This window comes from Danio rerio, chromosome 9, assembly GCF_052040795.2.
Source record: "Danio rerio strain M-AB ecotype USA chromosome 9, GRCz13ab, whole genome shotgun sequence".
Taxonomy (NCBI): Eukaryota; Metazoa; Chordata; class Actinopteri; order Cypriniformes; family Danionidae; genus Danio; species Danio rerio.
In genome coordinates this window covers 46,884,648-46,956,736 of record NC_141029.1, presented here as the reverse complement: position 1 = coordinate 46,956,736, position 72,089 = coordinate 46,884,648, and the positions used below count along the sequence as shown (strand labels likewise).

At 36.3% G+C, this 72,089-nt stretch overlaps 2 protein-coding genes across 2 annotated transcripts; one reads left to right on the top strand and one right to left on the bottom strand.

Annotated features, from left to right (window-relative positions):
* Positions 1-30,318: 30,318 nt before the first annotated feature.
* Positions 30,319-34,773, bottom strand: retsatl (retinol saturase (all-trans-retinol 13,14-reductase) like). The gene is given in 11 exon segments (NM_001040004.2): positions 30,319-30,568; positions 31,077-31,230; positions 31,616-31,782; positions 31,867-31,976; positions 32,057-32,195; positions 32,324-32,443; positions 32,702-32,899; positions 33,001-33,196; positions 33,275-33,516; positions 33,600-33,782; positions 34,491-34,773. Coding segments are annotated over 11 exon segments (1,815 nt in total). The 5' UTR covers positions 34,651-34,773; the 3' UTR covers positions 30,319-30,422.
* A 10,618-nt stretch (positions 34,774-45,391) lies between these two features.
* Positions 45,392-69,044, top strand: itgb2 (integrin, beta 2). Its single transcript, XM_087268388.1, has 16 exons — positions 45,392-45,453; positions 50,814-50,871; positions 52,671-52,762; positions 53,778-53,970; positions 54,074-54,244; positions 55,018-55,259; positions 59,295-59,450; positions 60,004-60,099; positions 60,178-60,267; positions 61,740-61,874; positions 62,012-62,199; positions 62,713-62,945; positions 63,413-63,629; positions 64,530-64,735; positions 66,624-66,787; positions 66,880-69,044. Exons 2-16 carry the CDS (start codon positions 50,817-50,819, stop codon positions 66,946-66,948), a joined length of 2,307 nt encoding a protein of 768 aa, XP_087124514.1. The 5' UTR covers positions 45,392-45,453; positions 50,814-50,816; the 3' UTR covers positions 66,949-69,044.
* Positions 69,045-72,089: the final 3,045 nt, after the last annotated feature.

The following is a 72,089-nucleotide window of genomic DNA, read 5'->3' as shown; positions in this document are numbered from 1 at the left end:
AAGTGTGATTAATTTTTAAAATGCAACATTTTATTAATTTAAGGTACATTTAGAACAGATAAAATGTCTGATTAAGTTGATTAAACATCTAATTAAGTTATAAAATGCAACATTATATTAATTTAAGGTACATTTAGAACAGATAAAACGTCTGATTAAGTTTTAAAATGTTACATTATTATAATTGAAGTGACATTTAGAAATAAAAGGTCTGATTAAGTTTTAGTGAGCTAAGTCTTTGATGATTTTGTCATGTAGTTTCAAAATGCATTATTACATTAATTTAAGGTACATTTAGAACAGATTAAACGTATTAGTTGATTAAATGTCTAATTACGTTTCAAATGCAACATTATAGTAATTTAGGCTATAATTAGAACAGACAAAATGTATGATTAAGTTGATAAAACATCTGATTCAGTTCCAAAATACAACATTGTTAATTCAAGTTACATTTAGAACAGATAAAATGTGTATTTTAAGTTATGTTATTAATTTAGGGCACATTTAAAACATAAAATGTCTGATTAGGTTGATAAAACGTCTGATTAAGTTAAAAAAATGCAACATTATATTAATTTAAGCTACATTTAGAACAGATAAAACGTCTGATTCAGTTTCAAAATCTAACATTATATTAATTTAAGTGAAATTTAGAACATGATAAAATGTCTGATAAAGTTTGGGTGAACTAAGTCTCAGATGTTTTTATTATGTAGTTTCCAAATGCATTACTACATTAATTCAAGGTACAGTTAGAACAGATAAAAAGTCCGATTAAGTTAGAACTGATCACCCAATTATTCACAAGTAATCATGATGAACTATTTTTAATCGATTGACAGACCTAAAACAAACATACCCTAAAATATATGCAGACAAATGTAGATGCTTTTAGTCAAAAATCACAAAAACATCCCACAGAATGTGTCAAGGGACCAAGTCAAGAAAAACCAAGACCACCAACAAACAGGTAGCAGACATTTGTTATCTATCCCACCACAGCACAAACAACAAATCTGTTGTAGCTCTATTTCAGAGGAGAGTGGTAGTGATAGTGATCAGGACAAAGCTTTTATCATACCTCCCTGTCGTCGGTGGACAGAACAGAGCCCGATCTGGAGTGCAGGTGGGCCGGTGTTTGTCTTGGCCATGTTTCCTCTGCTTACTGAGGGTCTGTCCCGTCGCACACTGCGGAAAAGGATCCTTCTCTATTTACAGACCTGCATCCTCTAGCTTGAAGCCACTTGTCATTTTTCCTGTCAATTTCCCTCTCGTCACGATCTGTCTGTTATAAGTATCAGCGAGCCACAAGACCTGGGGACAAGAGAAGACATATGTGGGAATGTCATTTAGGATAAGTTCATTTTAATAATTACAGTGCAAGAAAGGTTTGATTTGAATTACTTACCACATTTGTATAATTTGTCAGGTTTAACACTCTTACAACACATCAGAATGAACTACAGTACAAGCATGATATTCTCCCCTACACTTGTCTTCTTCCTAGTCCAAATTTCTAAAAACTCTTTAATCAAGAAGCGTTTTATGGACAAGTGAAAAATATTGTTTTGTTTTCAGAAATAAATCGTCAAAATTAGGTGAGATTTTCCTTAAAACAAGCTAAATAATCTCCTAACTGGTTAGTAAAATATTATTGTTACATTTTGAAATAAGCTTACAGTTGAAGTCAAAATGATTTTAAAATTTTAAAATTTTCCCAAATGATGTTTAACAGAGCAAGGATTTTTCACAGTATGTTTGATAATATGTTTTTCTTCTTTAGAAAGTCTTATTTGTTTTATTTATTTATTTATTTTACTTTACTTTATTTTTTACTTTAAGCTGTATAAAAGAGTCCGAACATGCCGAATCTTTACCAGTCCTTATTTTACTCTTGAAAAAAGTATATGACAGCTGAAGCACTCTATATAAATACATAATTGCAACTATACCAATTAATTATTTTTTTTTTTGTTCAGGTAACATCACTGATGTAAAACACCATGGAGAGTTGATCATGCACTTAGACATGGATCAAATTAGAAGAGATGGATAAAAGATCATTAAAACAAAAAGTGTTTTGATAAATGAAAACAAGATCCATTCCTTAGACCAGATCAAATTACAAAGCAGGGCATGAAAGAAAAAACAAACAAAAACACATGTAATGTGTTGCCCCATTACTCTGTTTCATCTAGCGGCATAATCATTTCCCTACACTCTCAGAAATAACGGTACAAAGGCTGTCACTGGGGCAGTACATTTTCAAAAAGAACCCCGAAGGGTTCTTTTTAGGTACATTTGGGTAGTAATATGAACCTTCAAGGTGCCACTGTGGACTATTTGGGTACAAATATGTATCTTTTAAAAAGATACTGCCCCAGTGACCGCTCCTGTACCTTTATTTTTGAGAGTGTCCACTGTGAAATGGGGCATCATGTGACGTCAAGTTAAGGCCTAAATGTATAGGACTAAAATGAAAAAACAAGCTGGAATATTAAAAAAACAAACATTAAAATATAACCCCAGGGCTTTAGTTCTTAAATTATATCAGTTTAAAAAAGATGATCAAATAATGCATTTAAATAAAATAAAATAAAATAAAATAAAATAAAATAAAATAAAAATAAAATAAAATAAAATAAAAAATAAAATAAAATAAAATAAAATAAAATAAAATAAAATAAAATAAAATAAAATAAAATAAAAATCACAAACCCAAAGTTGAATTGAAAACCCTTATTTAACGGAACACAGTATTCTCAGGAGGCGGCATGCAGGCTGTATTGTTGCAATAAAGAGTTGGAGTACTTCTTAGAAGCTGAATGCTCATTAAAATTGTTCCTAGGAATTAAAGTATTTAATTGACATAATAATAATTGATAACTATAATGTAGCTGCAAGCATAAAGCCAAGAATAGTAATTGTAGCATAGGCCAGAACTTGACAAAAATCTAATTTGATTTCAAAGCCACACATTTAGGCAGAGTAAAGGTAATGCACTCATTTCTGTTACTCAAACTGTGCAGAATGCTGCTAATACACCAATATCATTTTCAGGGAATTAATAAAAAGTATAACCTCATTGCAATACAGTTTAAGGGGTTATATTATGATACTTTACCAAGAAGTTTCAGGTGTCTACAAAACAATGGCTGCAAAGTTTCAATCAAAACCTTCATAAGCAATATAATATGCCATGCTCAAAATGTTTTTGATGAGGAAGGAAAACTTTTTTTGTTCTTTAAATGCTAATGAGCTCCTGCTCCTAGAAGAGGGCGGTGGCTATTCAGCTTTTGTCTCAGTCAGTCTGTATACAATGTAAAAAGAAACTTGTTCATTTAACCTTCAGAAATGTGAGCACACAGGCAACCTGATCTTATTTCAGAAAAGATACAAGATCTCATTTCAAGAATATTTTGGTTAATGTATATTATTACAATATTATATGCATTTTTATGTGCATGGAAAAATTGTTTATAATAAACAGTGCCATAGTTTATGAAAATAGTTTGTGCTACAAATGTCACAAATCCTTAATTTTTAAACCCCAGTTCTGGTTTGTAACATACATTAATTTAATTTCATTTTCTTGTCGGCTTAGTCCCTTTATTAATTCGGGGTCGCCCCAGCGGAATGAACCGCCAACTTATCAACCATGTTTTTACACAGCGGATGCCCTTCCAGCCGCAACCCATCTCTGGGAAACATCCACACACAATCATTCACACACACACACACACACACACACACACACACACACACACACACACACACACACACACACACACACACACACACACACGCACACACACACACACACACACTCATACACTACAGACAATTTAGCCTACCCAATTCACCTGTACCGCATGTCTTTGGACTGTGGGGGAAACCAGAGCACCCGGAGGAACCCACGCGAACACAGGAAGAACATGCAAACTCCACACAGAAACGCCAACTAAGCCGAGGCGCAGCGACCCAGCGACCTTCTTGCTGTGGGGCGACAGCACTACCTACTGCACCACTGCATCACCAACTTACATTAATATAAAATATTAATATTAATATCTACATAAATATAAATGTTCTAAAACAAGGGTTGTAACAGCTTTTTCAAAGTCAAGTTTAACCACTTTTCAAACTTTTTTTGGCACTTTACAAGTGTGGATTATTATTTTTTATTATTATTACCTATTTAGTGAAATAAATTATTATGAATGCAACAATTACACTTCAAGCACTTTTCAAACTTTGAAAACAGTATATTAAAATTCAAGTGTTTAAGCAGCAGCCATACAAACCCTGTAAAACATTTATTGTTTTAATATTGACTATTATGAGCACTTAAATACTAAACCAGCTAAATTTTTTTCAATCAAAAAGCATGCAAGAAGTTGCAAAAAAAAACTGTTGTCCGTTTTGATTTTACGGTTAAATGAAAAATGCTGTGATGCTATAGTATGGCATTGGGTGTTAAATCCTGTTAAATTAATTCTGTTAACAATTTCATGTTGTTTTTACAATTTTTTTAAAAGATAAGAGTGCAAGCATGAACTAAACAATGATGATCTCTGATTCCTCAGGTGGCACTGCATTACGAATTATTACATCATTGATCTGCAATTACCACAATGGCTCAAGATTACTTTGGCAAAACTCTGTCATCTTAGTACCACAATAGATAGTAGCATCCAAAAATGCCAGTTAAAACTGAACTGTGCTAAAAGAAGGCCCTATGTTAACAGTGTCCAGAAGCGCCGTCAACTTATATGGGCTCAGAGGCATCTGGGATGGATCATCACACAGTGGAAGCGTGTACTGTGATAATATAAATCAGTAACTTAGGTATTTTTGAGTAGAAATGGATGCCATGTGCTCCAGACCAAAAAAATAACAATAATCATCCAGACTTTAAACAGCAACGAGTCCAAAAGCCACACAGCAAAATCCTCTGAGTAAAAGTTACTCAGTTTAGATAGTATTTGGTCTCTCTCAAAATTGAGTTAAAGCTACTCAAGTTAATGACACAGTAAAAGGATTAATCAGGTGATGATTCAAGCACTTTTCATGCACCCCTGTTAATAAGCAGAAACACAAAAGAGAAACAAAACTAAACTAAAACAGCTGTAATTTAATACATCAACCCCCGGTTTTACAAACAAGGTTTAAGGCTAGTCAAGATTAAATTGTATATTTGAGCTGTCTAAACTTAAAATAACTTGCTTTTTCTAAGGCTATTTTTTTATAAATGTGGCTTAAAAGCCTAATTTAACTAAGACCTAGCCCTCGCCTAATCTAAGCCTTGTTTGTGAAACTGGGCCTAAATTTCTCAGCAGAGGATCAAATCGAGCAATAAGTATCTTCATAAAACAGCAGCTTTACTTATTAGCAACCTGTTTGCCCTTACTTAAAGAGGGACTAAATACTCTTTAAACTGAGTAAGTTTTACTCAAGAGGATTTTGCTGTGCACATCTGTCATGGTATGGGGTTGTGTCAGTGCCCTTGGCAAAGGTAACTTGCACTTTTGTGATGGCAACATTAATGCTAAAAAGCACATAGAGATTTTGGACCACAATATGCTGCCTTCAACAAGGCATCGTTTCCATGGGCAATTACTCCATGGAAACCACATTCTGCACACATTACAAAGTCCTTGCTGTAGAGGAAGAGTATACAGCTACTTGACTGGACTGCCCAGTCCCGATCTGTCTCCAATAGAGATTCTGTGGCGCATTTTGATGTGCAAAATGCAACAACAAACACTCCCTACTGCTTCATTAAGACTTGCTTGCAGGAAGAATGGGACAAAATTACATCTAAAATATTTTATCACTTTGTGTCTTCAGTCTCTAGATGTATTTAAAATGCTGTCAAAAGTAATAGCAATATTACAAAATGGTAAATGCTTTACTGTTACAACTTTTTTAAAATGTTTTGCAAGAACCAAAACTGGAATACGTGTTCATTTTGAAAATAAATCGAAAACAGAAGGAACACATTAAAAAATCTTTGTTGTATTGTCTGCAATGAAATACAAATTCTCCCAGAGGATTGGAACGACAAGATGGTGATCAATTTATAACAGCATTTTCATTTGTGCGTGAACAAATCCTATAAACCAAAATGATTTTCAAACTGTCTAGCGCTCATAAGTCCATGCATGAAACGCAGCACATGCATGATTTTCCAGGCTCTGTTAGACTGCTGCTAAATGCTGGCAGCTTTGTCCAAAATATGTGTAACGCAGTGCAGATTTCAAATCCCTCCATTCAGAGCTATACGGTGGCATCGTAAACACCAGACAAACAAAAATGTGTTTACTGGCAATGCTCTGCTGTGCTTGAACAGATGCAATTACACGCATGGAGCTGGTGCCACATGTGGCCGTGAGGGAAGGACATGCTGAGTCAGCAAGCAGGCGTTTGCCGCACTGACGCATGTTCAGTCTGCCAAACAGCCCTAGCAAACATTTCGTGGAACCACAATTAGCCACATTTTAAAGCACACAGGTCTTATTGTGTACAATGAATGTTGTTCACTGATCAAATAATATAGAGGCCTTAACTGCTATTTGCTTGCACGAAATTTAAATACAATGTGCTTAGTGTGTGCATTATGTATAGACTCTTTTCACAATTAAGTCACTTCACTTCCCTCTATCGGCAATGCAGTGAATTTTTAGTTCTGGTCCTGGTCTGGAATGAATGCTTCTTTGGAAAATTTACAACTGAAAATATTAACATTTCACATTGTGATTTAAGTCTGTTAAAGTACTGGACTTGTCTCCAAATGTTTCTCTTTCAATACTGAACTGCGTTCAGAGTTTGAAAATGATTGTTTAAGTTATTAAGTATATAAATAAGCTAATCTTTATGAAGACAATGATATGTTCGCAACCTTTTCAGTTATTCAGTTTATTTCCTCAATAATGGATTTATTTTTACTTTGATTTTGCTATGGATATAAATGTATATAGACGAATTACCGGTTTGTAAACATTCAGGATGTGCGTGTATCGAGGTTACATAAAAAAAAAAAAAAAACGCGAGCGCTAGCATTTATAGTGAGGGAATAACATCCAATGCGGTACAGCGTTTTTGTTGTATAAGAGATAAGTTATATTGATGACATATTATATATATTATTTACATAATGTTTTCAGCATATTATAACAGCTTGTCATCCAGTGATAAGCACAGTTATCACCCTCCAAAGCACATTCAACCCGAAATATACATCTTATTGAAACTCCAAGGGATTTTACTAGAGAAAAGTTAAACGCCTACAAGACTTTGGATGCCTACAAGTTTGTCCTGTGTGGTCATGTGCAAAAAATAATGTTCCATGATTACAAGATTCAAAACTTTGTAGTGCTAAAAACAGAGGTTCTGCCTAGCCATAGACAAGGGAAGAAGACGTAACTGTACAAGGCCTAGCTAATCATCAACAATCAAAACTACTGCATTCTGACAGCGAACTGCACCTGTATGGCAGGGTATGTGAACACACATTTTTACATTTCATTCTAAACATTCAGTGTCCACAGTTTAATAAACCATATTAAACTTTTTGCTGAAATCATTGCTGCAATCAAAAACGAGCAATGTGTATGATTCAGCAAAAACCAGCCTAATTCCTTCAATCAAAAGAAAGCATACAAAAAATAGCATGTTAAACTTTCTTATTAATTAAAGGCCTGAATACATCCTTATTATCTGAGATTTTGGAAGCTGTACACACCATGCAATTTGTTTCGGCAACCGACTTCAATGAAAGAAAAGCACTATAAACACCACTTGGCTCCATCTCAAAGAAACTCATTCCATTTAATGCAGATCTTTGGCTGCAGCGCCACTTTCTGCTCCGTCAGCCGCTCCTGCTCCTCATTTGGTTCAAAGCACAGCGGCCCAGGCTATATACAGCCGAAAGTGCCTGCTTTACACTAGAGCTGACCTCTCCATTAATCAAAACACACTGCTGGACCACAAACATCCACAGAGGAGTGGAAAAGACAGCTGGACAGACATTTGGAAGAAACATTCAGAGGCTTTTTCAGCATAAATGTAGGGCCATCAAAAGTTTTAATCAACATCAATTATTATCTCAAATTTAAGAAAGGTTATTTGCAGCTACTGCCCCCACAGCAAAGATGATCAGAGCAGAATGGGAACGAGAAATTGGCATCAAAATTTTAGTTTCAAGTTTCCAATCACACACACCTGGTCTAGCTAATTAAGTGCTTTCTAGAAACATCCTTGCAGGTGTGTTGAGGCAAGTTGGTGCTAAACTCAGCAGGACACCGGCCCTCCAGGAGCGACTTTGGACACCCCAGGCTTAGAGGATATTGATAAACAATCAATCAACACTAGATTATGCCTCATCCAGTTCAAGGTCCTACATTGCTACATTTCTCCAAAAAGAAATTACATGGGATTTTCCCCAATATGTCTCCCATTTGTGATAAGTGCAATTCAGAAGAAGCCAATTTAGCTCATAGTTTTTTTATTCTGTAATAAAATACAGGGATTCTGGAATGATGTTTTTAAAGTGCTTTCAGGTGTCCTTGATCAACATGTAGATCCTGACCCAGTGCTTATTATGTAAGGACATTCTGATTATACATATTCATTGAGCAGTGTACAACAGAAATTCCTTACATATTGTTTGATAACAGACAAAAAAGCTGCTATTATTTTACTGGAAAAATGTTAATCCTCCAACTGCTAAACTATGGCTTGAAGAATTGATATCTACTCTGCACTTGGAAGGAATCAGATATCTTTTAAAAGGCAACATTGAACAATTTCAGGAGATTTGAGGCCCTTCTGTCAATTCACAGTGAATTATTTTCCTCAAAGTAAACAACTATAAATTTGTTTTGATCATCACTGTATTTTATACTTATAGGCTGGGCTTGGGGCATTTGTTTCAGTTTTTTTTTTTTTTTTTTGTAAGTTTATGCAAATCAGAAAACTAATCGTGGAATTTGTGAATATTGCAAGTCTGTTTAATGACCAAATAAAACTTGTGACAAAAAAGTTTTAATCTATTATGCAAAAGTCACACTAGAGTTTAAGCTTGCAAAATTCTGTCGTACGGCACTGCGAAAAGAGGCAGGATTAAATAAGATGATTAGACATTTAAAAAAGCGAGTGATTGGGCCATATTTAAAATTTCTGTCCAGAGAGGTCATGTTTTGATCCTTGACTGAGTGAGGCGGTTTTGCAGGTCAGAGTTCACCAAGCTTGAACTTTGCAATGCAGTGAACTGTGAACTTGACGCATGAACTTGCGTTTCCGGTCAGATGCATTCATGTGCGCATGAATGGACATCTGAAGGGAGAAAAATCCAGTGTGACCGCAGCTTTATTCATCATCTTAATCATTAAATCAATCATCTGAGTTTCATCCCGAGAGTGTAAAGATGTCATTGAAAGTATGAGAGATCTTTAGCCCTTGTTTTTGTTCAATCAAAATAATTGGAAATAACAAAGCACTGTGGCCCAGGCTATACTACAGCAAAAAGAGCCTGCTTTACACTAGACCTGACCTCTCCTTAAATTAAAAAACACACACTATAAAAAGAAATATGAAAAAGGATTACATTGCCACACGAAATGTCAATCACTGCTGGACCACAATCATCCTGAGAGGAGAGGAAAAGACAGCTGGACAGAGATTTGGAGGCTTTTTCAGCGTAAAAGTAGGGCCATCAAAAGTTTTAATCCATTATTTATCATCTTAATCATCAAAGCTAGTAAAATGATGTCATTAAAAGTATGAGAGATCTTTAGCCTTTGTTTTTGTTCAATCAAAATAATTATGTTAAAAAAAAAGCACTGCGCCCCAGACTGTACTACAGCAAAAAGTGCCTGCTTTACACTAGACCTCTCCATAAATCAACACACACACACGCTATAAAAAGGAATATAAAGAGGGATTACATTGCCACACGAAACGGCAATCACTGCTGGACCACAAACATCCAGAGAGGAGAGGAAAAGGCAGCTGGTCAGACATTTGGAAGAAACATTCAGAGGCTTTTTTAGCGTAAGAGTAGGGCGATCAACAGTTTTAATGCATTATTTATCATCTCAATCATTAAATCTATCATCTGAATTCCCTCTGGAGAGTAAAAAGATGACATTGAAAGTATGAGAGATCTTCAGCCTTGTTTGTGTTCAAACAAGAAATTATAAATAATAAAATACGCACTGCGGCCCAGGCTGGCTATATACAGCAAAAAGAGCCTGCTTTACACTAGACCTGACCTGTCCTACAAACACACACACAACACACACACACACACACACACACACACACACACACAAACACACACACAAACACACACACAAACACACATACACATAAGGGTGTTCACACACTAGGCATGGTTGCCCTGAACCATGCCCAGGTGCGATTGCCCGCTCCCCTTTTCCCCTCAGCTCACACCCACATTACATTTTTTGCCTTCTGAGCCTGAGCATGCTTACGTCATCAATGATGTGACTGTTAAGTTTTGAAGAAAAGCACTCTCGCTCCGTACAATGGAGACTACTTTAGTTATAATGTTTTATATTATTTTAAGTACTTTTATTTGCAGTGTGGCTGCACATAGTGCAGTGGATAGCACATTCACCTCACAGCAAGAAGATTTGGAAAACAGCAGTTGGTTTAAGAAGATGCTGGTTTGTTTGAGCCTCAGCTGGGTCAGTTGGAATTTTTGTGTGGTGTTTGCATGTTCTCTCTGTGTTCGCGCGGTTTTCCTCCGGGTGCTCCGGTTTTCCCCCACAAGTCCAAAGACATGTAGTATAGGTGAATTAGGTAAGCTATGAGACAGGAATTGGGCAGGAGGTGTATTTTTAATAAACGACGACAGTTCACATTCATTTAAAAGTAAGAATGATTAATAAATCCATATGAAACTCCCTCTTAAAAGTGATATCAGGTCTTCAGTTTCAGGCTCAGGCACGCTTTGCAATCACACTACAAGCGCACCGCACCAAAGCCCAACCGAACCGGACCTTACATTCATGGAACCAAAAACCCAGAATTGGTGCAAATTAATCTGAAACTTAATTGGCTATCCAGCTAACCCGAAATCATGGTACAGACTTATTTCAAGTTACTTTCACACCACCTATGCGAACTCCGAAGTAACAAAACTGGCCAACAGTGACATAAAGAGCTGTACTTTACAACAAAAACAACTTGTTAAATATCATTGACAAATCACAGTCCTAGAACTAAAATCCTTCCCAGTTCCTGCAGTAAAGCACAAATGAGTCAAAACCTGTGTAGTTACATCAGGGACACCTCTGGCCGCCACGGGTCCTCTGTCAAGTGAAGGCCAGGGGGGCTTGATAATGTCTCTGGGGGGCCCCTTAAATGTATGGGCCCTTAGAATCGTCCAATCTTTCTCACCCCTAGCAGTGCCCCTGAGTTACACCAACAGTTCTAAGAAGTACCACCAGTGGAAAAGCCACCTTATTTGACACAATAGCAATACTATCAAGCTGTTCTTAAACGGTGATTCTAGTCGAATATTCCATGACTGGAAAGGGCGATCAGACTCAAGAACCAGTGCAAACATGTATTATATGTTAAACCACAAAGTAACAAACCTGTGTTAAGGGCAGAAGAGCCTCTTCGACTGTGATTTCTGAAACACTGCAAGGGAAATAAAATAATGCTGTGAGGTACAAATGCATTTCAGTGCCAATAAATATGCTGCACATCACATGAGGCTGCTCTCAGTAATTAAATTGATCCAATTTAAAGTCTCTGATAGGAGTTTATCTCTTTGCCAGTAACAAGCACCCAAGGGACATGAAACAAGAGACAAGGGAAAGAAAAAAAATAGGACAGTTCTTTTCTCTTACTATCAGGCAGGCATTTTATTTAAAGAGCATGGAGTTTTGCTCAATTGACTGAACATGACTAGGATGCCACCATTTATTATAAAAAAAAATATTGTTCTATAACAATGCTTACAGGTAGCTTGTTAACTAATGAAATAAATTATATTTAAGAGAAATCTACATTATATTACATTTTTTTCAGCATATTTAATCTAGTTTTCAGTTTGTCAGTTCTTCAGAAATTATTTTAATATGTACACTTGCCACTGGGTTATTATTGTTTTTTTATCAATGTTTTTGCTGCTTAATATTTTAAGTGGAAACCATGACGGGAATTTAAAGCGCTCTTTGATTAGTAAAAAAAAAATTCAAATTGAATTTTTTTAAGTAATTATAACTGGCTGTTTTTAAGCAATTAAATATACTGATACATCTATACATGTATATACACTCACCGGCCACTTTATTAGGTACACCTTGATAGTACCAAGTTGGACCCTCTTTTGCCTCCAGAGCTGCCTTAATCCTTCATGGCATACTGTAGATTCAAAAAGGTACTGGAAATATTCCTCAGAGATTTTGGTTCATATTGACATGATAGCATCACACAGTTGCTGCACATCCATGATGTGAATCTCCTGTTCCACCACATGCCAAAGGTGCTCTTTTTGAGTACAGGGAACTCATTGTCATGTTCAAGAAACCAGTCCGAGATGATTCGCACTTTATGACATGGCACATTATCCTGCTGGAAGTAGCCATCAGAAGATGGGAACACTGTGGTCATAAAGGGATTGGCATGGTCAGCAACAATTCTCAGGTAGGCGGTGGCATTGACACAATGCTCAATTGGTACTAATGGGTCCAAAGTTTGCCAAGAAAATATCTCCCACACCATTACACCACCACCACCAGCCTGAACTGTTGATACAAGGCAGGATGGATCCATGCTTCCATGTTGTTGACGCCAAATTCTGACCTACCATCCGAATGTCTCAGCAGACTCATCAGACCAGGCAACGTTTTACAATCTTCTTTTGCCCAGCCTCATTTTCCTGTTCTTAGCTGACAGGAGTGGCACCCGGTGTGATCGTCTGCTGCAGTAGCCCATCTGTCGCAAGGTTGGACGTGTTGTGCTTTCAGAGATGTTCTTCTGCATACCTCGTTTGTAACGAGTGGTTATTTGAGTTGCTGTTGCCTTTCTATCAGCTGGAACCAGTCTGGCCCTTCTCCTCTGGCATCAACAAGGCATTTGTTCCCACAGAACTGCCGCTCACTGGATATTTTGTCTTTTTCAGACCATTCTCTTTAAACAACAAAGATGGTTGTGGGTGAAAATCTTAGTAGATCTGCAGTTTCTGAAATACTTAGACCAGCCTGTCTGGCACCAACAACCATGCCACATTCAAAGTCACTTAAATCCCTTTTCTTCCCCATTCTGATGCTCTGTTTGACCTACAGCATATCGTCTTGACCATGTCTACATGCCTAAACGCATTGAGTTGCTGCCATGTGATTGGCTGATTAGAAATTTGTGTTAATAGAGCAGTTGGAGAGGGGTACCTAATAAAAGTGGCCGGTGAGTGTATATTTATTAATATGACTTGAAAAAGAATGTAGGAATTAAAAAAAAAAATGATTTAAAAAGCATCACAACAGTCCAAAGACATGGTAATATACAGCCTTAAATGAGAGTGTGTATGGGTGTTTCCTAGCGCTGGGGGTTTATGAGTGTACTCTCAGTCCTGGATTTATAAACTAGCATAAAATGTATGCCAGAATAATTGGCAGATCATTCCGCTGTGGTGACCCCTGATAAAGCAGAGACTAAACACACTGATGACATCAATCATATAATGTAAAGGTGGTTTCTGAAGGATCATGTGACACTAAATACTGAGGTAATGATGCTAAAACTTAAGCTCTGACATCAAAAATAAATAAATCATCAAATACAAAAGAGTTATAAATTTTTTTTTTGAAAAGTACTGTTGTTTTATGTGTTTTTTATTATTGGATTTGGCTTCTACTGTATCAGAGAAAAGCAATATAACACAGGTGGCAATGGTTTGTATTATTCCTGGGCTGTTTTTCAGTCCCAGTCCATGTATATGTGTCACAGTTCAAACTCAAGTGGGACCATCTCTCAAACTAACCAGGCCCTGAAGGAGAACGGGACGTTTTCTCTCCTTACCCACCCTCCCTGTTCTGCCAAAAAGTCCATTTGAAACTTTTTTACCTTGCGCATGACCCAGTTTAGCAGCTCTTCTTCCCAGGTGAGCTTAGCAGCGTCAGCACTGGTGGATGTCACTCCGTACAGGATTTTCTTTTCTTGCATCGAAGGAGCCGGAGTGCCATGCATTTGCCTTGTCGCTCTGGATGCTGTCATATTAGTCTCAGTATTAGACATTAGAGCCTCCTACAGTCCTTCAATGCATCTGGCAAGCTCTAATCTGATTGGCTGGCTTCATCAAATGTCAGGGAATAAGGAAAGACAGGATTTTATCCCTCTTCCTGAAAGCAAAGTATTTGAAAAGTTAATGTAGCAAGTGGTTTGGATAAAGTAATCACAGTTATTGGATTCTGAAATACAGCAAGAATATTTTTGGAAGGAAGTGTGTGTGTGGGGGGGGAGGTTCTCTTGTTAAATGGATATAACTGATGAACTGAAAGTTAAGTATTGGAAGGAGGTGGGGTGGGGGTCGGGGGGATTTTGTACTTGTAAATGGATAGAAATTTTGAATAGAAAGTTCAGTGAATAATTTATTGGGGAAAAAAAACACCTTGTAACGTTATAATTGTCTTTACTGTCAATTTTGTTTAGTTTACTGACTCAATAATAAATAAAAGCTGAATAAAAAGAAATAAAATAGAACAGAAGTGGAAAACACACATTCAAACCACTGCAGAAATGTTTTATCCAGCATGCCCATGTTATATAGGCCTACAGTACAGATACATCTCATTTTCATTACATATATTTTTGTTTTCACAAGCTTTGGAGACGTAAATTCCGCTTTTAAATAATAGGTCATCTATAGCAGTGGTTCAATGACAAAGACAAGGGGTCGCTTGATGATTTCCAAAACTCAAATCAATTTTATTAAGCTATATGAATTACCATATTTTATTCAAAACCCACACAAGATAGTTAGTAGTTGTGTTAAAGGAACAACAACATTCAAATAAAAATCAGCCATCAGCCTTTAATTTCTATATTAAAATGTAATTAAATTAATAAATGACTATAGAAAAACATTATAAATAGGCTATTGCATTTTTTTGTCAATATGCTCATGTTTATATATGCCTATAGTTGTGTGCGCAACGTTAGCATATTTTCAGTATAACCACCTTGAAAAATGGGGGTCGCGAGTTACTGACATTGTTATGTTGGGGGTCGCGGGCTGAAAAGTTTGGGAGCCCCTGATCTATAGCTTTCGTCATGAGCCACAGCTGCATTCAAAATGGCATAAATTTTTTCAAAGAGCACTGCAAAGAGAACACAGGTGTCAATATAAAGATCGCTAAAACGGAACAATAAAAATACTTTGAAACCAAAATACATCTAAGAGAGTTGACTTTAATGCCTTTTTTTTATTTTTCCAAGTTTAAATGTAACGTTCTAAATGAATAGGGCATAGGGGGGATAACTGGGAATAGAACACATTCAGTAACTATGCTTCTAACAACAGCTCAAGAGGTGTAGTTGGAAACGTACAAGTTTGCGACGTAGTTTACACACGTTTGTTGGAACGATGGATTGAGGACAAACCAAATCAACAAACTATCTTTGTAATGATGGAACTTGCGACCTTAGTTGGCTAAAGATGGTTATCAGAAACGCACCCCTGCTCCTCTCTTGCTCTAGGGTCTATCTTCTCTGGCACTACTGCTATTAGGCTCTATTTGAGGCCTACTCTCTGTTCTCTCTCTCTCTCTCTGGAATCTTTGTTTTTATCATTTTATGTTTTATAATTTTATACAGTGATTTTGTAACTAATTCGGTTATAAATGACCTACTTCATTAATTCATTTTATTTTCAATGATTTGTGAATTACTTTTGATTTAAAATCAACACTTAATTGCTCCTTATTGCAATACAATACAATCACATAATATTTAATTTAAGTAAAATAATTTTTCGATCATACTGACTACTTTTTAGTCATTCGGCTGTAGTTAGCAGCTGTAATTAAATCCAGTGGTGTAAAGTAACACATTACAGATACTCAATTAAGTAGTTGTTTTCAGAAACTGTAATTTACCAAGTAGTTTTACAAATGTGCACTTTTACTCTCCCTTGAGTTCATTTTTAGTGCTGTATTGGTACTTTTACTCCGCTATTTTCCTTCAACCAGCCACCACTACTTTATAGTTATAGTGGTACTTTATAGTTTCCTTGTCTATGGAGATTAGAAAAATCAGTCCTTCGAGTCCAATTAAAATTGCACATAGAAGGTAAATCGCATCATAATGAAATACCTCAAGACAGGGATGATTAATAATCGCAACAAACTGTTTGGAAGCATTAAAAAAAAAAGTGTCCAAGAAGATGTCTAAAATCTTTACACGCAATGACCCAAAGACTGCTTAAATGCATGTCACTGATGAAAATGATGGGTGTTTTCTGTATGATGACTGAAATGGCCTTAAACACAAGGCGTTAACATGACATTAGATTGATGTTATACCCCAACGTTGTGGTGATGTACCATTTTGCTTGGAAATGAAAATCAACCAAATATCAACGTCTAATAATGATGTTACAGCTTAACATTGTGTGGACATTACCACTATGACGTCTATCAGACGTTGGGTTTTGGTTGCCATACCTGATAAATAAATGTCAGTATTTGATGCCAATATGATGTTGGTTTAAGATGTTGGCTCGACGTTGAATTTCAGTCACTTTCTAACACAACAAAATCAACCAAATATCAACGTCATTTGACGATATTATTGAACATTAACGTTGTCCTTAGACGCTGGCTAGACAATGAATTTTTGTCACCTGACGTCACAACCTAAATCTAACCTAATATAAACATCTTATGACGTTGGTTGTCTGCTGGGCAATAGCTAAGTGAAGTTTATTCATAAACAAATTTCGAGAGGATCACGTGCTTATGATTGTTCACAGCTGTTCCAACTTTAGCTAATGACTGATTATCCTATCAGACGATCCTTAACTCACTATAAATAACCAGACTTTTCTCATCTCAATATCTTCGTCTCGAAGAACCCTCAAACTCCCCTCTCGCCTTGCAACGGGAGGGAGCCCAGGGCTCGAGGACCTTATAAGCTCAGGGCTCTCTCCCTGGACAGCACGCCAAACTAGCTTTACTATCAATCATCAGTTAAGTGTGAACTCTTGAAATGCACTACAGAATGTTACGTTTGCACATCCACAAATTACATGTAAACACATCAGCTTTATAGAGTGTAATACTCACTACTCTTAAATACTTTTGAAAGGTCTACTCTTTTACTCATACTTTGAGTATTATTTACAACAGATACTTTTACACTATACTTGCACTACATTTTTTGTCAAGTAATAGTACTTTTACCCAAGTGGTGGTTGATGTGGAGATCTCCCCCCCCCCCCCCATTGTGTAAAGCGCTTTGATTGCCCAGAAAAGCGCTATATAAATGTAACAAATTATTATTATTATTATTATTATTAAGTATGATTTTCCACCTCTGGTTAAATTCCATTTTCACACTTTTAAACAAACAAAGCACCATGATTTTCATTAGCCATGCATATTTTCTCCTGCTTTTTTTATACTGTAAATAGCTAGACTCTATCCCTGTCAACAGCACACAATCTCCTCACAATACATTTCACAATGCCTCTGCTACTTCTGAATGCACTGGTGTCTCAGAGCCGTACCGATATAGCCTGAGGACGGGGACATTATGTACACAGCTTTTTCTTTTAAAAATAACTGCACACCAGCAGCAGCATCAATCAAAAACTCAGACTTTAGTAAAGTCTCCTGGATTCAGTCTACAAAAAACAGCAAATCTGTTGTTTTTAAAAAAAGGAAAAGCTCCATGTTTCTTTATATCCCTTAAACTAATCCTGCTTGGTAATTTATAGTGCGTGTTAATGACCCGTGAGCTATTTTAATGTGAATTCCCAAGTTAAGCGCACACCTGATGGAATGTCATGCTTGTTTGCTAAAAGACGCCCAAGGTAGGAAATTGGAATGGGAATAATGGGACAAACTCAATTCGGAGAGATGAATTGCTCACAAACACGCACACCGCCTGCAGACAGGACGGAGAATCCGGAGAAAGTTCCAGAGACAACGGCGCCAAGCCAACACAAAGGATTGCAGCGCAGCGGGGACACTCTCCAAGGTAAAGTTTGGAGCAATCCATTAAAATGGAAAAACAATCATGAGCGGGTGGTGATGGAGTGTAGACCATTTCACAGAGAAAAAGACTCATTCCTCCCCCCAAAATGCCAAAATATTCCAAGAAGAGCCATGTTGTTTGAGTAGTTAGATAATAAACTACTAAGCACCGTGTAGAATCGCACTGATTCACTCCAAAACAATGTGGAGGTAAACACTGAGTGTTATGAAAGGTGAGGAGGAGATTTCAGTGCATAGCTGCACACAGGCCTTGACCGATCACAAATTCTTACATTTACCCATTCTCTAACCCAGAAATAAAAACTAAAGATGTGTTGATTTACTCACTTTCAGTTCATCCAAGAGGAATTCAGTTTATTTTACACACAAAAATCTTCAAGGAGATTTTCAGTTGAAAGAGTGGTCCTTGGTGATAATTAAAGGGACGGCTCATCTAAATATGAAAATGACTTCACCATTTAGCTTCTATAATGTAGTTCGTATGATTTCCTTTGTTCTGTTGGATGCAAAAGAGGATATTTTGAAGAATCTGTGTTAACTGCATTCATTGACTTCCACAGCAGGGAACATTTTTCAGTGAAAGTCAATGAGTGATATATACTAGCATTCTTCCAAATGTCTTCTTTAGGGTTCAATAGAAGCTCAGATAGATTTTACAGGGCACCTATGATGAAAATCATCTGGTTTGGACAAAACTGTGTGTACAGGGCCGGAGTGGGACTCCTTTTCAGCCCTGGAGTTTCAAGCCTCAGACCGGCCCACCTCAGTTCACGACATTTAAGTACAGTTAAGGACATTTACAATTCAGTTTCTAATTACACTATCATGTCTTTTTTTGAGAAAACAGCTGCTTTAGAACTTCAAATGTTCAACAACCCTAACAGTATTATGTCTTAACAATAAAAATTTAAAAAAAAACTACTCAGACGAGGATCAAACCCGGATCCACAGTGTTGTAACCTAACATGCTAACCACTGGACCACAGCAGCTGTGCAATTAGAGATGGCTCGTCTGAATTATATCATCATTAACCAGGCTGCGAGAAAATAGATAAAAAGAGCAGAGCTGCGGTAAAATAATCAATAAGAAGACTTTGGTCAAGTAAAAAAAAAAATGTATTTAAAAAGTGTGACTGCTGAGAGCAACAGATTCTGGAGCTAGGGACACCGGCCCTCGCGGCCAAAAAACGTACCGGCCCACCGGGAATTCTCCCGGTCCTCCCGATTAGCCAATCCGGGCCTGTGTGTGTAGGTATAGTGTCTCCACAGTCATATTGGAGTGATAGAAAGACAATAAATCTTTTTCACAAAACACATTTTTGAGATGTTGACAGTCATATAGGTGTCCCACGGTGCTCTAAACACTATTAGGACACATATTTCACAAAAAAGTGAAAATTGGTGGTGTTTGCATTATTTCGAGCAAATTTGTTCTTCAAACGTCCTGTCTCTACAGATTTGGTAAGTGATCAATGCTCTTTATTTGTTTATGCAGATGGCAAAGTTAGTTCGTATCATCAACATTATTCTTTCAGTGTTTAAAGTTTAAATGATTTAGTTACTAAGTTTGCAGTATAGGTTAATATCACTACAATATCATGCACTGAAAGATCCACTGTAAATGCTGCTCTTCGAATGTAAACATATAAACACCGAAATCAAATTATTACTGTCATGGAGGATTTTCGCCACATTTTGTGACAGGATAGTTTACACACATGGCTTTCTGACGCTACCTACCGATTGAATCAAAGTAACAGATAAATATGGAGTTTTCTTTTTCTCTCATTTGCCATTCGGTATCAAACAGTGCATTAAAAATACACGCTTCCAGCAGTCCCTCGAATCAAATATCTCGAATGTCACAAGGGGCACGAATGAAATTTCCCTGAATGAAAGTGCCAAACTGCAGTTAAAGTCCACCACTTAATAATTTGGCAAATAATTTGATTACTGACATCCATGTAAACACAGTCACTGGTCAGAGTATCCTACATGCATTTCTATTCCTGTTCAAGCCAACACAAGCAGGCAGGCTTGTGCTAAACCAGTCTGAAAGCTGAGAATAATAAGCCTAGCAGGGGGTGGAATGAACAGTGAAATGTTGTCAATTATCGCAAAATGTAGAACAGTGGGGTCCTAATTTCAGCTGAGAAACTTTTCAGTCTGTGAGTATTGGGTTTTAATCACAGCCTGCATACAACATATGATTTGAGCTGAATTCAAATCATGCACTGGCAAGTTAACTATAAGCTTAGTCACTGCACACTCTGAATGGTTATTTGACAAGGACTTGACTGAACAGGTTACCAAAATAACAATTGAGGGAAAATCGATATAATGATACAGCGAGCTAGCTAAGACAGACAGATAGATAGATAGAGTCTAAAAGTCTGAGACCACATCTAAAATCTAATATGGGAAATGAATGCTGAAAACTTCTTAAAAAGAAACAAAGTCATTAATCTAATTAAAACTTTTTCTGGCAGAATTTATAATGAACGTTTCTATTAAATCTGATAAATGCAAAAGAGAGGCATATTCACTAGCGGTCTCAGACATTTAGACTCCTCATTATATATTTACAATTATTTTCTAAATGGGAAAATGGCACAAGGAAAGCTTTTGAAGTATAGCGTGCCTCATGCCAAGACACAAGTCAAGCTTCCCTACAAGGAGGGAAATACATTCAAAAACTGCACATCAATTCTAATGAAATATCACGGAGTAAAGATGCACTATAGGAGCAGTTCAAGCAGATCTCATATTGCTCATGCACAAATCAACAAATCAATCCAGCTGCTGTGTGTTGTATTGACAGAGAGCATTCGGAGTAGCTTTGCGATCAATCTCAGATGCACAGCAAAAGGGGGAAAAAAGTTCTGCAAAGACCATCTATAGACAAACAAGGCAGCCCTAGTACTCAATACTGAAAGACAGGATTCTTACTAAAGCAAAACTTACTCAATATTATTTAAAAATGCTGATTTATATTCAAAACAACATCATTTCATTGAAATTGCATCTCTAATAATGCATTTAATGCTGAATGCAATGTATTTTTTATTTATTGCCATTTTTATGGCTATTTTCATGGCAGGAACATTTCAATAATAAATAAACAATTAAAAGAACCACAAACACATGAATACACAAGTTAAATAAGATTTTTAGTGTTGATACATGATAAGAATTCAATTTTTTTTTCTGGTGTCACTTTACTAAAAATGTCCTTATGGGAGTTCATTTAAAAAAAAAAAAAAAAAAAAAAAAAAAAAAAAGAGTCTTATGGAATCATTAAAAGCAGGACAGTCCAGTAAAATTTGTTTTACAGTAAGGGAAGCTGTGCAGAACAAACATTGAGTGGGGTCTTCATCTTGAAGTAAAAAGGCGTGGGTTAATCTTGTGTCCAATACGACGTGCTAATGCTGATGCTAATCGTTTAATTTGATTCAATGATCTATGCTAAGTTAAAAGTCCCCATTACCTGAATGGATTTAAATATATATATAAAAAAATATATATTAAATATATATATATATATATATATATATATATATGGTAAAACTCATCTATTTATCTATAGGTGTTTCTTTGATTACAAGATTTGCATGATTGCAAAATAATCAAGTGCTGCTGTTTGGCTGCAGCAGGCACTTTAAAGGAGATGCTAATGGTCTAGGGTTGTCACGATACTGGAATTCGGTACCAATCGATTCTAAAATTTTAAAAATATCCATTTCCTGTGAACATCTCAGCACTGTCGAGCACGTTCTTAAACACCATTGATTGCCATTGTTTTCACACGCTCAACTTTTATTTCCAAGAAACAGTTCCTCTCAGATGTACTTTACATAACTACATCAGTTTCATTCTAACTTCAAGATGAAATGTAAAGATTTTCACATTAGCACTGGTTAAACAAACTGTATGCTTCACGACTATAAGGACGAATCCTAGTAAGGCAGCATATCCAGGTTTCCGCATCATCAATGCTGCATTGAAGGACATCTCAATCGTTTCGCATCTTTTATTTAGAATGTTTTAAAGGATGCATCAAGTGTATTTTTCCTGTCCTTCAATAGCCCACAGTCCTAGCATGCATTCCACATCACAAAAATAATCAAACGAATGAATCTGCACTGAGCTCATTCGATTTGATTACATAATGCTGAGGAAAAGAATAATTTTAGAGATGACAGTATTATATTCTTTGTTTTTTCTGGAAATAAAAATCACATAATCTGGGGTCGCCACAGCGGAATGAACCGCCAACTTATCCAGCATATGTTTTACGCAGCGGATGCCCTTCCAGCTGCAACCCCTCACTGGGAGACATCCATACACACTCATACACTACAGACAATTTAGCCAACCCAATTCACCTGTACCACATCTTTGGAATTGTGGGGGAAACCGGAGGAAACCCACGCAAACACTGGGAGAACATGCAAACTCCACACAGAAATGCCATATGACCCAGCAAAGGCTCGAACCAGCGACCTTCTTGCTGTGAGACGACAGAACTTCCTACTGCGCTACCGCGTCGCCAAGTGTCAGTTATCAGTTTCAGTAATCAGTCATTTTAACATGCCGCAGTCTTGGAAGCATGACATCTGCACTTTCTATTCTTTAAACATCCTATCGTTTAATGGTGAGAAAGACTTCAGAAGGATGTTTATGAAGGATAATACTTATATTTGAGAAGCACCCATAGTCCAGTCCAAAACCCACCAATGATGGCCGGGGGAAACCAGAAGACAAGAACAATCAACTTAAAGGCTGATTTTACAACTCCCCTACTGTAGTTTTAAACAGTTGAGTTTTACCACTTTTGAATAAAATCATCCATTGGAGTTTAAATACTTTATAAAGCAGCTACACTAATTATTTTCTTTATCCTCTATTTCCGTCTGTTACCACCTGAGGGCACTGTAGTGCACTAGGACTTTGTAAACACTACAGCGTCCCAGGAAAGACTACATTTCCATACATACCACACACATACACCGGAACATATACACTGACCTGCCATCACATCTGTTTTGTGTTACCGTTGATTATCTGGACTATTTATACAACCATTCCACCTCTGTCATGGCGTCGTTTGTCTATCTTGTCAGCTCTGGTATGTTGTTCTTGATCTCGCTCTTGTATCTTGCTTAAGTCTAGTTTGTGTTTAATCTGTTTTAGTTTCTTGTTTTGTTGTTTGTGTGTTATTTTGTTACTTTGCACTTTGGATTTTGTTCTCTGTTACCGCACTATTTAATATTAAATCTGCATTTGGATCCACACCCTTTTTGTTCCTGTTTTTGTTCTGTTTTTATCACGCTTAACGTGACAATTTCCACCTGGGGATACTCATCTTGAGGCCTCTAGAAATTATGCAGCACCATTTATGTGATCCGAGACCTGTGAAGAAATGATGCCATGGTATCCATAATCCTGGACCAGGCTGAGCTGATGCTGTGGCGGTCAGAGGAGTGAAGTGCATGTGACTCATTCCTGAAAGACCACAGTGACAGATGAGTCTTTGCATTCATCCCATGGCCCCCCTGATCACCCGCCAGTGACCAACTCACAACTGCAACTTCTCCACAAAGGATGACCAGTGTCCTGCGAATCAATGGATTTGCTCTTCAGTGTTTGGACTTTCAGCAGTGGAAATTAAACCACACTGAACTGAACTAAACTGAAATTTATATCTGAAAACTGGACTGACAGTTTCAGTTAACTAGAACTTCAATGTTAAGCTGCTTTGAAACAATCTACATTGTAAAAGCGCTACAGAAATAAACATGATATGAAATTCTCCAGGTCTGGCAGGAGCACTTTTAGCTTAGTGTAACAGAGGCCTGCTAGTGAAGTGCTGTGCAGGTAAGCCTCATTCCTCTGACCTCTAAAAGGTGCTCTAGTGACAGAAGTAAAAGGCCATGGTCTTTAGCCTCTTTGTTAGAGCTAGTTTGATACCAACTCGGAGCGTGTTGGGTGGATGGGTCATATTAGCTTACCATAGATAAGACCCTTATCCGCGAAATTGACCAAATAATTTTAATAATTTATCTACAGTATATAAAGCTTGAATCTTGTGTAGTTACATTGTGTACTGAAAGAAAATGAAATGTTGCCATTTTTTTAGGCCAGTATAGCTAAACATACACTCAAACTGGCATTATAATCAAGTGACTTTGCTGCTGTACCATGACTGCAGAAAGCACTTTATGGAAGATTCTCTGCGGTGGAGTGTACCTTTAATGATAAGATAAGTATTATAGTCAAGTGCTGCTGCACCATGGCTGCAGCGGGCCTTTTTTTTTTTTTTTTTTAAAGTGAGATGCTAATGGTCTAATCTGATTAAATGATCTATGCTAAGCTAAAGTAAAAGTACCCCTACCAGACCTGAATGGATTTAAAAATGAAGAAACTCAACTGTTGATCTATAGAGGTGTTAAAAAATTAGCCTTTCTGTGCTAAATGGAGTGTTCCTATAATGACAAGATTAGCATAATTGCAAAATAATCAAGCGCTGCTATACCATAGCTGCACCAGGCTCTGTTTTAAGAGAGATGCTAATAGTCTAATCCAGCGGTGTCCAAACTCAATCCTGGAGGGCCTGTGTCCTGCATACTTTAGTTCCATCCCTAATTAAAAACACACCTGAACCAGCTAATCAAGCTCTTTCTAGGTATACTAGACTTCCAGGCAGGTGTGTTGGAGAAAGTTGGAGCTAAACTATACAGGACACCATCCCTCCAGGACCAAGTTTGGACACCCCGGTCTAATCTGATTCAATGATCTATGCTAAGCTAAAAGTGCCCCTATCAGACCTGAATGGATTAAAAAATGATAAAACTCAACTGTTTATTCGTAAGGGTGTTGTAAAATGAGCCTTGTTTTAATTGGATTGTTCCTTTAATGACAATATTTGCATAATAGTCAAGTGCTGCTGTGGCTGCAGCAGACACTTTTTAAAAGCAAGATGCTAATGGTCTAACCTGATTCAATGATGCATGCTAAGCTAAAAGTGCCCCTCCTAGGCCTGAATGAACTCAAAAATGATAAAACAACTGTTTATCTATAGGGATGTTGTAAAAAAAAAGCCTTTTTAAGTAGAGTGTTCCTTTAATGACGCCAGCGAGACACATCAAGTTGGGTTAATCAGTTAATTTATACCATAAGGAACAGGAGTATTTAAAAACAAAACCCACCTGAATCCACTGATGTGCCCTTTAGCTTTCATTGTTGCCTAGGAGAAAACAAAAGAGAGATATAAACAGCATCTACTTTACGATTCCTAACTGTGAGCTTGAACCCGCAAAGAAGGATATTTTAAGCTTTAAGTCAAACTGATGAGCAAGGGGTGAGAATATGTATGAAGGAGACAGAGAAAGACACACTCTGAGTGTGTTTGTATTGTGTGTGTGTGTGTGTGTGTGTGAAGAGAAAGAGAAGCACAGAGGGATGAGGCAGAAACTGCTGCTATTTATATCCCCTTCAGTAGCTACAGGGAACAGTCACCGTCTGCATCGAGCAGGCAAAAATCAGAGCCCGCATTTCCACCCAATACTTGCGACTGGTCTCCACACGGCTTCAGAAATAAACAGCGGGAGCCGCTCCCCATAATAAACAGGATGAATAACAGTTCAGTTATGCTGCAGTGTTTTTATTAAATCTTAAAATTGGATTTATGCAAGAAGGCTCCATTCACCTCTGGATTAGATGGATGGCGTGCTCGCTCACATCGGCAGCCTCCTGTGGGGAGCTGGACGCAGCATCTAATACTGGTCGTCGTCGTTTATACGCTTGGGCTATTTATACAGCAGCAGCTTTTAATAGCTCAGCTCGCCTCTGCACTTGATCCTGCTGCTGCGCTCATGCACACTATACTGCAGAGACCTGGAGTCAGCACACTGAACGATGGCGGCAAAGAAAAAGCAGATTAAAAAAAAGTCATTTAATGGAGCGACAAAACATGCATGCATAGTGCAAAATAAGCAGTATTCAGCAATAAACTGAGCGCTCACCATATCCCAACCCAATGCATTCTACTTGACCTTTACAGTGGGAACATGGAAATAAATCAGTTGGCTATACAGGCTAGAATTTAGACACATAAAAGGTGTACTGACATACTATTGCTTAACGTACATTGTACCGTACAGTATGCAAATAATGGTCACACTTTACAATAAGGTTTATTAATTAATGTTAATTAATGCATTTACTAACATGAACAAACAATGAACAATACATTTACTACTGTATTTGTTCATGTTAGTTAACGTTAGTTAATGAAAAAACAGTAGTTTATTGTGAGTTCATGTTTGCTCCTGCTGCATTAACTAATGTTAACAAGCAAGAACTTGATGTTAATAATGCATTAGTAAATGTTCAATTATTATTAATAAATGCTGTACATGTGTTGTTCATGTTAGTAAATGCATTAACTAATGAACCTTATTGTAAAGTGTTACCCAAATAATAATAGTAAGAATTCTTTACAATACACTACCTGACAAAAGTCTTGTCATCGATCCCAGTTGTACGAACATCAAATAACAACTGACATCCAGTTGATCATTTGGAAAAGTGGCAGAAGGTAGATTTTTCTAAGGAATCAACTGTTGAACTGCATCCCAATTATCACAACTACTGAAAAAGACCTATTGGAACCCGCACTGACCCAATATTTTCACAGAAACCATGGTTTAAGGTCATTCATTATGAGAGATCTGCCGAGTGGATGACAACGTCACCAGCCATTACAGGTGGTGTGCAGCATCCACCTCGATGACACCAGCTGATGAAGAGAAGAGACAGTGTGATGAAGCCAGTCCTGATATGGGGATGATTAGGACCCATGATGGACAGATGCCATTGGGCCAATTTGGCCAGGATTAACCCCCACTCTTTTTCAAAGGACATCCTGGGATTTTTAATGACCACAGTCAGGACCTCGGTTTAACATTTCATCTGAAAGATAGTGCCCACTGAGCAGTATATTGTCGCATCAATATACTGGGAAATCACAGAGTGCCCCCTGTTGGTCTCACTTACAACAAATCCAGCAACACGTTTTTTTGTTTTTGTTTTTTGTGGTCTCCTATCCAGGTACTGAACGGGCATAGCCCTACTTATCTTCAGTGGGCAACCGTGTGAGTTGCAGAGAGCTAGCTGCCGACTCAATTTCTGCATACAAGTCAGAACTCCCTTTAGGCCTGCTATGCACCCCCCAACAATCAGTACGAGTGGTTCAATACAACAGTCTAAGAAATAAAATGTAGAAAACCAGTCATTGGATCATAACCCATCAAAAAGTTACATCTTTGTACCTAGCAAGTCCAAATTTATACTTAAATTAGAACAAAAGTGTACTTTATAGTTGCTCAAAAGGTACTAATATGCACCTGTAAGGTAGAAAAGTGCACCTTTATGTTTGAGTGAATGCTCATCGCAATTGAGTTTAAGGCCCAATCCTACCCCTTAGCCCTTCCCCTTCCCCCCACTCCTTGTTTTGTGGGTGACCTTGAAGGAGTAGTGATGTCCCAATTCTCTTTAGCTTGAAGGCATAGGGCTAAGGACAAGGGGTATACACCCCTTCAAAAGAAGATTTTTCAGGACCATAAAATTTCCCAGAATACAGCTGCACCCAGAAATAAGGAGATCCACAAATGGGTGTTTTTGTATATTACGAATTTTTACCACAAACAAACACATTTTTATATATTTATAACCGCGTTTTACCATAATGCTTTAAAAAAAAAAACTTTTGAAAAAAAATTATAAATTTTGCGATCTATAATCCCTAATAATAACTTCTGTACAGCAGTCTCATAACATTGACACTCGATGACACTGGAATACCCTGTCAGAAGAGTCTAGTGGCAGCTTGAGCTTTTTACAGTGTGTGCTATAATGTTAATGTTGTTTTCCTGTGTTTACATAGATGAATATGACCACTGTGAAAATACATAGTACAATTACGATCTTATTGCCACATTAGATCATTATGATGACATAATATATGCCTTAAGTTATCTCCTGAAGATAAATACCAGAAAATAACGCAACTGGAATCACTACAGCAGTCGCGATCGTCTAATATCATATGAAGCAAGAGATGGCATATGATGATGTGTGCAGGTACTGTAGTGCTGTCCCAATTCTTAGGGGTAGATTTTGAAGCCCTTCCACTTAACTCTCGGTTTTAAGGGCCAAGGGCTACAAAAACAGAATAGGGCCCAAGTTCTTTCCATTTTTTCCAACTGGCTACCTCTGATGGCATACCCAAAATTGCCTGAGTGAGCAAGCATCTAACATGTATTAAAATTGGAGTACTGACAAAGATAACCTATAGTACAATGTTTCACTGCGCCAAAAGAAAAAAAAAGAATTCATGACCAGCGAACAAAGCAAATCATTATCTATGGTTGTTCTTCTAAAGTCATTTGATCATGTAAGTTTCAGTGAGATCATGTATGTGAAACAGCTGTTGTGAAGTTTATTACACTTAAAAATGCTGGGTTGTTTCTACTCAAATGTTGGTAACCAACAACCCAACTGTTGACATTAATTAAAAATGTTTAAACCCCACTGGTTAACCAATATTTTACCCAATTTTAAGTCAGTCACAAAATCCTCTACGGATGTGCTTTCAGGGGATTATATTGGTCTCCCATGATTGGTTAAGATGAGAATCTTTTGCTGTGGTCCAGGGCTCATGCAGCCGACTTGTTGCCACACTGCTTTATCAGGCAATGACTTTGCAGGCATTATTTCCACATGAAAGCACCTTTCATAGACATCATAAAGGTTTAATCAGATGATACTTTTTTTTTAAACCACAAGTGTCATAGAAGGATTATAAGCTATCAGACCACAAGAGATACATCTATACTTTCAAATAAATAGATTATGTAAAAAAACATAATAAAAATGTTTTTCACTAGGGATCTGAAATCTACATTTTCAGAAACAAGTGATTATTTGGACTGTTGACTTTCATGAGGAACTGCTAATCATTTCCATGCATCTCCCTTTGAAAAGACCTCTGAAGGTTGAGCTGCGCATTAGATTTGCTCTTCAGTGTTTGAACTTTCAGCAGTGAAAATGTATCCACACTGAACAACTCTGAAAACTAAACTTCTTTACTAGAACTTCTAGATTAGGCTGCTTTGACAGTCTAAATTGTAAACACTAGAAATATGAATTGAAGCACTTTATATTCGCTGTATTTAAAAAAAAAAAAAAAAAAAAAAAACACATATGCACCAAACCCCACCCCTAAACCAAACAGTCATTGAGTGACAAGCAAAAAAAAAGAAAAAAAAAAAAAAAAAAAAAAAAAAAGGACAAAGTCATACAAATTAGCTACCAAGTCAAGAAGTTTGGAATAGATGCGAGTTTGCATTGGCAATTTCTAACAATTTAGCCACTCTCATAAGACAAAATGGCTACACTACAGCAAATTTGAACCACAAGTTAACCCACACGTGACCTACAGCTCCAGTGTCAACTAAAATCCACATGCAAGAGCAATATTTCACATCACATTCTGATAAACTGAATAAGGTCCTAAGAAAATTAAAAGCAGTGTTCACTTTGGTCATTTGGGAGTAGACTATTTTAAAAATAATAATAAAACCATAACCCAAGCAATGTCTAAAGGAGAAACTTTTCCCCCCACAAAGTTGCCAGAAATGATACATTTATAACCTTCTGGCAGGCCAAATCTAGTTGTATAAGGGAAGGCATTACAAACATTAGAACTGCAGACATGGTAATGCTGCCATCTAGTGACAAATCATGAGAAAATGCTTGGCCATTAAACCTAGAGAGTCAATCCAGAGAACCAGGATGGATAGTGTCATTAAGGATGTGTGCTGGTCACTAGTGATGTAGGAATTACACTTAACAACTTTAAGAAACGCGCATAAGCAACATTTACTCAGAGCAATAACCCATGTTCTGGAACACTTTAGTTAGTCTTAATTTGTCATGTTAAACTACATAAGACAGTACTTGTAAATAGAGCTTTAACACAATTACCAGAAAGACAGTGCAGCATTTCAAAGCTTTATTCAGAGTTGCAGCAGAAATATGCAGCAAAACAGTATCAAAACAGGTCTTGTCATTGTAATAAGCCACCTTTATAAACTCACAGCCTCACTCTAGTTTCTTGACAGACTTGCTCTTGAGCTTCTTTTGTTGGAGCAGAAGGTCAATATGCAGACAGCGATCCATAACAGTTGAAGCACAGAGAAAGCCACCATGCAGAGCTCCAGAATAACCAGCAGTGAAGATATCTTGTCCTTAGATCAGGGAGGGTGAGAACAGAGGGAAAAATTAATAAATTCATAACCAGGCCCTTAAACTTTCCAATATGACTGCATAGGCAAGCAGATACCATCCATTTAAAAATAGAGCTAGTGACCTCACTGGGTCTAGGCATAAGGGGTGCTTATTAAAAACATTGCATCCAGCTTAGCTTACATCTTCACTCCTCAGAACTTGAGCAGATTTGACCTTACCATCAAGCCCATTTACTTGCGCAAACAGCTTTATTATGAAATAGATCATTTCAATTGCATTGTGCCTGTCGGATTTAAGTGGCTCAAATTAGACTTTGATTAAGGCTTCTATACACAACTCTGCAGAATTGTCCCTCTCAGGATTTATGCAAGACAAAACATCCACACCTTTTGATCCTGGTCATAACTTAAATTAGCCAGTCATACATAGTCAAGCGAGTGATCCATGTAGTGCATAAGGGACTAGTTGGGTAAACAAATTAGCAAAGAACCACCTTTTAAAATTTACCTGACAGGTAGAGGTTCTTGACTGGTGTATTGCACCTGATGGTGGCAATGTTCAGAGGCTGGTATCTCTCCAGATTGTGCTCTGCAGACATGGAACAATAGGAGGCTCCCAGGCCATGCATATTGATGGGAGTGACAGCATGCAGCAATGCAACCTACAGAAAACAAGCAGCATTTAACCCAAAGGTTTTAAATCCTGTATAAACCATTCCCCCTTTTGGTACCATGACCCACTCTACACTTGCCTGTAAAACAAAAGCTGTTAAATTGCTATACTTAATTCATTGCATGAAACTACCTCAAGCTTTTTAAACAAGCGCCCGCTGATTTGAACTTTAAATACTCAATTGAAGGAAGTGTTTATTTTACCTAAAGAGTTGGTTTACCAGCAGTTTTTGCAAGAGGTTTTATAGCTGGTAGGTCAAACTGTAGGACAACATTTGTACCCAAAGGGTATATAGCCTTAAATTGTATCTAAATGTTTGGGTCATTACACAAAAAAGGGGGGCGGGGGAAATGAGCATTACTCCAAAAACGTACCTTTTCTTTCAACTGGGGAAAACGGACACAAGCCCAGTCAAACAGATGATTGGCAAATCTCATCTTGTAGTTCTCATATTCTTCACCTCTTTCAGCCTCATTAACGTTTTCCCACTGTTCAAACCACTTTGGATTGACCAAAGTATGGATCACCATACGTGATTGCCCTACAATAGAGAATCACCCATAACTAGATTAACCTGGCTTGCTTGATTGTTCTGGACACTTAATATACCAATAAGAAAGTGAACCTGGGAAACGAGTGCTTGAGGTGGGATCCTTAGCAGAGGGGAAGGAAAGATACATCATGGGGACATTATCAGGTGCATCTTGCTTGTCTGAAGCAAAGTACTCCTCCATCCTACAGGGAACGGAAAAATAAAGTAAGAACTAGCAGGAAGAATAGATAGCATTGAGTGATCAATGTACTTGTACACATACATCTCATCAACGTTGTTGCCCTTATAGAGCCGCATGTCAGTTGAAGAGATGCCTAGTTCTTCCATTGTGGCATTGAAGCCAGCAAATACTTGAAAAAAGCCTTTGCCTGGTTTCAGAGCTTTAAGATATTCCTGGACCTCTGGAGAGGCAGAAAACCGCCACCAAGGTAGGGGGAAAGATTAGATAGATCAAATAAACAGCCCACATGGAAAACTGGTTAGGACCATGTTAAGTTACTGCAGGAGAACTGGTAAACAGATCACATACGGGGATCTGCCTGGATCTCTGGAGTCAGGAGCTTCTGGAAAGTAGTGAACACACCAGCATTTGAAACAACCACTGAAGCTTTGATTTCAATATCTTCATCTCCAGTCTTCACAGCCACACCTGAAGCAGACATGTGCTCATTACATTATACCTCAAGACACTGCAAAAGCAACTGTTCACAGGAGGTGCCAAATCCAGTTCCTGAAGATCTACCTGGCTGCAGAGTTAGCTGGAACCTTAAAGCGTTGGCCTTAAGATTACAAAGTGCTCCTTCAGATCCTACTTCCTCCAGTTACTGATCAGGGTTGGAGGTAAACTCTACAGGAAGGTAGAGCTCCAGGAACAGGATTGGGTATGTCTGACTTGAACAAACCTCACCGTATGCATTTTGTTGCTCATTAACTAGAACTCTAGAAACTGGAGCATTGACCAGGACTTTTCCACCATGTTTCTCCAAAACCTGGATGATATGATACGGGATTTCACTAGCACCACCCTGAGGATAGTACACACCACGCTTTGAGTGGTGTAGGAGGAGGGCATCAATCATGCAGCTGGAGTTTTTGGGTGGGACACCTAGGGGGAGAGAAAAAAAAAAAAAAAAAAAAAAAAAAAAAAAAAGTTTAGTCAGAAGCCTCGACACTGGATGAATCCAGAGTTTGGAATGGTTATTTTACCACAAAATGTTTTTGAGAACACTGTGAGGAGATCCTGGTTGCTGGTAAGAGACTTGACCACCTCTGATGTACTGGTGCGGGAATATTTTAAAATTGGGGAAATAAAGTCAGCAATTCCAGTCCTCAATATGAAGCGAGCAAACCAGAGTGGGACCATCTTCAGCATACAAAGCAGACGGACCTTCTCAGAACAAATCTATTAGGGTAAACAATAGTTTAGATGATAAAGCAAAGGGAACGTTAAGATTTAAAAGGAATAAATAAAACCAAATACCTTCATTATTTTAAAGAATTCCTCTACTGCTTTAGCATCATTGGGGAACTGTTTCTTCAGATGAGCCTCCATCTGCTTTTTACCATTATAGATAGTGTATTCTTTACACTCAGGCCCTTTACCAATAACAACAGTTTCCACATGTGAACCTTGCTCAGCAAAGTGCACTTGGCCATCAGTAATCAAATCCAAAGCAATCTTCAGGAAGCTGTTCTCATGAAGTTGACCAACATAATAGAAGCCTTCAAAAAATAAAAACAAAGCAATCTTAGTCATGTGCGGCAAGACATTCAGCATTCCCATCCATGCAGCTGTAAGGTCTTACCACAGTCAAACTCAAAGCCCTTCTCAGTGAAAGTCTTACAAAGGCCTCCTGCCTGCTTGTCTTGCTCCAGCACTAGGACTTTCTTTCCGAGCCTCGCTAAAACTGCAGCTGCAGTCAGGCCACCAATGCCACTACCAATCACAATGACATCCAAGTTATCGGGTACTTCATTTGAAGCATATTCTATAGGGGAAGACAAAACCAAATTACATTAACTTCAATATCTCTAGCAATGCAATGACTGCTCTCAGAGAACCACTTAAAAGGTTCAAAAGAAACTTACAAATCTTAATTTCAAGGTTTCCACGGTGGGGATTTAGGTTTAAAATCCACAAAAAAAAAAAAAAAAAAAAAAAAAAAAAAAAAAAAAAAAACACACAAGGCAGGCTCTGAGACTGCTCTTTTAATTGGTTTTACCACATCTGATACATTTTACTAGTTTAGACCAAGTGTGCCCAAACTCAGTCCTCAGTGTCCTGCAGATATTAGCTCCAACTGGCCTTAAAAATCACACCCATACAGATGTTTCTAGAAAGTCTGGTAAGAGCTTGATTAACCAGCCCAGGTGGGTCTTATTGGATTGGAACTACACTTTGCAGGACACCGGCCCTCCAGGAGAGAGTCTGGGCACCCCTGGTTTAAACAATTACCAGAGAAAATTTTAGAGTTATACCATTAGTCAAGTGTTTCATTGATCTGTTCAGCAATGAAACAGACTCCAAAAGTGTACTTAAAAACCATTTACAGGCACCATGATATTTAGCAAGGCACATGTACTTATATTATGCTTTATACTGAAGTACCTATGTTTTTTTTCCTTATATTTGCTGCATTTACATAGTGGAACACTAGGTGCCTCTATTATATCACTAATCTAGAGAGCTCACATACCTTTCTGAAGCACTTTGTCTTTTTTCTCCTGGTCGACTACTAGCGGGCCTTGAGGACTGATGGTACCCTTGCACAGGCCACTTCTCCTGCCAAACAGATACCAGAATGTGCCACGAGCCCAGTCTACAAACCATTCTAAGAACAGCAAAATCCACCACATCTTCAATCACTGGCAGAAAAGACTGTAACTTTGAATTTGAGGAGTGACTGCTAGAAGATTCACTCTTTAAAAGTAGTGTTAAAAGCTTAAGTAGCAGCTCTTTCCAGAGACTGCAACCAACAGCTTTTTATTTGGTGAACGCGTCAAGGCCTTATTTATTAGTCTAAACCGTGGGTGGAGAGAATCAACTTGTTTGTCTGCTATTTGTGTTACTTAATTAAATCAGGTGTGCAGACCGATTGCTTTGCATTAGTTGCTTATAATGAATAACAGCTGTGATGCACAAAATGGAAGCCAGTACAAGAATGTAGGCATTTTTTTGTGTTTATATACATATATACTTATAATATGGGTTAATTAGCTGTTTGTATTGATTTAGTGTATTGAAGGAAGGAGTTGCAGATGGTCAACAATAAACTATAATGCATGTAAACATTTAAGTTGCATATGTGATAAATCAAAGTGTTAGATTTACTTTAACCCTTATGTACTGTTGGGGATGTTTTCATACACTCTTGCGTGATTTTGAGTCTTAATTTAGCCATAACTTTCTCTGTTTCTACAAGCAGAATGTTTTTGGTGACAAATCTTATTTGACATGTATTTTGTGAAACTATACACTCTGGGCAAATTTACTACCCTTTTGTTATGTTCGGGAAAAAAACATCCATTGAATTAAACTGTTGTAAAAATCCATCAGATAAATATTTTTAATTTTAATATTTTGCATAAATCTGTTAATCAACCTCAGTCCTGATCAAAACGACTAAATTGCTTAGAAAAATACAGGATTTTAACTCTTTAACTGTCAAATTCATAAATGATGTCACTGATTTGGTAAAAAAAAAAATGCACAAAATTAAGTACTTTTAATATAAAAAGTAATTGTGGACAGGATTTTTTTTACCTTTTATCAAAGTCTTAGACATGTAAACAGCATTGTCCTTGATGCATTGTTTTTGCTTGTTTTTTAATGTTTTTTCTTCTTAATCAACTGTGGGTGGCTGTTTTTGCTCCGTCGACTTTCATTAAAATCACATTTTTTGATTGCAAAGCTATGACACACTATATAATCATGCATTTTTGATTGTTAGTGGTTTTCCCTGTTGAAAAGAGGTAAAATGTGTCATTTGTGCTGTTGATCATCAGTTGGCACCATTTACCCTTTAGACATGCCTTTGCAAAAAATGCAATTTCTGGATTTTACTGTATATGGAGTATAACAGCAAATTAAAGTGTGTGTCTTTGGGTGTGTGAGTGAGAGTGACCTTTAGGCACTTACCTTGTGATGTGTCTGAGAAAATCTATGCATCTCAGCTCTCAGAACTGCATGGAGTAAACAAAAACAAAGACTGTGTATTTATGCACCATTAAATTTGATTATAATGGAAGTCAATGAGGCAAAAACAGCCACCAGCAGTAAATTAGGGAGAAAAAATGAAAATCTAACAATGCATCAAAGCCAATGTTGTTTCTAATCGTGCACATGTCCAAGACTGTGATAAAAGGGGGGGAAAATCTAGTCCACAATTAATTTTTATATTGAAAATATGTCATTTTGTGTGTGTTTTTTCCCCCACTAAATTAGTGACATCAATTATAAACTTGTCGATTAAAGAGTTAAAATCCTGTAATTTTCTCTGCAATTTAGTAGCTTTGATCAGGACTGAGGTTGATTAAAAGATTTATGCCAAAAAAAAACATTTTTTTATTATTTTATCTGATGCATTTTGAAAGTAGTTTATTTCAGTGGATGTTTTCATCCCCAACATAACAAAAAGATAGTAAATCTGAACAGTACACAAGCCTTCAGTACATTTTAAGACTTGATTGGTTGTAAAATGATAAACAGTCCAGCACCACTGTATTGTTAGAGAACAAAAAGCTTAGTTTGAAAAATAAGTATCATAAAATTTATGAAAAACATTGGATAAACAATTCCTCTGTATGTAGAAAGAATGACTGAGTTAGATAATATACTTATTTTGTGCATTTCATCATGCATATGTGCACATGTGAATGCAGACAATACAATTTACTTGCTGATCTCATGGGAGAGAAAACTGCAAACAAATGGTGTTACACCCCAATAATTTAATAATTGCAATAGTAACTGGATGCAGCCTTTATGGTGCAAGCTGAGACTGCATCACTCAGCGATGCAATGTCAGACATAATGCACTCAAATGGAGCTAGTGACAACTTTGACAGGTAGGGTTAGAGGTGGGGTTAGGTGAGCCCATTAAAAAGCATTGGATTGCACTGCACCAGGTCTGCAGGCAGACCCCTCTCAATAATTGTGCACAAAAACAATGCAGGCATCAAAAACAACATATAACCCAAAATGTAAGCAACTGGTTTCTGTATTATTAATTGGATTTCTTCAGAATGATCAGTGTATGGAATCTGTGGATAATGTTTATGCTATAAATCAGCTTAACAGTATTCAAGTTCTCTACATAAAGTTTAGCACTGAAATGGCTAAATAAAAGAAAAATCATAATAAAATCAAAATAATGTAAATAACCTTGATTGTCTCTATTGACTTGGATCTGCCTTTAAATCAGATGGGTCTTAATATAACAAAGATCTGTTTTCTTTAAAAATCTCTTTGTTCAGTATTGAGTTGCAAGTTACAGATTCTGGATATTTGAAAAAGGGTAGCATGGTGGCTCAGTGGTTAACACTGTCGACTCACAGCAAGAAGGTCACTGGTTTGAGTCCCAGCTGGGCCAGTTTGGACGTTCTCCCCTTGTTTGCGTGGAGTCCATGCAGTTTAGGTGATTAAATAAGCAAAACTGGCCGTAGTGTATGTGTGTGAATGCAAGAGTGTATGGGTGTTTTCCAGTGTTGGGTTGCAGCTGGAAGGGCATCCGCTGCGTAAAACATATGCTTGATAAGTTGGCAGTTCATTCCGGTGTGGCGACTTCTGATTGAGAAAGGGATAAAGCCGAAAAGAAAATGATTGAATAAATACCAAAAAGTATGGCACGGTGGCTCAGCACTGTCGCCTTACAGTAATAAGGTCGCTGGTTCGAGTCCCAGCTGGGTCAGATGGCATTTCTGTGTGGATTTTGCATGTTCTCCCCATGTCCACGTGGGTTTTCCACACAGTCCAAAGACATGCACTGTAAGTGAAGAGAATTGAATAAACTAAATTGGTCGTAGTGTATGAATGTGGGTGTGAGAGTGTATTGGTGTTTTCCAGTAATGGGTTGCGGCTGAAAGAGCATGCGTTGCGTAAAAAATATGGCAAAATAGTCAAAGTCAAAATAAATGAATGATAATACCCAAAAAATCTGAAAGAATAAGGTAGATCCTACTAACATCAGAAAGTGGCTGTGAGGGAAGAAAAGAGACATGTAAAACATCAGGTGTAAACATGTTCATGTAGACAACTCACATTTAGTCAGTTAAAAACCTTGCTACTAGAAGTGCTTAGAAATTGTATAGAAAAGGGCTTAATACAGCACCAGAAATTTCCCTGTCAACACCAAGCATTGACTCTTCGGTTGCATCATGTGCCGTATTGCTTCATGTTGATGCTAAACAGTTCATGTTGTCTCATTTCAGGAGAATGGCATGAGACTGTGTTTGCAAGAGAAATGAAACAACCTTTTTTAGGGTCGGCTTGTTTGGTTGACACCAGGACTCACCAGGTCACACTTATGGAAATGAACCAGTCACACCAGAGTTTGGTTTAATCTTCTGTGAAAACAACCTGTGAAGACATACAACGACACTTCATTTTCACTTTTAAAAATACAGAGTGTACCAGCATTTATCTTAGTAGTCTAACTTCTTTATAAATGGTATATGATGTAAAGTATGGTGATTGGAAAGTTTTAAAACAAATGAGATCTTTTAAGAGTTTATAAAATCAACAATCTGTAAGAGAGAGAGTTTAAGAAAAATCTAATTGTTTCTTAATTTATTCTCTAATTTTCTTTCAGCTAATTCCAATATATTTATGAGGGGTCACCACAGCGGAATTAACCACCAACTATTCCAGCTTATGTTTTACACCTCGGATGCTCTTCCAGCCGCAACCCAATACTGGGAAACACACTCGTACATTCATACTCATACACTGAAGCCCATTTTTGTTTTCTAAATTGACTTATAGCATGTGTCTTTGGACTGTGCTAACCACTGAGCAAACATGCAGCCACCCTTTATGTATCTCAGGCATTTTTTTATTTCCACCACACTTCTCAGCAGATGGTGCTATTTCCACAATAATTGAGAAAAATGAGAAATGATATACAAGCTGAGATATTTATTCATTCATTTTATTTTCGGCTTAGTCCCTTTATTAATCTGGGGTCGCCACAGCAGAATGAATTGCCAACTTATCCAGCACATGTTTTACGCAGCGGATGCCCTTCCAGCTGCAACCCATCGATAGGAAACAGCCATACACACCAATTCACACACATACACTATGGACAATTTTAACTTAACCAGTTCACCTATACCGCATTTGGACTTTGGACTTGTGGGGGATACATATATATATATATATATATATATATATATATATATATATATATATATATATATATATATATATATATATATATATATATATATATACATATATATATATATACAGTTGAAGTCAGAATTATTAGCCCCTTTTGAATTTCTTTCTTCTTTTTTAAATATTATCCAAATGATGTTTAACAGAGCAAGCAAACTTTCACAATGTGTCTGATAATATTTTTTCTTCTGGAGAAAGTCTTTTTTTATTATTTCAATTAGAATAAAAGCAGTTTTTAATTTTTTAAACATCATTTTAGGGACAATATTATTGGCCCCTTTAAGCTCATTTTTTCTCGATAGTATACAGAACAAACCATTGTTATAGAATAACTTGCCTAATTGCCCTAACCTGCCTAGTTAAATTAATTAACCTAGTTAAGCCTTTTAATGTCACTTTAAGCTGTATAGAAGTATCTTGAAAAATATCAAGTAAAATATTGTTTACTGTCATCATGACAAAGATAAAATGAATCAGTTATTAGAAATGAGTTAATAAAACTATTATGATTAGAAATGTGTTGAAAAAATCTGCTCTCCATTAAACACAAATTGAGGAAAAAATAAACAAGATAAAAAATAAACTATATATATATATATATATATATATATATATATATATATATATATATATATATATATATATATATATATATATATATATATATATATATATATATATATTGTTTTGATGTTGAAAACGTTTTCCCACAATCAAGAAACAATCATTTTTGTATATTCATGCTGTGCAAAGTGTCCTGTACTTCTTTCTTGTCAACTTTGCATCAGTGCCAAATCAGTATCTATTTATGCCACAGAGTGTGAAGTTTTTCAAATTTCTTTTAAAAAGGTCACAGTACATCACACGTACGATTAGGTTGTATCTGGAGTTCACTTATTAGAAGAGCAGGGCAAAAACTGCAAAATAAATAAACAAATATATACTGATTGGTAGCTGTAAATGATGCATTGAACACAAATGTAAAACTAACTAACATCAAAACTCTCTGTCTTATAATGAAACTATCTGTTTATAAAGAAAGTTTATTTATAAACTAATTTTGAGAGGATCATGTACTTATGATTGCTTGCGGCTGGTCCAGTATTATTCAATTTATGACTCCCCAATCAGACGATTCCTAAGCCACTACAAATACCCCAAGTTTCATAACAGCCATCTTCATTTTGAAGAATCTCTCCTTCCACCCCTACTCCTCCCCTTTTCCTAAATGGGTGGCACGGTGGCCCAGTGGTTAGCACTGTTTCCTCAAAGCAAGAACATCACTGGTACATTTAGTGAGTAATTTCACAGAATATGTTACAAGACATGACATGTCGAAAGCACCCCCCCCCCACACACACACACACACACACACTTTTTAAAATAGATTTAAGAACAGCAGCTACTTCCCTCTTTGTGGTTAAACTTCCTTGCTCAGAAACTTATAATCATCGTTTTCTAACCACCGCAAAAGAAAACAGATGAAGAGTTGCACTGTAAACTGTAACTTTAATTAAAGCTAAACAAACAATGCCCCATTCTGTGTCACATTTATCTATTGATCTGTTCTGAGGTGTGAGTCGTCACAGGAAGTCAACATTTTATCAGGTTTAGGTGTTTCTCACAACTGCCCGCTGAGAAATCATAACATGAAGGTCAGACTTTCTTTGATCATTTTCTAGTTTGTATTAATGGACGAATTGTAAATATATACATTTATCTTTAATACGCTTATCATCATATTCATCAAAATCCTTCTTAATATCAGCTGTAAACAGGGCCTATATGGTCCAACCCTAATAATATGGCTCTAAAATGAGGATACTTAATAAAAAATTTTTTGGCTTCAGGTGTTTCTCATATTTACCTGCTGAGAAATCTTAAAATGAACATCAAACTTTTAAGTCTTCTATAAGTGGTCTACAACCTTTATATTAACATCAAGGACCCTAATGAAAATAGGCCAATGGTTTTATGGTGGTTTTTATCCTCTGTAGTTTTTCTTGAAAGTATGAGACATGTTATTTCATACAGTTTGTCAAATAAATTCCAATCAAGTTCAGAATTTAATAAGCAGTTGGGGAAAACATATAAGAAGTCATTCCTATACTAAGTCTATTTATAGAAATGAAGTGGCATAAATGTAAATATACACAACTTCCTAACAAAAGATAAACTAGATTTAATTAGATAGATGGGCCACACGGTGGCTCAGTGGTTAGCACTGTCGCCTTACAGCAGGGGTGTCTAAACTCGGTCCTGGAGGGCCTGTGTCCTACATATAGCTTAACTCCAACCTCCCTCAACACCTTCCTGGAAGTTTCTAGCATACTTTGAAAGAGCTCGATTAGTTGGTTCAGGTGTGTTGAATCGGTGTTGGAACTGAAATATGCAGGACACCGGCCTTCCAGGACCGAGTTTGGACATTCTGCCCTACAGCAAGAATGTCGCTGAGTCTCAGCTGGGTCAGTTTGCATTTCTTTGTGGAGTTTGCATGTTCTCCCCATGTTGGTGTGGGTTTCCTCCAGGTTCTCCGGATTCTCACACAGTCCAAAGACATATGGTAGGTGAATTGAATAAACTGGCCGTAGTGTGTGTGTATGGGTAGTTTCCCAGTACTAGGTTGCAGGGCATCCGCTGTGTAAAACATGCTGGATAAGTTGGCGGTTCATTCCGCTGTGACGACTCCTGATGAATAAAGGGACTAAGGCGAAGGAAAACATTAAAACATAGATTTTTTTTCCTCCAGTCATCATCTAAAAAATCAATCCTGACAAATAGATTCATGAAATCACTGAATGGCATTGTGAATTAGGGCTCTAATTTGAGCAGCCCTTAAAGTTAACACGGAATCAAGTTAGTTAATTAAAATGTATTTTAAGTATTGCAATTCAATTCAGGCGAGGCAGTGGCACAGTAGGTAGTGCTGTGAACTCACAGCATGGTCGCTGGGTCGCTGGTTTGAACCTCGGCTCAGTTGGAATTTCTGTGTGGAGTTTGCATGTTCTCCCTGCCTTCGTGTGGGTTTCCTCCGGGTGCTCCGGTTTCCCCCACAGTCCAAAGACATGTGGTGCAGGCTAAATTGTCCGTAGTGTATGAGTGTGTGTGTGTGTGAATGAGAGTGTGGATGTTTCCCAGAGATGGGTTGTAGCTGGAAGGGCATCCGCTGCGTAAAAATTTGCTGGATAAGTTGGCGGTTCATTCCGCTGTGGCGACCCCGAATTAATAAAGGGACTAAGCCGACAACAAAATGAATGAATGAATGAATTCGATTCAGCAAGGCAGCACAATATATCATTTCAGCATCAACATCGCAATGTGTGTGTCTGCAGTAGACAAACTACAGGGTCTGCGGTCTCAAAAAAAACTGTGCAAATATAGACTAGTTATCAAATAGAACGATCAAACAGGTTTGACATAGCCATAATCATTTCTTCCTGTCTATTTAATAACCTGTCTATCTTTGTACTACTGTTGACATCTAGAACTCAGATTGTTCCTCGTTTTAGCCAAGATGTCTGTGTTTAAAATATGTCTAATAGACGTCCAGACACACAAGAAACTGCTAGCGCGGATGCTTTTTTTTTTGTGGGCAACTTTATTATTTTTCTTAATTTTTTCAGGCTCAAGCGAATTAGTACAAATGCGAAGTAACAAGACACTATGTTAAAACCAGGAATGAAAAAAGGAGTGGAAAAAAGGAGTGGGTTGAGTTAACGGTTAGCAGTAAAATGGGCTTCTGGTGGACAATGTAATTTTCAGGTCTATCCACAACAGGCCTATAGGTACCAGTGTTGTATTAATAAAACCAGTTCAAAATAAAGATCTACACACACCACCTAAACGAGCTTGTGTATTAATAAACTGTATTATTGTGGTTAGTAAGGATAACAATAATGCAATTAAGCTAACTAAATTAGATATAACAGGACATTATGGAGAAATATGCCATTGTTGGGATGATATGAATAAGAAAATTAGCCCTAAAACATTTTAAGTACAAAACAGACTAGTCATCAAATAGACCGATTAGACTGAGTTCACATGTGTATTATTTTTTGTTTATTTGATAAAATGTCTATCTTTGGACTACTGTTACATTTTATTTTCACTGACAGACCAAATTTAGCCTCGTTTTCTGTTTTGATGTCTATTAGATGTCTTTTAGACAATTAAGTAGTCAACCTTTTTTTAGGGCTCAAGTGAATTAGATACAAATCCAAAGTAACACATTTAGATAAACTATGTAAAACAGGTGCCATGAAAAACCAAGAAAAAAGGAGGGGAAAAGGAGCAGGGTGAGTCAACGAGTCGCTAATTCACTGAAATGGGCTTGCTGCCACCTGCTGGCGGTAATAATGTTTTTTCTAGGTCTATCCGCAACACCATCGTTATATTCATTAATTTTCTTGTCGGCTTAGTCCCTTTATTAATCCGGGGTCGCCACAGCGGAAAGAACCGCCAACTTATCCAGCAAGTTTTTACGCAGCGGATGCCCTTCCAGTCGCAACCCATCTCTGGGAAACATCCACACACTCATTCACACACACACTCATACACTATGGACAATTTAGCCTACCCAATTCACCTGTACCGCATGTCTTTGGACTGTGGGGGAAACCGGAGCACCCGGAGGAAGAACATACAAACTCACACAGAAACGCCAACTCAACCGAGGTTCGAACCAGCGACCTTCTTGCTGTGAGGCGACAGCACTACCTACTGCGCCACTGCCCCGCCCACCTTTGTTATATTAAAACATAAACCAGTTCAAAATAAACACACACACACACACACCTCTTAGACGAGCTTGTGCATTCATAAACTGTACTGTGGTTAGTATGGATAACGATGTGACCTAACTAATTAAACAGACATTGTGGAGAAATAAGCAATTGAGGCTGGATTGCGATGAATAAGAAAATTCATTGATTCATTTTCTTGTCAGCTTAGTCGCTTTATTAATCTGGGGTCGCCACAGTGGAATGAACCGCCAACTTATCCAGCAAGTTTTTACGCAACGGATGCCCTTCCAGTCGCAACCCATCTCTGGGAAATGAATAAGAAAATTAGTGCATACAAATGTTTTAAGTAGAAATTTCGTGAATTACAACATTTGAACAATGATTTACATGTAACCACAGGAATAACCGACGCAGCATGTTGAATTATTAATAAATAAGGCGCATTTGAGATATCGGTCTGGATTTCAATACACCAACAAAGAAAACCAACAAAGGGAAGGAAACATAGAAAAGAAAACGTCTGGTGCACATTACACAACATCCATATACGGCACAAACATCAGATAAATATGCAAATATAAATATAAAAAATAGCATACTTCTTAATAGGCTGCATCCGAAAAAAAAAACATTGTATGACTGTAGGCGATTAGATTAATGAATTGGCTAAAGTTTTTATTCAAAGCAGTTCAAAAAGGAGGAACACAAATAGCCTACTACAATGCTGTTTCCTAGTAAGCTAGAGGAGAGGTAAAGCAGAAGTAATTTTTTTAAAAGACGGCGCAATAGCAAGAAACTTTTGTCTGCTTTATGTCAGCATAAAAAATAAATAAACAATAAATTAAAATGTATAATTATATATTATAGTGCGCCCTATTGTACTGGAGAGTAATGTTTTAAATATCTATAACGGAAATACAAAAAATATTCATGATGAAATGACTCATTTATTGTGCTTCCTGCTTTGCTCACAGAAGCAAGAAATAAATTCACTTGAGAAATAAATTCATTTGTGATCACGAAATATGATGTTTAAATAATAAAGGACATTTTTCCCGCCTTATGTCAGATTTTTTTTGGTTTATTTATTTTTTTTTCTTTGCTTGTGCCTGCGTTATAATTGTACAATGCGTTTTGCGTTACACAATGAAAATCTTTGCAGGGCAACACAAGGTTATCACGAAATATTGGTATAAAAGTGATGTAATGTCCCACTAGCACATTACATTTCTAAACATTACATTTCTTTGGTTTCTTTTCCAAACCAAAAAAAAAAAAGGCAATGTATTGTAAGTAGATCATGCGTTTATACAGTATAGCTATGTCGTTAATCCACCGCCCATCTTTTCCGCAGGACTTGCATCACAGTACTTCCTCTGTGTTTTCCTGTCATGCAAACGTTTGCTCACTTTCTTTCGTTTTTGAGGTAAATGTGTTTGGTTTGAGGAAACTCAAAACATCTCACAGCCGCCCATGACAGCTGTTTCTCTCTAACTGCGTTGCATTTCAACAACTGTAAGTAAGGCTTTTTTAATGTTGGATCTATGCTTGTTTTCTAGCAAAGAATGTGATGCTGTGGTTTTGACCACCAATGTTATACAGTAAGGAGATATTTATTAATTTCAACAGTCTGTAACTAACTGCACTTGCTTACACGAGTCGACTCTGGTAGACATTGAAGACCAAACATAACTAAACTATAACTTTAGACAATTTATTAAAGTCACAGTTCATATCAGAATGGAAAATGCATCATATATTCACCTTCAACGTTAAGAGCACAATTTATTTCTTCTTCTGAACATAATGGAGATGAAAAACAGAACCAAATATTTGCTGGTCTCTACATACCAGTAGTATGAAGAACTGTTGGAAATGTGACAAGATACTTGTTCCAGATGTTTCACATTAGTTTCTTTTCTATTTAACAAAATACATCCACTTGAGTTTGAAAGAATTTGAGTATAAATAAATTATGACAAACCCATTTAAAGTTGCTATCGAATGCACCGATACAATGTTTAAATTACATAGGCATAGATAAGTGCCAAAAAGTCTTATTACGAATGGCTTTACAGGTCCTGAATTGACCATAGGATAAAATGGTCAGTTTTTACCTTATTTGGATGCATTGTATAAATCAATGAGCTCTGCCTTTATGTTGCTTATATCAGTCATGAACACAAACTGTGTAATGTGCAACCCCAAGTTAGAAAAAGTTAGGATAGTGTGGAAAATGCCAAAAAAAAAAAAAAAAAAAAGTAGTCATTTCTAAATTTACTTTAGATTTTATTGCAGACAATGCAACAAACATTGCAATTTTGGTTCTTGCAACACATTTAAAAAAATACAGTGAAGCATTTACCACTTTGTAATGTCGGCATTTTTTTCACAACACTTAAAAGACTTTAAGGGACAGGTGTAATTTTGTCCCATTTTTCCTGCAAACAAGCCCTAAAGTGGGCAACAGTATGGGGTCTTCATTTGTGCTTCAAAATGCGGCATACAATCTAAATTGGAGACAGGGCGGGACTGCAGGCAGGCCAGTCAAGTACTTCAGTAGGAAAACTTATGGTTAGGGCTAAATGGAATCTGAGGACATTTTTGCTATTTCTGCGCAGAATTTTGTTAAAAATCGGTGGATTTATGCACAATTATTTTGGAAGTATCATAACTGAAACCTTAATAAATGATCCACTTTATTTGGTAAACAAAGCAAGTCTTCTATCTAATATATCTACTAAAAGAGAGAAAATATTACTTTACAAACTGTATTGTGAATAAATTATATTAACATTTTCATATTAGTCAATAATTATACTGAAATGAATTAAAAAACTGAATAAATATAAATTTACCCAAAAAAAACAAAAACAATCAATGATGGAAAAAAAATCTGCAAAATTCTGCGTGCACAGATTTCGTGTGGGCCTACTCATGGCTAATCAGTCAAGTACATGTATCCTACTTATGTCTTCCTCCGCAGTCAGGACTTTGTAATTTGTCCAGAATGTGGTTTGCGCTTCAAAATGCACCGCACATTCTCTATTGGAGACAGGTCGGGACTGCCGGCAGGCCAGTCAAGTACCTCTATTCTCTTCCTTCACAGCCAAGACTTTGTAATTTGTCCAGCATGTGGTTTGTGCTTCAAAAAGCGCCACACATTCTCTATTGAAGACAGGTCAGGACTGCAGGCAGGCCAGTCAAGTACCTGTATCCTCTTCATCCGCAGCCAGGACTTTTTAATTTGTCCAGAATGTGGTTTTGCATTGTCTTGTTGAAATATACATGGGCGTCCCTTGAAAAAAGGCAGCATGTTGTGCTCCAAAATTTCTAGAGTTATACAGTATATAATGTCCCATTCACATATATAGTTATGATTAATGCTTGGCTGAAGACAGGTCTCAATTGTCACACTGAAGCAATCATCATAGTAACAACTACTAATCACATCTAACTAGAACCGCAACACACACACAAACACACACACACACACACACACACACACAAACGCACAGAAGTACAGTAGTAGTATCAGTGCATAAAGATGTACATAAAGATAAATTATAAAGCACTGTGAGATTACGATCTGTAATGATATGATTTTCCTCCATTTTAACATACCACTACTGTCTGATGTTGCATGGATGTGATTGGCTAGCCTCTGCACTAGTATTTAAATAAAACGATCTGATTGGCTGACACCCACAATTCAGTTTATCAAACCCTTGACGTCACTCTATTTACAGTAAATGAGAAAGGCCCCGTTTACACTGAATGCGATTTAGTTTGAAAACGCATAAGTTTTGCTACGGTTACGCCAACCATTCACACTAAGCCGGAGTTTTCAAGCGCCAAAAATTGAGAGTTTTGAAATCGCTGGAGAGCCTGTTTTAATTCTAAAACGCTGCTGCTCCGTCTCAGTGTGGATGGGGGAAAACGGAGACATCTGAAAACGGAGGCGGGGCTGCCGACATTCACCTATTTGATTGGGGCTTTTCCTTAATATTGAGTAGCCTAACGTTACACACAGTTCAGTCCTGCATCCTCTCCTTGTAAGACTTCGCAAGTTTGATCGAGGCTGCAGTCCCCCCCTTCTGAGTTTAATATGGAAAACAGACTACCGAAGACAGGAGTAAATCTTCAAAGGGAACAGTGTACTTTATAACCTTGCTCACATCATCCTGACCACGTTGTTTTACTTTTTCAACAATAAAATGAAAACATGATTTAAGGAACTGCCCATTTTCATTTTAATATTAGCAACTTAATAGGCAGCAGAAATGTTGAGGCATTGTGCAGCATATATGAGCGTGATCTTCACTGTGTGGATATGTATGAAAAAATGGAGCCGATAACAACTGCCTCCTTTCAATTTCAGTGAAAATATGAAACATACCCTCTCTTTTGCTGATTATCAGTTTAAATAAACGATAATGGCCATTATAAAAGTATAACATACAATAATTTTTAACATTATAGGAAATAAAGGCAAGCGATCAGTCATTATACAGAATGTAGGCTACATGGTTACATTAATCATTAACTTATCTTTACGCTTAGCCAAAACACGTTACCTGAGAACAAGTAATAGATTCCAATGACCAAAGTCAGGAAATATGTCGTTCGACATAGACAACAAGATGAATGAAATATCACGTTTAACAAATATAGTGAGATTAGATCCAACGGGAGATGCTTGATGAGCAGACCGATTAGCACATCTCTCATCTGGGTGGATAGGCTGCAGCGCTTGCCCGAGAGTGTGCATGTGTGGTCACGTAATGTGCGTTTTCAGCGTTTTGGTGTGGACGAAGAGCTGTTCAGCAATGCTGGGTATAACGCTAGTGTGGACGCGGATCATTTTCATTTTAAAACGCCGTTTTAAAACTAAAACGCACTAGTGTAAACTGGGCCAAAGTCTAATGCTGACAGCCCACGTGTAAGTAACCTAGTTTTTACATAAGCTAAATTATCATTTTACCTGACAAAACATTTACATTTACATGTAGTCATTTAGCAGACGCTTTTATCCAAAGCGACTTACAAATGAGGAAAAGAAAGCAATTTACACAACTATAAGAGCAACAATGATTAAGTGCTGTAGGCAAGTTTTAGGTGTGTAAAGAAAGTGTAAGAAGCAAAACATTAGGTTTTTTTTTTTTGTGGTAGTTAGTGGAGGAGCAAGAGAGTAAATTGCAGATTAGTAAGGAAAGTGGAGACTAAATAGCTGAGTTTAGTCGTTTTTTGAAGACAGCGAGTGACTCTGCCGTTCTGATGCAGTTAGGGAGTTCATTCCACCAATTGGGCAGATTGAGTGTGAGAGTTCTGGAAAGTGATTTCTTGCCTCTTTGGGATGAAACCACGAGGCAATGTTCATTCACAGAACGCAAGTTTCTCGAGGGCACATAAATCTGCAGAAGTGACAGCAGATAAGAAGGAGCAAAGCCAGAAATCGCTTTGTAAGCAAACATCAGAGCTTTGAATTTGATGCGAGCAGCAACTGGCAGCCAGTGCAAACGGATGAGTATTAAACACCACTCGTGCTGCTGCGTTCTGATGCATCTGAAGGGACAGACAGAATTGTATTTAGAGTTGTATTTTGTGGGTTTAATATACACATATGCAAACATGAGCAGGAATTACTATCAACCTCCAAGTAAATAAATCATCAAGCTATTATCACCTCAACAGAGCAATGGCTGAAATTAGTATATTGCCGTTCTTTCACCCCAGAAAACTCACATGCATTAAAAAGTTACTCAGCAGTTTACATGTGTCAATGTACATGGCACATTTCACAAAATACATGTTAAATGTTCACAAAACATACAGTAAAACAGAGCCTTTGCCCCTCGAGAAGGGCACTGGATAAATTTATAACCCGTACCCAAAGCTTGTCCTGCCTGTCCTTTTTTCAAAATAAAAGTCACACATTTGTAAATATAATAAGCTGTGTTAAACCTAGAACATATTTTTATCACTGTTGTTATCTCACCAGGAAAACTTGTGGCCAATCAAATGCTGCTGAGGGCAGTGTTTTACACAACAGTCAGTGTTATGTTCTGATTCACATATTTGTCTGATTTTGTTTGCTCAAATTCATATAAATGAAAAGAAATGCAGTTTGAGGCTTGCTGTATGTCATTTCAATGTACTGGACTTTTATCATTCAAATATGCCTAGGTATATTCAGATATACTTTCTGTAGCACCTTTAAATGTGATCATCAATATTCTGTCAAGAAGTCTTACCAACAAAATAAGATATTAGACAGACTTTACAAGCTTTGCATCACAAAATGAGATATTCTTCCCCTAATCTTCTATTGGAGAAGTTATAGAACACAAAACATATTTATGAGCTTGACAATATTAAAACCATATATCCATTGTATGTAAATCCAAAAAATTTAAATTCAAAGGCGATTTAGCTTCACAATAGAAACAACTTCACACCTGCATTTATTTACATTCCTGTAAGCATTTAATATTTTGTAAATGGGCGTTACTTATACTCACTGTGTGGGAAAGCAAGCGTGTTTCACAGGGCGATACGAGGAAATCATGACGAACCAATGAATGTCATGTACGCAGATCATTTGACCGTCTATGGTAGTCACTCCTCAGTCTGAGATGTGTCACCCACAGCGTACCACATACATCTGCTAAAAACATCTTCTGATAAAGTGTGAAAAATTTTCTGTGCAACACCTTGCACAGCTGCTGCAAAACTGTGCAGGAGTAAATAAAAAAAGGTTTGTGTGCGTCATTAAATAAGATAGCACTGGTAATTTCATTTGCATTTATAACAGTCGCTTGGAAAGCTAAAATAAGGCGCTGTAATAATACAAATGAATGTTGTTTACGTTTTAGGAGATGCATCAGTCAGTGTGTCTGAAGAGTTTGCTGCTGTTGCTGGTGGGAACACAGGGTAGGTACATGACATACAGCTTGTGAAGGTTTCTTTAAAGGGGAAGTTCACTCAAAAATGAAAATACTAGCATCATTTACTTTCCTTCTCTTAAACACAAAAGATGATTGACACACAGGAAATAAAATACCATGTAAGTCAATGGCTACCATTTCCAACATTCTTCAAAATATCATCTTTTGTGTTTAAAAGGTGAAAGAAATGAGCTGAATCAACACAACTCTTGAAATTTGTTGGGGGTGGTATAACTTAATTGTTTTATGTTCAATCAACTTAAATTAGTAAAACAAATAAGTTAACTTAGGTTATTATTTTATGTTCAATCAACTTGAATTAACTTAATCTTTGTTGGGACAACATGAAGGAATTGTGTGGAACCCAGGATTTTTACAGTGGACTGCAAAAATCCTGGGTACACAATTCTTTCATCTTGTCCCAATACAAATCTATTAAGTTAACTTAATGTTTTTTTTATACAAATAAAAGTGCATGAAAAAAAAGATATCCCCCCAAAAAACCTATGAATTAAGTTGGTTTAACTCATTTTAAATAAGTAGTTTAAACAAACAGCAAAAGTCTTAAGCATACACTACAAAAAATCCTGGGTTTAACACAATTCCTTCATCTTGTCTCAATACAAATCTGTTAGGTTAACTTAATGTTAAGTTAACAAAAAAAAGTGCATGGACATAAAACAATCAAGATGCTTGAAGATGTGTTGGCTGTGTTCAAAAATCTAGTGAGGTGCCCAGATTCCATCTGCTAGTCTTCAATTGCTTTCTGCTGTTTGGGATCAAAGGTTTGAGAATGACAATAATATGAAATGCTTCTTGATCAGCAAATCAGCATATGTAACCTCAGACCACAAAACCAGTCATAAGGGTCTTTTGTTTTAAATTAAGATTTAAAGATCATTTGACAGCTAAATAACTGAATAAACTATTCATGTTTGATTTATTAGGATAGGACAATATTTAGTAGAGATAGAAATATTTGAAAATAAGGCATTTTAATATATATTAATATATGCCAAAATCTATTAACTAAGTATTAAATTAATCACCATATATATATATATATATATATATATATATATATATATATATATATATATATATATATATATATATATATATATATATATATATATATATATATATATATATATATATATATATATATTAAAAAAAAAAAATATATATATATATATATATATATATATATATATATATATATATATATATATATATATATATATATATATATATATATATATATATATATTTCTGGAGGATTGTGTGACTTTGAAGACTATAATAATGCTGAAATTTCACCTATGCCATCACATGAATAAATACAAAAATAAAACTACATACTAAAATAATTTCAGAAAGAAAAGTGTATTTTAAAAAATATTATTTCCCAATATTTATATTTTTAGTTAACTGTGATCAAATATTATATGCCCAGCCTTGTTGAACACAACATTTTTTAAAGCATTTTTAAAACCCCAAATTTTTGAATGGTAGCATACTCTATACTTACTAATATTTTCTTTAGGATGTGAAAATGGTATTTTACAAAACTAGATACATACATATTGCCTAATATTTGGAAAAGTCTTTCAATAAATTGCAATAAAAAGCCATGTAGATGGCACACTAGGTTTTGGAACAAAATCAAATTTATGTGTGTCTTTTAACTACACTAATGAAAACAAAGCAAATATCTAGATGCTAAATCATGCAAATAAAGCAGGCTGTTTCAAAGTGTAATTAACGTTCGAACTATTCTTGAAGTCTACACACAGGAGCAATGCTTAAAAGCTTCAGTAAACACATGTGGAGACTGCATCAAGTCTGGACCTGGCTGTGCATGGTGTAAAGAGTTGGTAAGTACAGTTAATGGTTCTATTTTTAATACTGCTGAAATGCATTTTCATTGGTGAATCTGCCCTCATAAAATGACTGACTGTTTAATGACAGTTTAAATTTATGAATATATTTAATGCTGATTTATTATATAGCATGATGTCTAGCCACTTTACAGCTTACTGTCCAAATATAATGCATTAAGATGATACATAAAGTGGGCAGTTTGTTATTGCATTCACCTAGTACCTAGTTGGACCCCCTTTTGCCTTCAGAACTGTCTTAATCCTCATGCAGTTGCTTCTGATTTATTGGCTGCACATGCATGATGCGAATCCCATTCCACCACAACCCAAAGGTGCTCTATTGGATTGAGGATCTGGTGACTGTGGAGACCATTTGAGTAAAGTGAACTCATTGTTATGTTCAAAAAAACAGTCTGAGATGATTCATACTTTATGACATGGCACGTTATCTTGCTGGGAGTAGTCATCAGATGATGGGTACACTGTGGTCATAAAGGGATGGACATGGTCAACAACAATACAGTGACACAATGCTCAAATGGTACTAATGGGCCCAATGTGTGCTAAGAAAATCCCCCACATCATTACACAGCCATAACCAGCCTGATCCGGTGATAGAAGGCAGGATGGATCCATGCTTTCATGTTGTTGACGCCCAATTCTGATAAGAAATTTGTATTAATGAGCAGTAGGACAGGTGTCCCTAATAAAGTGGCCGGTGAGTGTATTTAGAATGAGCTGAAACAACAACTCTTGATATTATTTGGGACAACTTAATTGTTTTATAGGTTGTTGCTAGATCGGATATGGTTGCTGAAAATTTAACAATTATATATATTTTTTATTAAATTTCCCATTTATTGTATTTTATTAACCTTTACCCCCACCCCAACCCTAAACCCAACTATCACAGTAATGTAAAAACAGTAGCTGCATTTAAATGAGCTGAAAATATAATGACTGGCTGGCATGTCACTCCCTTCTACTTTCTGCGTTTTTCAAACCACAGAATTTCACCAAGACTGGAGAGCAGGAAGCAGCACGTTGTGACACTGTCAAGTTGCTTTTAGACAGAGGATGTAGCAAAGAGAACATCATAAATCCTCAAAACATTTTTCAAAATGTTGTGAACAAAGCTCTGGTTGCTGGTAAAGACCCAGTGCAAATCCAACCCCAAGAAATACAACTCAATCTTAGACCAGGTATTTTATATCCATATAAATCAACAATATCTCAAACAAACCAGTGGCCTTTACAATATACTGTATGTTTGGACATGGTAATGACTGCTTTTTTTTCTCTCAGGGATGCCCCAAACTTTTCAACTACGTTTTAAAAGGGCAGAAGGTTATCCTGTAGATCTTTACTACCTGATGGATCTGTCATACTCTATGAAAGACGATTTGGCGAATGTAAAAAACCTGGGAAATGATATACTTGAAAAGCTCAATAGAATCACTGGCAATGCCAGAATAGGTAAGAGCATATGCATATATTGGTAACACTTTACTTAAAAAAGATGACAATGTTTGAGATGTGTTTGTTATGACAATTTGATAAACAAATACATTATAACTGACATTTCCAAGACAACAATCTATCAGTGTCTTTGTCATGACAACTTGCATTACCAAGTCAACATAACTTGTCATATATTAGTCTTGTCATACGGCCATTATAATTGTCATTAATATTTTTCTGTTGAAATATTTCAGTGGATTTTTTTTGCTTGCCATTACATTCAAAATTAAAAGTGTCAATACTCTGTCAAATAATTTTATAACATTGTTATTAATATCTAATGACATTTAATTACATTTGAATGACAAATTCAATTTGTACCACTGTAGTTAATTGCAGTTTCAAAATTAATGACAATTCTAATGGCCTCATGACAATTTAAATTACAGTATGACAGATTTACGACAAGTTTTGTTGTCTTGGTAATGTCAAGTTGTCATGACAAAGACAGGTTGTGATGTGTTTGGTTATGTCAAGTTGTCATAACAAGAACATTTGATTCTTACCTTTACATTTAAAATGACATAACTAAGCAAACGACACCTAATGACAGCTGTCATAAGCATGCATGGAATGTCCTTCATATTCATGATGTGATATAAAGGTTTCATGACAGTCTTATGAACACCCCCTTTAAGTAAAGTGCTCCCAATATATTATATTGCACATTTTGGAGTTGCACTTTGAAAAGTTGCAATGGCTTCATTAACCAACCTTTCCTAATACAGGATTCGGTTCGTTTGTTGACAAAACACTTCTTCCATACACCGACACCAATGAAGCCAAACTTAAACACCCCTGCTCGGATAAAAATGAACCATGTCAGCCAGCATTTGGCTTTCAGCACGTGCTTCCACTCACAGCAAATGGGAACGACTTCAAAGAATTGGTAAAGCAGCAGCATATATCTGGAAACCTGGACCCTCCAGAGGGAAGCCTGGATGCCATCATGCAAGCTGCCGTCTGCCTGGTGAGACACATTTTTGACAGACATTTTAACAGGTTACATTATCCATATTATGTGCTTAAGAGTTGTTTATAAATCATGTAAACAATGTTTTTGTGCTTCGTTGTACACAATGCAAAGAAACAATAGTTTACAGTGGGGGAAGTAAGTATTGAAAATGTCACCATTTTTCTCAGAAAACATTTTTAAAGGTGCTGTTGACTTGAAATTTTCACTGGATGTTTGTAACTGCCATAGAAATCCATTAATGCAAAGAAAACAAAACTAATCAGTCAGGCCCAGCTCCAGCTTGGAGCTTTAGGGTGGGCTAAGTGACATTTCGGGTGGGCCAAAAAAAAAAAAAAAAAAAACATTTAATTTAAAGACAACAATTATTTTAAAGGTAATAAAAAAATGTATAGCATTTAAAAAATATATATATTTATCTTTTTTTAAATGTTCTCTGTCATTTTAATTAAAGCTAATTGCTTGCTTAAGTGATGTTTGCCAAGTTTTGCAAGAAAATTCCAGAAAAACATGTTGCTCTCTATGAACTTTATGGGTGATTCTATAGTTGCAGGTACATTTAGTGACCAAAGCCATCCTTTTTTCAGCTTTAAAATTGTTACATGCTACATTTTCTGATTATTTATAAAATATGTTCATCATTTTCAAAGATTATATTACAAAAAAATCATGATTTCTTGATGTCCGAATTAGTCAGTGTATTCTTTCATCATGTATCATTGTGCAATCAAAAATATTTTAATTTGCTTTCCTTTAAGAAGAATTCACAATATTTTAATGTTAAATGTTTAAACTGTAAACTGTCAATACTATTACCACAATTACAAAAGGAAAACAGAATATTTCATTAATCACATACTGGACAATTTAAAAATATTTTAATACTGACTTCATTAGTGTCCTGTGATATTAGCTTTGTTACTGTCAATTCAGTTCCAATTTAGTAACTACCCATTAGGATTTTTCTTGCTATGATTAATTGTTATTTCTACATGTTACTAAATTAATCCTTAAAAGAGTTAACAAACAATATATAAAAAAGGTTTTATTCCCTAAAATGTAAACATTTAATCATTTATGGTTGACAAAAGAATTATAAAAATTAAATATGCTTTCTATAAGTTACTGGAAATATTTGCTGTTTTTTAAGAGTTTATTCATTAACTTTTTTAAATGTAAAATATACATGCAATAGCATCACCCATTTTGCTTTTAATGCATATAATAATCTTTACAATAACTGTAGTGTTGTCACTATGCTGGAATTTACAAATTTAAGATGATACCTTTAAAAAATATCAACATTTGATAATATTTCCTATATTTTGTGATTTAAAAAAATCTTAATATTATTATTAATTATTATTGAATGCACCAGAGCCAACATTGGTGTTTTTTAACTAACATAAACAAATTTTTTAATAGCAGATCTTTGCATATTAGCCTACTTGTTAGTGCTAGATAGCTAATACATGACCATTTATAGCATGTCAAAGACATTTTTTTAGCATTTATTTAGCATATTACATGTTTTAATCGACACACACATAACGTTTCACGTGCTTTATCATAGCGCTTTGTGTCTGTGCGTCGACCTGCTGCCTGAAACATCTTGAATTCTAAATATTTATTACATTCAATATTGAATTCTGAATTTTGAATATTGTATTGCACTATTGCTAAGAACAACAGTGAACAATAACAGTTTAAAATATCTTGTGTATGTTTTTGACGTTTTCCCTTATTAGTTTAAAAAGTCCAATAACAGAGGAGATCACATGATTATTTGAGAGATTCAAAAGGATAAAGGACAACATGTCAATCCACAGCACATTACATGGCTTTCGTATTAAATTAATCTCGATATTGTTTATACAGATGAGGGACATGCAGCAGCGCGCCTCAAGAGAATAGAGCGCATTTAAAGAGAGCAAAGCGAAAACAAGATTATTTGTGGATATGTATTAAAATATTAATATTTTTGACACAAAGTGCAACAAAGTGCTTTGCACTCGTGTTTGAATTTTGTATGTTGCACTTTGCACGAACTTCACTAGTGAAACTGCCTGTGATTTGTCTGTTTCTGTGCATCATTCACAGATAGTGAACTTAATATTCGCTCTTTCCATGAGAAAAATGCTATAATGTTTAAGCGAACCCAATACATCTCCCGATTATCCCACTCAGTGCTGCTGAACTGTTTGTATTCATTAAGACTTTATTGTATGAATTAGGCTACGACTGAATTAAATGATATTAAAGGGAAAAGTGTTTGGTGATGCGTATAGAAACCTGCACTCTTTGCTGAATTAGTTTCTCTTTCATCTTTTGCAGCCTGAATGATTTAAAACTATTAAAACAGAATACTTTAAGATTTTAAATAAGTTTGGCTTGACAAAACATGTTTTTTTTAAGCTCACAGTCACATCTTATGCTGCTTTCTTAGTTATGAAACGCATCGAAAAAAAAATTTATTATCTGATGTAGGGCCTGGGTGGGCCAAGCTTCTGATTGGGTGGGAGACGGGCTTGTAATTAGTTAACAAATTAAGTTATGTGTAATAAAATGAAATGACACAGGGAAGAAGTATTGAACACATGAAGAAAGGGATGTACAGAAAGGCAGTGAAAGCCTAGACAGCAGCTGAAATCTCTCAGTTGTTATTGAGCAACCCTTTGCCGTTTTCAGTATAAATTAATATTATCTACATAAGCCCCTTTCACACATACAGACCTTTCCGGAAAATTACCGGCAATTTTCCGGAAAGGTTGTATGTGTGAACAGGCCCTTTTTGAAAATACCGGTAAATTCGTTCTGGCTATTTTCCGGAAAGAGAAGTTGTAACATTACCGGTAATTTGCCGGAATGCTGCGCTGTGTGAATGCAGAAGGAAGATTGCCGGAAAGAGCGTGTCCATGTCTAGAACGTGCTGATGTGAGACACCTGCTTTAGTCAATCAGAACAGTCAGATGCAATTACGTGCGCGCGGTTTATGAGAATAAAAGCCTTTGAATATTTTTCCAGACATCTGTAGTTGCTAGATGTTAGTCAGATAACGTTTCTATGTTCCTTCTTAATGCTAACTGTGTAAATAATTATCAATAAAATGTTTATGATAATCCGTTGTTTGTTTACCTTCAAGCTTTGCGTGTGCCCGTGAGCGCTCATAGCGCCTGCACACACACATATCATGAACATCTCGACATGTGAAAGTGATCCTCTATATGTTTTCATTGGAGTTGTACTCAATACTGATCCATCCAAAGAGTTTGTGATGTAGTCAAATGTTTACAAACACAAGTGCAGCCGTTTAGAGGTCATTTCTGGTTAATGATGTCAGAATTTACCGGCATTTTGCGATGGATTTGTGAATGCTCTTTCCGGAAAAATTCCGTAACGTCCTCGCCTGTGTGAACAGCGCTTTTTTAAATTTACCGGTAAAGTCGTTCCGGAAATTTTCCGGATATTTACCAGTATCACTGTGTGAAAGGGGCTAATGATCCAAAACACAGCCAAGGTAACTCTCAAATGAAATGAATCTTAGAGAAAGAAACCCAATCTGTAGAATGGCCTAGCTAATCACCTGACTTGAATTCAATAGAGAATATAAAATAAAGATCAGATTTGATAGACAAATACTTAAACAATACTTATTTCCCCCACTGCATATTAAGCTTTTTTCATGCTTGCTGTTCTTTATAATTTAAAAGCGGTTACACACCAGAAGCGCCAATCTGCGACGCGCCGCGTTGCACCACGCAGCGCCATGCATTTTAGAATTCTAAACATAGGTTTCTATCAGGGTACACACACCAGCGCCGCAAGTTGGCGGCGCCCAGCCACGACTCAGGAAATGGTTTATATTTCTCTTGCGCCACAGAGCACCATTATTTTCATTTTAAATAGCATGCGAATGTGCATGTCTGGTGTGCGAAACTTTCAACTGTCATGCTGTGTCACCGCACTGAGCGCCGCATCCTGTGTGTGATGCCTTTAGTTAAATACAAAGCAAATTGTGTTTCTTATGAACAGAAAGAGATTGGTTGGGGAAACAGCACCCGGCTGCTGGTGTTGGCCACTGATGACGGCTTCCACATGGCAGGAGATGGAAAACTCGCTGCCATTCTGGAACCAAACAAAGAAACCTGTCAGCTGGACAAAAACAAGTACAGCAAGAGCAACATATGGGTATGATTTATGACACTTGAATAGTCATGTTATTTGAAAAGCAGAATCCAAGACAGTTATCATTGCAATTATGTGACATAGACATGGGCCTAAAATTCTGAATATAAAAATACATAGATTTTAAAAAGTATTTTATTATTTGGTCATACTTTATTTTAAATACAATTATCGCTTTTAATAAAAAAATAATTATGACTTTTTTAAATTTGTTTACATTTTTTTTTTCATTAATTTTCTTTTTCTTTTTTAACTTTTTAATACTCATTAAGGTAGTAGTTGGGCTTAAGTATTGGTTAGAATTAAGGATGCAGAATAAGATCTTACTTTGTAAGTACTAAACAGAAAATATATCCTAATAATTTGTAAAATAATAGAGAAATTTGGTACTTTTTATTGATATTTTTGTTTTAATTTGAAATAATTCATTTGGATATAAATTTTATTTTGGTACATTGTAAACATTTGTACATCTCTGTAGTTCATGTTTTTGGATTTCATCAATGTCTCGATATTGTTTTGAATATAACCTAATATATATGATTTATGTTTTCAGGACTACCCATCTGTTGGACAGGTTGCTCGCAAACTGGAGGAGCAAAACATACAACCAATTTTTGCAGTGACAAAAAAAATGGAAACTGTTTACACAGTAAGTAAAGCATTCAAGTAATTATGTATACCGTTCTTCATAGTAAATCAATAGTGTACTTGATTTGGTCTTTAACAGGAGCTGAGCAAACTAATCCCCAAATCTGCAGTCGGAGTCCTTTCTGAAGACTCCAACAATGTTGTCAACCTAATTGTGGAAGCATACAATGTAAGTGCATGTGATTTCTAACTTGCCTTTTAAAGGAACACTCCACTATTTTAGAAAATAGGCTCATTTTACAACACTCCTTTAGAGTAAAACAGTTAAGTTCAGACAATTTCTGGGTCTGGTCAGAGCACTTTCAGCTTAATTAATATAATAATAATTCCTTACATTTATATAGCGCTTTTCTGGACACTCAAAGCACATTTACACATTGGTGGATCACCTTATCCACCACCATTAATCCACCACTAAGCTTAGCTTAGCATAGATAAAACCATTAGCATCTCGTTCAAAATCTACCAAACGTTTGGATAATTTTCCTATTTAAAGCTTGACTCCTCTACAGTTACATTGTGTACTAAGACAGATGATAAATGAAAACCTGCTATTTTCCAGGCCAATATAGCTAGCAACTATACTCTCATTTTGGCAATCAAGGAATTTTGCTGCTGTAACATAGCTGCAGCATGCACAATGATATTGTGCAGCACCTAAAAATCTTTCAACCGTGAATACATTGATGTATCTAAAGATTATCTAAAGATTCAGAACAGGCACTGCATAATATCATTGCGGCAGCGATAGTACAGCAGTAAAATTCCTTGAACATTACACTGGAATTAAATTAGTTCCTATAGCCTTATTGGCCTAGAAAATTTTAACTTTCATTTTCTGCCTGTCACAATCACCAGCAATCATAACTCCATAGATCGCTGGATCTCACTCACCATAACCTATGGACTACAATTCCGCCATTTCTGGACTACATATTCATACATGCACTTCGCCCAGACACACATGCTTCCTCATCTAGACTGATTACACTCACACCACCTGAGGATTGTCAGAGACTGATTGCACACACTATTTAAGCTACACACTCACTCATTTAGTTTGCAGAGTCTTGTTATCTGCCACAGTGACATTACAACGCTTTTTCCTAGCCCTGTTTTCCCCTGTACCTATCTTAGCCTTGTTTATCCAGTTCTCCTGTTTAGATGCCTGCCTTCGGACCTCTTGCCTGTTACTTCGACTACGATTCTGGACTGTCTGCATATATCTGTTTCCACCTGTATTGACCTTTGCTTGCCTGACCACTGATTAAACCTGCATTCGGATCCAAACTCAGTTGTTTGTGTCACTCCTTGCGTAACACTACTAGTCTTAGTACACTATATAGGTACAGTACAGAAGAGTCAAGAGTCTTTAAATTTTAAAATGATCAAAACTATTAGCTCATTTTTAAAGCGAGATGCTAATGATCTAATCCGATTGATCAATGCTAAGCTAAGATAAAATTACTCTTGCAAGACCCAAGGATTGGCTGAATGGGTTCAAAAATGGTGAAACTAATGGTAAAACTCTAGGGGAGAATGTAAAATGAGCTTATTTTTTTAAAAAAGTGGAGTATTTCTTTAATAGTAAAGGGCTGAAACACAATGATTTGTTTTAATGTTCTTTTGGGGTTTGAACAGAACTTAACCTCTGAAGTGATCATGGCCCATGATGCCCTCCCGAACTTTATATCTGTGAAATATTCATCAAAATGTACCGGTGGAAAAACCTTCAGTGACAATGGGAAGTGTGATAATGTGAACATTGGACTAGAGGTGAGTAAGATTAGATGCCAGAATGCAAACTGAGATAGAAACACAATTTATGCAAATGCTGCGATGCAAACTTGGTTTATCATTTTAGCAGATTGAAACAAATGCTGACAAAGGTAATCTTACATTAATACTTTCAGGTGATTTTTGATGTGACGGTGACAGTGGATAGATGCATCAATGATCAGAGCTTCTCCATCGGGCCATTGGGCTTCAATGAAAAGCTGAAGGTGAACGTTCAGACTCTCTGCGAATGTAATTGTGGTGATCCCCCTGGAGTTCATCCTCACTGTAAAGGACAGGGTAAAGTTGTCTGCGGCAGCTGCAAGTAAGAGAAATTCATAATTTTATCAAATTTTTTATCACATTTTTCAGATATTTTCTCCTAAGGCCCTGGGTGAATCTGTCTGGGTCATATGCATAATAATAATAATAAGCTATAATAATAAATTAATAATTATATTGAACAGCAAGAAGGCTGCTGGTTTGAGTCCCGACTGGTCCGTTGGCATTTCTTTGTGGAGTTTGTATGTTCTCTCCGTGTCTGCATGAGTGGGGGTGCTCAGATTTCCCCCATAGTCCAAAGATATGCTCTTTAAGTGAACTGAATAAACTAAATTGGCCGTAGTGTATGAGTGTGTGTGTAGTAAGTGTGGGTGTTTCCCCAAAATAATAGGGCATCTGAGAGTATAACATATGCTGGAATAGTTTGGTGGTTCATTCCCCGCTGGCAACCTCTGAAATAGAGACTAAGATGTGGGAAAATTTATGAATGAATTAAAAATTGCAAAAAAAAAAAATTGAAAATAAATGAAATTAAGTAACCTTACTGTGTCCACAGGTGTAATGATGGCTTCATAGGACAGCTCTGTGAGTGCACAATAGGTAAAAAAGATGAGGCCTCATTTAAAGCCCAGTGCCGGAAAGACAATGGCACTGAATGTGAAGGCAAAGGAGACTGTGTGTGTGGACGGTGTCAGTGCCATTTAACAGAGGGTAACGGACATTTCTATGGCGAACACTGTGAATGCGACGATGAACACTGTGAAAAGTTTGACAATAAACAGTGTGCAGGTGAATTTTTAATACATTTTTTGTCTAATAAGATATTCTTTAAAATACATTTAAATGTACATTTCTTTTTCAAATATTTCTCAAATGATGTTTAACAGAGCAAGGAATTTTTCACAGTATTTCCTATAATATTTTTTCTTTTGGAGAAAGTCTTTGTATTTGTTTAGCTAGAATAAAAGCAGTTTAAAAATTTTTTTTAATCATTTTAAGCTCAAAATTATTAGCTATATATTATTAAACCATCATTTTAGATATACATGACTTGCCTAATTGCCTCTAGTATATTAATAAATATCTAATAAAATACTATTTACTGTCATCAAGGCAAAGATAAAAATAATCAGTCATTAGAAATGAGTAATTAAAACTATTATGTTTAAAAATGTGTTGAAAAATATTTGTAATAATTCAGGAGGGCTAATAATTCTGACTTCAACTGTATGTGTAAAGTGAGTATTTTTTTACAGGTCATGGCAAGTGCAAATGTGGCAAATGTGAGTGTGATGACGGCTATGAGGGAACAGCTTGTCACTGCGCTAAATCCGACAATGAATGCAAGATTGACAGCCATGTTTGTTATAACCGCGGTAAATGTGTATGTAACCAGTGCGAATGTGAAAGGGGATACAAGGGACCCTACTGCAAAACCTGTCCTACATGTCAACGTCCGTGTCAACAGTCCGGGTAAGAAAACCTTCAAAGCTGCCATCCAAAATAAATTATTCATCAAGCAAAATACACATATTTTCCATCAATGCATAATAGCTGTGAGGGGATTATTACTAATTAATCTCAATCTGTTAGCTAGTCATAAATATATAAATGATTTCCAGGCGTGTCACATCTTAAATAAAAATATACTTTAGTGTTACTAATTATACTGTATGTTCTGTACACTATAAAAAAATGTATCTGTGTTGGGACCACATGACGAAATTAAGTTAACTTAATAGTTTTTACAAAATTAAGTGGATCGAACATAAAACAATTAAGTTGTTCCCCCCAAAATCTCAAGAATTGTTTTGTTTTCAGCTTATTTTAAATAAGTAGTTTGAACAAACAGCAAACATCATTGTTTAAGTGTATGTTATCTATCGCAGAGTTTAAATGATGTGTAAATGTACATAGGAGATAAAAATTAGACAATAATGTACAATTTTGTAAATTTTATAGTCACTGTAGAACTATTTGTAGTATTTTAACAGGAGTAAAAGACTTTTTAAGAGTCTTTATGAGTTGCACTGTAAAAAAGTGATTAGCGAGTAAACCAATTGCCTTAAAAGAAACAAGCTGACTTTACAAAAATAATGTAAGTAAACCCATTGTAACTTGGAACAGTTAAGATGACTTGATTTTTAGAATTATGCTAATTAATTAAAGTGCCTTGGTTGTTTTGAAAAACTTTGTTCCTCTAGCAAGGAGTAGTTTCAATAAACATTTTTTTTTTTGAAGATTATTTCTGATGTTCATGGATTATTCTCTCATTTTGACCTTTATTGTACTGTATATACAAAAGAAATCTAAATACAATACATAAATTAAATATTACATTTTATGCTCTAAATTTGATATGTTTTTAAACAGGAGCTGTGTTGAATGTTTTGCCTTTCAAAGTGGACCGTTTGAAAAGAACTGTAGTTTAGCCTGTAAGCATCTGACGATTAAGATTGTCGATAAACTGGTAAAGAGTGATTGCAGAGTCAAAGATAAAGAGGGCTGCTGGATGGCTTTTACAATGACAGAAGAACTTGGATTTGACCTCTACTCTGTCAGTGTCCTTAAAGACAGAGGTACAGTATACAATATCTGCAATTTTACAACATGTACAAGTTACTTGGGTTCTCTCTCTTAACAATCATCCAGTGATTCCGAACACTGCTGAAACATAAATTTTGAAGAATCTCTATTTGCTTATATTGATTTTTTTGGAACACTTTACACTACATTAAGGTTGTATTAGTTAATATTATTAATGCATTTACTAACATGAACAATGAACAATACATTTATTACAGTATATGTTTATGTTTGTTAATGTTAATGAAAATGCAGTTGTTCATTGTTCATGTTAACTCACAGTGCATTAACTAATATTAACAAGCATGAATTTTAATTTAAAGGCATTAGCATATGTTAAAGTATGATTAATTATATGCTGTATAACTATTGATCATATTAAGTTTATGTTAGTAAATACATTAACCAATATTAGCTAATGAAACCTTATAGTAAATTGTGAGTTTTTATACAACAATACCATTTATAGTGACAAAATTATAAAAGCTGCAATTTTTGGAGCTTTAAAGGGGTGGTCCACAGTGTATTTTTAAGGTTAGGTTGCGTTTGTAAGATACAAGGGTGTGGTCATGTTTCATTTGTGGAAAATCAAGTTTTTTCGTATATATTACTTTTATTATATTCAGCTACTCAGCTAACATGAAAATGACTGTCATATTTCCTAGTTCCTCTGAAAGCTCGCCCTCAAGAGGCTCTGATTGGTCAGTTAACATAATGTGCTGTGATTTATGGATACTGTCAGTCAGAGTAGCTGTTAGTCATATCAGTTTGCACCTAAATCTGACAGAAAATGACACAGAGAACACAGCTGAACCACACGCCGGCTCTCTTAAAAATAAATTGTGACAAGTGTTTTTTATATATATTTGGAATATAAGCATGTGTAAGTAATATGAAGCATTCACATATCTTTTGCAAGTTGGTTATTTGAGATGTAGAATGCACGGAAAGTGGCCGCATAGAGACAATGAGAAAGACAAAGATTATGGGTGTTTACTGGGGTTTGGCAGATAAATATAAATTTGTAGCTAAATTGTTAACACTACCAAACAGCATTTCCTGTTGTTTACATCCTTGGTTTTGTCATTGCTACAACATACCTTTAACAATATAAAGTATGCATGTAACAGATCAATTTTAACAAATAAAAATACTTACAGATTGTGGCTCACAATCCACACCTTCGTCTATTATGGTTAAAGCTGTTCCTTCATTGAGGAGTTTTAGCCGAATCCAGCACTGAACTAAGAGATATTCTGGAAGCTATCCTTTGTCAAATGCTACCTATATATATTTTTTATAATTCTTTAGAACATAATAAAAATGAAACTGTAAGCACTTCTCTTTTTGTGTCGTGTCCTTTGGAAGTCCAAATAAAGAAACAGAAGAAGCTCTGTGGAAACAGCAGCGTATGGACGGCATTTTAGCTTTCTCTGCTACATTACAGCACCTCTGGCCACGCCCCTTTGCTGCTCAGGTTGTATACACATGGTGAATGTGCGTAATCTGAAGCATTTGTAATCTCAATAGCCCGGATGTATTTTTTGTATTCCCCAAACTTTTTTCACTGTAGGCTTTGCTAAGTTAACTCTGTAAAAGCCAATGTCTCCCTTTGCATTGAACTTTGAGCGTCTTACATTCAGAGATGTTGTTTATGTTCACGCAGCTACATTACACATCAACTAAAGTTTAAAATATGATATCATAGTGGACCACCCCTGTAAAGCATAAATGACAACTGTTTGCAACAACTTGAGGTTGAGTAAATACTTACAAAATTATTACTGTGATCATTAATTTTGGTTAAATATTGCTTTCTAATTTGTATCATGTTTGAAACTGTAAACGAAAAACTTTCTACCTGTACATTTCTCGTTACAGAATGTCCCGAGGGGCCAAACATTATAGCAATTGTAGGAGGATCTCTGGCTGGAGTGGCATTGATTGGTCTCCTGATGCTCCTCATCATCAAGGGTGTTTTGTATGCAAGCGACCTTAGAGAATGGAGGAGATTTGAAAAAGACAGAAAACACGAAAAGACTTCTGTAAGTTCCATTTCCTCATATATAAAAGCTATTCTGTCAAACTCATGCATGGCATTTAATTAAGCAGATGATGTTTTCCTCTTTGCAAACAGGGTACCAACCCATTATTCCAGAATGCCACAACCACTGTTCAAAACCCTACATTTTCTGGAGATTCATGAGAAAATTTTTAACAGATAAAGTATTATGCAATTTAAGATGCTTTTTAACATTTAAAGTTTGTGTGTTTGTCAAATCGTTTACATTTTAGAAGCTCTCTGTAAGTTAATACTGTATGTTTCAGAGTCCATCTATATTCAAATGTATGGAAATGATGTGATTGTTATCTAATGCCTGTGTATTGCATTTTACAGATTCTCTGTTATGAAACAAGCACATAATTAACATATGTTGGCTTTCCACATGATTAAAATAATAGACTTGAGAACTGATCATTTGCTTAGCTTTGCATGTTAACCTGGTTGTTGTTCTTTCAATGTTAATAACATCTAAATTATGTGTTCATGTGTAACTTATGCCTGTCAAGAATAAGTGTTTGTATCAACACAGGCTTATTGGCAATATGTGCCCAGGGCTACATTTTTGAGAAACGGGAAATATGTGCCTGGGGGTACATATATGACTGCATTTTGTGTGTAAAAGGAATGGCTGGTGTGACTGGTACCACGGTACACTGTAAAACCCAACAATCAACTTTATCAAATGAAATGGGTGTAGTTAACTCAGAATTTACTTAAAGTTAATTATATTCATTTTAAAAGAGTTTTGAACTCAGTGTTGAAGTTAAGCAGTTAATTAAATACCTCATTACTTTAACTTAAATGGAGTAAGTTCACAGTACTCATATAGATTAGTTTAACTCAAATGGTTTGTAGCAATCAGTTTCCTCAAACGGTTTGAGTTGCCTAACTTATTGAGTTTTACAGTTCTCAGTTGGTTTGAGTTTTCTTCATTTATTGGGTTTTATTAAGCTCAAATTGCTTCATTTATGCAAATGGATTAAGTTCACAGTACTCATTAGGATTAAATTTTGAACTTAAATAGTTTGTTGCAATCGGTTTCCTCAAACGGTTTGAGTTACCTTAACTTTTTGGGTTTTACAGTGTAGTAATGGGACGGACCTGGGTCTCTGGAAAGAAACCAGGTAAAACAAATATTAAGTAAATAGCATTATGGAATCATGGTATAAGCATTTTAGTTTGCTTTTGAAAACACTACCGGTTGGGTTTAGGGATTTAGGGTTTTCTGTGTGGGTCAGTTGATATCAAGCTGATATATTATTCATGACCAGATTCTCTCATGAATGTGCACAAAAAGGATATTGATATTGACAAAAAAAAAAACGAGAAACGGCACATATGAGAAAGCATGCATGAGTAACAAATTTGAGTTTGTAAAAAATATACATGGCATATTCTAGTGGATGGGTGAAAATAAAAACTGAAAGCAGACGTAGCCCAGGGTACATATTTCTTTGTTTTCAAATATGTAGCCCAGGGCACATATTTCCAATGAGTCTGGGCTGGTTTGTATATAAGGTCTGTGTAATGTGTTAAATATTAATAAAGTTGATTCAACTACTGTATTTTGCAGGAATTACAGTTAAGGTCAGAATTATTAGCCCCTCTTTTCATTTATTTTTCTTTTTTAAATTTTTACAGTATGTCTGATAATATTTTTTTCTTCCAGAGAAAGTCTTATTTGTTTTATTTCGGCTAAAATAAAAGCAGTTTTTAATTTTTTAAAAACCATGTCAGGGTCAAAAATATTAGCCCCTTTAAGCTATTTTTTTCTGATAGTCTACAGAACAAATCATCGTTATACAATAACTTACCTAATTACCCTTACCTGCCTAGTTATTCTAATTAACCTAGTTAAGCCTTTAAATGTCACTTTAAGCTGTATAGAAGTGCCTTGAAAAATATCTAGTCAGATATTATTTACTGTCATCATGGCAAAGATAAAAGAAATCAGCTATTAGAAATTAAAATTAAACAGGGGGGAGAATAATTCAGGGGGCTAATAATTCTGACTTCAACTGTACCTTGCAGACGATGCATATAAGGTTTTTTTATCTGCAAATTTTGAGTAAAATTTGATTTCTATGATTTAGAAATTTGAAAAATGCTAGAAAGGCTAATATAAATAAATATGAAAAAATAAACCAAGAAATTTAGAGTACCATTTGATCTATAATAGTCCAGTAGAAGTAGCAATATGACCTTCAAGACATTATTAAACTATTGCCTACATGAAATGTTTTTGTCATTTATTTCTGTTGACATTACTATTTATCAAGAGTATCAAGATCTCCAGTCAAATATAAAGCATTACAGCTGTTTTCAATAAAAATGTTTCTTGAGCAGCACATTAGAGCAATTTCTGAAGAATCATGTGACACTGAAGACTACACTAAACCCACCAAGCAATGTTGGGCCCTATTATACACTGGGCACAGTAAGGCGTAAGACGTGTTTGTTGTCATTTGTTACTAATATCAGACCAGCGGAACCCTAATTTTCACATTTTGCACCACGTTGTTTAAACAGCAAATCCATTTGCACCATCATATGGGTGTGCCGGTCTAGAAAGGAGGTGTGTTAAGGCTCATTGTTAGCATGTTGCAATCTTGAGAAACTAAAATAGGCTGTGCTATAAGCACAAGTAAAAGCTGGTCTAAAGTCCAGTGCAGAGCGCGTAAGTTATGCACCCATGCAGGTCTAAACGCTTACACTTTGCTTAATACACACAGGATGTACAGCAATACACAAATACCTTTACAGATGAAAAAAAAAAGGATTAAAATATTACAAAAATTATTATTTTCTGCATAAATATAAAAACCTTTGCCTTCATCCTGTGGGGCTATTTTTAAGGTTATTCATGAAAATTTGCATTTTTATATTATTATTGTTAGTAGTATTATTTATTATTTGCATGTTTATATTTGTTTTAGTAAAAACAAGTTTAGATTTGTCCATCTGTCAAGTTTTAGAGACGTCTGCATCACCATATGGGCATAAAAATAGGACGTGTGTTTGAAAATAATTCCAGTTTTTTGAGCACACTTCGTTATTATTGTTTATTCATTAATTTTCTGGAAATTAGAACTGAATTTAGAAATAGTTTTAAAACAAATAGCTGCCCTTAACAAATAAAGTTAAATATGTAAGCTAATGGATGTCTTCAAGGAAGTGCATACAACACAGTTTCCTTATAAACAAAAGTAAGGTAGTAAAGTAAAGAGTAATAGTAAAGCGAAAGTAAAGAGGCCGAATGAAGGAGACTCGTTCCTTATTCTCAAGCTGCAGATGCTCTGTTTAACTGTTTTCTCCAACCCAGACTCATTCTGGAAACGTAGCCCTGCGGACATTTCTGGAGACTTGCGAAATACATCCCAGGAGGTACGTATTAGTGCAGTTCTTGTTTTCGCGAATCCGCGAAACAGTCTATGTGCACGCTTGTTCGCATCTAGAACGCCTGTCGCGAGCGCCATTTGCGCCTGCGTTGTTCTTGCGTAAAGCCGCCAGAGGCCGCTGTTGAGTGACCGTCTGCCCAACTGACTGAATGATTGACTGGGCGACAGGCCAATCGACCGACCCACCCTCCTCCTCCTTCTTCCCTAAACACAATCGGTTTTACCGATTGACCCGCCAGCTGGCCAGCCGGCCTGCCCGCTTGTTTCCCTCCCTAAACCCAAGCAATGATTTACAAAAGCCATCCAGAAAAAAAGCCCTCATCTGATTTTAACCACGTTTTCGGATTTCACCACATTCCCGCCCTGTTATGAACTTGTTCACTTTATTTTTTGGATTCTGTTTTTGTCTTACCTGATTTCTGGAACCGAGCGACGAGCTAACAGGACAAACTGTTTCCGGTGGGAAAGCCCTCCACACGGAGGTGAGCCGTCAGCCGGCGAGCGCGAAGAGGAGCGGCGCTACACCGATCCGTAGCGTTCACTTGAAAAAAATAAAATGCAGCCATACGTACCTCCAGCCACGTAAATTGCGATCTCCAGAAACGCCCGCGGGGCTACGTTTTCAGAATGAGTTTGGGTCGGTTTTCTCGATTATGAAGCATTCAGTTTTTCTCTTACAAAGTCCGCCATGTAAATAGCAAGTACGCCATGCCGTGATGCAACTGACTCTTAAAGCAAATGGGAGATGAGACTGATTGGTTTAATGCAAATTATTCTCAAAACACACCCACAACTCATTAAAAGAATATACGCACAACCCTGTTAGACCATATGACACAGTATAAACCAGACATGCCCTTAATGCTTTTGTGCCATGTGCTTTAGACTTTGCACCTGGATCATTAAAACAGAGCTCTTTGTGTTTAATGGGCTAAATTTGGGCTGTCAGAGAAAATCTAATTAACATATAACAATAGTCCAAAAAGACACTATAGTCATCAAATAGATTTTAGAGTATTGTTAGACGTCTTAACAATACGATAAATAAACATTATTGTCATTGTAGTAATAGTACAATGAGATCTGTTTGGCAACTCACAGAAACCCGCCACAACAGGAAAGATACGCAAAACAACAAACAAAAAGCTATAGAAAAAGATAAGTGCACTAAACTGTATAATATTTTAACACAGTCCTGGTTTAAAGTGTTTAGTGCATTAACAGCGGCATGAAGAGAAGGCAACATCTGACTTTGTTATAATCATAATGTCTGATTGACCTGTATCTTTTGCCCAATGGAAAGGGCACAAACAGTTTGTGTCCTGGATGGGTTGGGCCCTTGTTAATGTTGATTGCTCGTTTGTGTACTGTAAATAGCTTGTATTGTTAATGTTGGACAGTTTAGTTCCTACAATCTACTGTAAAGTCTTGACTATCCGAGCCAGTTTTCAGATTATCTGTAGTGCATCTCGTATACCACACTTTGACAAAGAGAATACTCTCTCATACTCCGCTAAAGAGAAAGTAAATAGCCCTTTTTTAGTTTTCTGAGGAAGGAAAGCCTCTGCTGTGTTTTTTTTGTAGGAAGTGTTAATGCTTCATGTAAAATTCTTTGTGATGTACCGACTTAGGAATTTGACATTGGCAACCCTCTCAACCTCAAAGGGGGGTGGGGTGTTGTTTTCTTCACTCTCCTACAGTCCACAATGGTTTCTTTTGTCTTTGTGGTGTCCAAAACCAGATCACTATCCACACCCCACTCAACCAGATGTTGAACCTCCTCCCTGTGGTGCATCTCATTATTTTGTCAATAATGTGGTGTCAGCTGCAAACTTCCATCACAGGCTCATTGTGAATATGTACCCCTGTATACATTTCTGGAGA

Bases quoted from the DNA above. Each gene is read 5' to 3' on its own strand.
- itgb2 (XM_087268388.1), top strand. From the start codon at position 50,817: ATGCATCAGTCAGTGTGTCTGAAGAGTTTGCTGCTGTTGCTGGTGGGA. The intron at 59,451-60,003 runs GTATGATTTATG...TTATGTTTTCAG, and splicing joins ACAGCAAGAGCAACATATGG to GACTACCCATCTGTTGGACA. The intron at 62,200-62,712 runs GTAAGAGAAATT...CTGTGTCCACAG, and splicing joins GTTGTCTGCGGCAGCTGCAA to GTGTAATGATGGCTTCATAG.